At 40.7% G+C, this 60,948-nt stretch overlaps 4 protein-coding genes across 8 annotated transcripts in view; 1 reads left to right on the top strand and 3 right to left on the bottom strand.

The window, feature by feature from the left end:
* Nucleotides 1–4,328: 4,328 nt before the first annotated feature.
* Nucleotides 4,329–23,704, bottom strand: ap1g1 (adaptor related protein complex 1 subunit gamma 1). Its single transcript, XM_068311891.1, has 23 exons — nucleotides 23,604–23,704; nucleotides 15,319–15,522; nucleotides 15,110–15,234; nucleotides 14,748–14,889; nucleotides 14,508–14,604; nucleotides 11,904–11,980; nucleotides 10,021–10,116; nucleotides 9,774–9,854; nucleotides 9,589–9,687; nucleotides 9,456–9,511; nucleotides 9,245–9,358; nucleotides 9,016–9,156; nucleotides 8,548–8,602; nucleotides 8,344–8,466; nucleotides 8,116–8,205; nucleotides 7,877–8,001; nucleotides 7,635–7,739; nucleotides 7,354–7,495; nucleotides 7,054–7,180; nucleotides 6,826–6,927; nucleotides 6,480–6,640; nucleotides 6,118–6,216; nucleotides 4,329–6,002 (listed from the first exon to the last, which is right to left on the bottom strand). The coding sequence occupies exons 2-23, from the start codon at nucleotides 15,517–15,519 to the stop codon at nucleotides 5,901–5,903; spliced, it is 2,460 nt and encodes an 819-aa protein (XP_068167992.1). The 5' UTR covers nucleotides 15,520–15,522; nucleotides 23,604–23,704; the 3' UTR covers nucleotides 4,329–5,900.
* A 53-nt stretch (nucleotides 23,705–23,757) lies between these two features.
* znf821 (zinc finger protein 821) lies at nucleotides 23,758–42,254 on the top strand. Of its 4 annotated transcripts, none has more exons than XM_068320601.1 (6): nucleotides 23,758–23,895; nucleotides 33,397–33,528; nucleotides 33,653–33,771; nucleotides 35,588–35,686; nucleotides 36,537–36,703; nucleotides 38,381–42,251. In XM_068320601.1, exons 1-6 carry the CDS (start codon nucleotides 23,892–23,894, stop codon nucleotides 39,315–39,317), a joined length of 1,458 nt encoding a protein of 485 aa, XP_068176702.1. In that variant the 5' UTR covers nucleotides 23,758–23,891; the 3' UTR covers nucleotides 39,318–42,251. The 4 variants fall into 4 exon arrangements, with proteins under 4 accessions (XP_068176702.1, XP_068176695.1, XP_068176685.1 ...); XM_068320594.1 differs by lacking the exon at nucleotides 23,758–23,895 and adding an exon at nucleotides 26,242–26,457 and having other exon boundaries at nucleotides 33,656–33,771; nucleotides 38,381–42,254; XM_068320584.1 differs by lacking the exon at nucleotides 23,758–23,895 and adding an exon at nucleotides 26,244–26,457 and having other exon boundaries at nucleotides 38,381–42,253.
* Nucleotides 42,255–46,975: 4,721 nt separating this feature from the next.
* On the bottom strand, nucleotides 46,976–56,690 carry atxn1l (ataxin 1-like). The gene is made up of 3 exons (XM_068319553.1): nucleotides 56,608–56,690; nucleotides 49,492–50,673; nucleotides 46,976–48,741 (listed from the first exon to the last, which is right to left on the bottom strand). Exons 2-3 carry the CDS (start codon nucleotides 50,551–50,553, stop codon nucleotides 47,296–47,298), a joined length of 2,508 nt encoding a protein of 835 aa, XP_068175654.1. The 5' UTR covers nucleotides 50,554–50,673; nucleotides 56,608–56,690; the 3' UTR covers nucleotides 46,976–47,295.
* Nucleotides 56,691–57,782: 1,092 nt separating this feature from the next.
* The window catches only part of mtmr10 (myotubularin related protein 10), a 14,448-nt gene continuing 11,282 nt past the window's right edge, over nucleotides 57,783–60,948 (bottom strand). The window contains exon 16 of one of the 2 annotated variants that reach the window (XM_068319955.1): nucleotides 57,783–60,768. In XM_068319955.1, the coding sequence (XP_068176056.1) occupies nucleotides 60,157–60,768 (612 nt within the window). In that variant the 3' untranslated portion in view covers nucleotides 57,783–60,156. The remainder of the gene's footprint in view (nucleotides 60,769–60,948) is intronic. The other variant, XM_068319964.1, reaches the window with a different exon arrangement.

Below are 60,948 nucleotides of genomic sequence, written 5' to 3'. Positions count from 1 at the left end.
ATAGAAAATAAAGCACATAAAGCAGTAAAATACACAATAAACAGAAATGTACAATATAAACACGTATGTGCAATGAGGTAATAAATATATATTTTTTAAAAACTTTAAAATGGTAAAACTATAAAAATATGAGGATATTTGTCAGAAGCGCTTCATAAATTGTTAGCATTATGTGTGTTGTAATGAACTGTGTAAACAGTGTAAACGTAAAAATGTAAACATAAACAGTGTAAACATCAACTGAAGAGAGATTCAGCAGGAGTTTAGGGGGTTGACAGCTTTGACAGCAAGTTGACAACAAGTTCGTATTAGTTGTTGCTCATGGCTTGACAAACAATCGTTCAGATTCCGTTTATGTTCGTTAAAAGTGCAGATTTAAAAAATGTGCAAGCACGAAGAGGGAAAGACGCGCCATTGAAACCAGGAATTCCACTGTCCACTGCCGCTCATTCTGGTTGCGCCTCTATTTCCGTTGTTATGGTACCGGAACCTGTTGCACCTCTATTTTTGTTGTTATGGTACCGGAACCTGGAGGGGCCAAAAAGGATAGAGGCGCAGCAAATTGCGATTATCAGCGTCACTATTGGCATATTTTGCGTACTATTTTCTGATACGTCATTATAATTTGCATATTTTAATATACTGTACTCCCAATTATCATTGCCCATTCACTTTGAATATGAAGTTATATGTTCATGATGACCTTGTATCTAAAATTCAGTTATGACTAGTTATGAAAGGATTTTTGAACTGAATATTCCCAGGTTAATATTGAATTTCAGGTACAGTGTCTAGAAAAACTGTTCTAGAAGATAGATTTTTACTTCAAACACTGGAAAACCCACAGACTCAAAGCAGGTACACATAAAGCTATCCTTTAATAATTTACGCTGATGCTTTTCTCACTTGCATCAACATATCTTAACTGAAATTTAACATTTTAGAAGCTTCATTAAACCTCATGTACCCACTCACCTGTAAACATCGAGTTTAGATTCCCATACAAAAAGTTTACACACAAGAACTTACTGTTGTCACATAATGTTAACTAATTCATTTTACATGTGTTCGTTCAGTCCTGATATGCTATTAAGTCAAATGTAAACAAAATTTTACTTTTCATTTTATCTAATTACATGTAGTATTAAAATGTATTTACTTCGATATAAATTATTAGATTATTTGGTTTCAAATAGGTAGTACATATAACTTTATGCAGCAATATCTATATAGACTATATTGTGCTGCAATATAAAATCAATTGAACAATTTAACAAATTGCACACCTACAATATAATAAGGGCATTAAACCCATTGAGACAGACCTATTATGGTTACATGCACTCCACATGCTTTTCATACAAGTTACACCAAAACCCCAAACCAAGGAAAAAATTACCAATGTTCAACTAGATTCTTATTTCATGTTTTATTCGCTTGATCATTTTCTCAAACCCAAAGACAAGAATACACAGCATAAATTGAAAATATCCCATTTAATAGTTTACAACTTCACATCTGTAATCATCTTTTCATACTTTCAGTCTGACATTCACACTCACCTTGAAGCCATGGAACTGGTATTCAGTTTAACATGTCAAAGGTGACAGGAAAAAGTGAATCTCACGTCTCCCCCCTCCCCCATTAAATCAGTTCTCATACTGTTTTATAGTCAGGCCATACTTGGGGGGGTTGGGGCTGTTTTGTTTTGGGAATACAATGAATGTACTGTTTTGATTCATCTGGGAAAGAACAAAGTGGCAATCAGATGCTTTTCAAAGCCCTTTACACATTGAATTCACCCATTTAAAAAAAAAAATCAATAATCCAATTTATTCAAATGACAGATGTGCATTTTCATCACCCCCTTAAAACAATGTTGTGAGCACTGTATGAACAACTCTTCCTCTTCTACACGTTAGTACAGACCTATGGTGGTGTGATAGATTTTATTATTTGAACATTTGATGCATTTCAAAGAGTCTCAAGTCAAGAGTAGAAATGCTATTATTTACACTGGTTTTCACATGCAGCTCAGAAGCTGAAAAATGAAAATGAAGCCCAAAAAAAAGAAAATGATGTCCCATCTAGATGACAGACACGTCTCTCTCTCTCTCACACACACACACACACACACACACACACACACACACACACACACACACACACACACACACACACACACACAATTACTCTCTCTCAAGCATGATTATCGCCAACAGATTTGCTCTCTCACACACACTCACATCACTTCATATGCTAATCACACGGTTGATAGTTATTTGTTTCCTTTTCTTCCTTTAGGTTATAGTGTCCAAAGCACTTTTGTTGGGGTCAATTTTCTATTTTTTTCACATTTAAAACTGCACAAATTACGGGATCAGTGACAGAACTGATCAGACGTAATTTACAAGGATACACACCAGTTGAATAAGACAAAGACAAATAAGAAAAATAAAAACATTCAGTAGATGAATGAACCTTTCCTATCTTATGACCTTTCCATGCTGCACAGTCCCCCCCACCACCACCACCATTGCTCTTAGCTTTTAGCATACGCTTTTCCAGGTTATAATCAAGGCTGATATGGTAGCATTTCAGAAACAAAATATTTTAGGGTCCTACCACAGGAAAATAAGCCATCCAATTCTTTCTTGAAATCTGGCCTTGTAACATTGAATTTAACATCACGAGTTACAGTCCCACTCACCATCATCATAATCAACATGAGAGTGCAGGAGGAGGGACAAATGATCAGTCACTAAAGATAAAAGTGAAGAAATTAAGCCAAACACACATCCTCTCATCAGACAAAGGGAGGGACATTGCTGCTCCAGCATACATATCTGACACTACTAAAACTTTTCAAAAGCTCATGTTCACACAAATAATATATTTTACATTTACTGGCCACAATAGGAGAAAAATGGGTCTTGCTTGACTAAGATATGATGCTTTTAGAATGATGCATTATAGCAAAAGAAAAAGAAAAAAAGGTGATCAATGCATCCTTGAGAACAAATCCATCAAAGTCAGGGGGAATATTTTGCAATCGCCTCAAGAGTTTAATCAACACAAATTGTCGAGAGTGCAGAACACTCAGCCACACCAGGTCAGAGGGAAGACGTCCTCTCCGGAGGAGGTTGTGGTTACATGAGAATTTTTAAGGGACAGGAAGCTGATGAAGCAAGGTGCCACTACTGCTGCTGGGCAGCACTGTGCTTGGGTTTCTCAACTGTAAAGATCATTCAAATATCTATTCAGAGGATCAAATATCCACAGGAACTCAACAAGTGGCCTCCCCAACTACAGACCGACCGAGCAACTGTCCTCGCAAATGCAGTCAAGATGACACATCCGATCATAAAGTACGAAGAACAACTGATGCAGATCATTTGCATCCTTTTAAGACTTTTTTTTGTACATACTGTATATGCAAACAGTCATACTTCGTAGCTAATCTTTTAAGTCTTTGTCAGGGTTTTAATTAATTTGATGAGCTATTGTTTGTTTTACAAGTATATACAATGTACAGGCAGCAGATCATATATCTTTTACAATGAATGAGCGAGGGTAAGTCTTTGCAAACTGATGTCGACTAGATCTATTTAGACAATATACATATGTGAATAACTGCAATTTTTAGAAAATGGTATCTAAAAAAAGGATGAAAGATAGTACAAGTGACAAAATAGTAAAAGCCCTCAATATGTACACAAAAAAGACAATAAAGCATTTGTCAACAACAGAAAAAAAGTTGAACTGTAATAATTTTCTCCATATACACATACCATAGCTCAAAAATATTTTCCAAAGCTAATCAATTCTCTGATTTGGTCACAGAAGTTGGAAGATAGTGAAGCATAGTGAAAGTACACTGCCTGATTGAACACCTGATGATTTCAACTTAGCGTCGCTCAGCCTTCTTGATATACAAACGATCATCACTTTCATTCATGCAGATGCTTCTCTTGATTGACAATCATGACTACAAAACTGTAAATGTACTGCAACTATGCGCTAACCAGGAGAATATCGTGAGGTATTAAGGTTACTGTCCCTGACAGCATGGTTGGAATTCTGATTTGGAGAAACAAGAGCCAAGAAACACTAACAAACAGCACAAAACAACCAGTCCCAGCACCTCACGAGGCAATCCGATACACACACTTTTGTTTACTGATTTGGGGATATTTAAATTTCATTTTGTGAATTGGGGATATCTACTAGCTGCCATAATATTTGCTTTTGTTTTGAAGACTTATAATTAAAAACCCACAGGCACCTTTAATGTATAATCTAGTCATAAAAGATCAAAACAATCAGGATCATTTTGCTGTTATTTATGATTTGTAAGACATATAGACAACAGTGTGGACATCCAAATAGGTCATATTCATGGATGACTGATTATTAACTCATTATGACACACAAAAGAGAACAAGTAAAACTTAATTAAATGAAGTGATATACCAATTTATATCTAACTGGCCAGTTCCCCCCACCCCCCAAGACTGAAAACATAGTTCACAAGTAGGCTTATAAACGAAGCTCATACAGAACTCAATAGGTTCAGGGGCTTTTCCTAGCCAGTCAGAAAGGCACAATACTTCGATATCAGGCATAAATAATCGATCAAATCACCGCAGTAAAAAACATACTTTCACAAAAATAGTGCCAATTAGATGAGGATCCTCATCAAATTAGACAGCCAAGAAAAAGAAGAATTTAAGGGGGGAAAAAAGCATTCAGTGCATGTAACTACATTCATTACAAGCTTCATTTACATGTACAGTATGTGCATGGTGACGAAGATCAACCAGGTTAAACATATCTGACACACATCTAAAATTGCAAGCTAGACTGTGAGAACACAGATGCAGGAAATGTTCAAATGCAGATCTTCGACACAAATGCAATAATCTTAACATCAGATGAATTTCAGTCCTGGATTATTTCCTTCTCTATGAATGAATCTCCTCAAGACTACGCAAAAGCAATTAACCATTTAATTTATTATACAAATACAAAACTAGAACTCCATGTGATGATTCCAGAAGAGTTGTGAGGAAAAGTCTGAGCACATTCTCTGAAAATAGCCACACATGATAGAACTGGGCACCTTGGATTTGTGTCTGCCTTTAAAACCGTATCTTCCCACTGACACGTGGGATAAGGAGGCCCTACCACCACAAAATTCCCCTCTGGGTGCTCGTGAAGATGTGATTGTGATCCCAGCTATGGCCAAACATGCTCTGTGCAAATTAATGTAATTTAAAATAAGTAGAAGTCTTTGCCAAGAAAAATCATTCATGGTATGGAGGGCCAAAAAAAAAAAAAAGAGGATGTCCAAGATGTTTAATGAGCTTCACAGACTTGTCAGAGCTTTTCTTTCTGCCATCATAAGACTCACCATTTATGGAAAAAAATATGAATGATAAGTCAATCATAAATATTAATGGAGGAACAGTGTAAATATAATTTAAAATAAAACTATGGTTACCGCAATGTTCATGATGGACGTTTTCTCTACATTAACTTGAAAGATGGAGTACCACAGGAAGTGATGTGCATATGTGCTTTCATGGGTGGTAAGTGCTGGGTAGAGGGTGCATTTAGAAAAAACTAGTACGCAAAGAGATCATGAAAACCAATTTAGAAAGAAAGGAGAAAGCTTGTTTGATTGATATGTTTTCCATCATTTTTGTGAAGTCAATTGCCGTTAAGATCTTCGGAACGTTGTAGATGCTCTGCTGCTTCCCATGCAACTCGAGGACAGCGTACTGCAGTGACGTCACAGAGGGGGGGGGGGTCCGTTTGAAGAGAGGAGGGAGGTGAAAGGAAAATTGTTTTCATAGTTCCCTTGGTGGTTGGCTTTTAAGAGCAACGGTAGCAGCTCATCACTGCCAGGATTGAGGGGGAAAGTTATTAACCTCATGCAGGTCTTGAACAGGAGAGCCTTTTAGGGTGTATGTCAGCTTGATCCTCATTCGCAGCTGTTGCTGAAATTTGACGAGGATAAGCATGTTCATACAAGAGGAAACAAGTGAATCGCTGCATAGGTCTCAAAATTGTGACAAAAAGGAACTGTCAAGCAACCTATGAAGACAGACGTACCTTCTGTGGGTTGAGGACTCTGATGACCTGCGTGACAGTTCCCTGGTTGAGTGCTGGAACGACATTACTGCTAGGGGAAAGTAGCTGCAGCTGGAATGTCTGACAAAAAGAGAGGGGACAAAAATGTAATGACGCCCAAAAGAAAACATGGATTGTTACAGTACTAGAAAAACAGGTATGTTTACAGCGAAATGGTGCTCATTCAAACTGATGCATCCAAGTTTAAATGAATTTAAAACAACTAAAATGAGTCCCATAATATACGTGAATAACACATTTCTCAAACTGAGTTTTTGTTGACTACTGTTTTTATGATATTTTGCTTTCAGCAAATTGCCTAGCGTCAGTCTGTACATGCTTACCTTTGGTACTGCAGCCTGAAAAACAAAGTCTGTCATATCTGCCTCCATCGAGTTGGAAGCATGGATGGTGATGACTGCGACGTTTGGATTGGGGTTAGCTCTCTCGAATGTGAAGTCTATTTTTAGGCCATTCTTGTTGTATGCCGTCATTGGAGGAATAGCTAGAGGGATTCAAGACCATTGAAGAAGTCAGAGATATATCAACATTTAAAATTGTATTAAAAAATGCAATGACAATGCCAACAGAAATAAAATAAAATGACCAAATAGTTTAAAACAACAGCACAAAGCCAGAGACTACAGTACATTTGGAAGCAGAAGTAACAAAGAAGCAATGAAGTCTCACCTGCAGTTGCAATGTCATTAAATAACGGTGGTGAGGAAAGACCATCCAGGAGGAAAGACGGTTGTGACGTGGGGACAGACGGAACTGAAGCAGGGACTGGGCCTGTGGGAAATAATAGTCAAAGTACATGACTGCTAAGCTGAGAAATCGATGAACGGACATATCAAATTCAACTTGGTCAAAACAACACGACTCTGGGTCCCTGTTGCAAAAAAACCCACATCTTACCAGTTAGTGAGAGATCACCCAGCAGATCCAGTAACTCTCCTCCAGCTGAGGCAGGCTTGGTGGGCAACGTGGTCTGGATTACCGGAACCACATCATTACCACCTAGCAGGTCTAATAAATCATTAGCCTGGGGAACAAGGACAACACACACACATGAACAAAATATGTGCAGTACACATGTACACCATATTAAATAAAACTGATTAAAATTTACTTCAATTCAGTTATTCAACAAAAATATTACATTTTATGGTGTAAAAAAGTTTTGAAGCACAATCCACTAAATCAAACTGGCCTCACCTGGTTGGGAGGCTGTGTGATGGGAGGTGGATGTTTTGCTTCAACAGCAGAGGGCTCTGTTTCCCCGTTTGTCTGTACAATCTCTGTAGGGCCATTCGTGGCACTTTTCTCCATAATGGGCATTCGCTCAAGGAGAGCTGGCCTATCGTCAGGATGCAAACAGACAATGCAGAAGTAGACAAAACATCAATCCAACTCACCCACTAGAGGTTCTTCCTTATAACCTAACCAGTACTATGTGATGTCAGTTTGATTTCAGGTAGAATGTAATGCAGTTTCACCTCATGTGGTCATATTTCTTGAAAAGCGCATTATACTCCACAGCTCTCTGCTGAAGCTCCACATCGATGCTACTGCCATATATTGAAACCACCTTCTTGATGCGGCTAAAATAAGTTCAAACGCGAAAGGTTAGCAAACTGGAAAAGTAACAACAATTACACTAAAACGTTTTCAATGTGGCACCAATATGTATGCAAAGCTTCAAAGTGCTGTGTTTGAGATGGAAACGTTCATTACGCACTTAACGCTGCTGAAACGAGTGGACAGCTTCATGATGGCAGTGAGGGAATAACCCCGAGTTACAGGTGTGGAGAGATTGGACACGAGTAGGCCCTCCAGCACATCCAAGACTTCATCCTCAGTCACCTAAATACAGAAAAAACAGTTTCCCTCAGACTTAAGGTTTGTATAGGGCAGTCATCATTTGTGTGTATGTATGTGTATGTATACAAAGACTGACTGGAATTCTTCAAGGTGTACCTGAATGGGTTCCTCCTCCTCACACTGTCCAGACAGCAGCAGGTCCCCATACTCTCCAATGCACCAGGACGCTACCTGAACCAGAGGTTGCTATAGAACACAAAGAAGTCACTTTAGGCCCATTTGAAATCTAGAATGTAATGATTTCATAATTAAAGTTATGGATGTAAGCTTCAAGGATTCGATGTGTCCCCCATTAATCTTGACCCCCATCAGCGCTGCTCTAACCTGTGAGATGTCATCCAGCAGTGCCTTGTAAAGTCTTTGTACTGTGTAGGCATGCATCTCCACACTGTTGGTGATGAGCTGAATGAGGTTGGGAACAGAATCATCCCGCACATAGCTTCCTGCCTGTAAGAGCAGAAAAAATAATGAGTAAAGCAAATGTGAGATTTGAGCAGAAGCACTGAAGTGTTCTTGTAATATACGTACTGTTGTCAGGACTCTCATAATGGTGTCTATGTGCCATCTTTTTGAAGGGGCATACCTGTTATATAAAGAACACCCTGATTACTTGCGGAAAAGACTGGTGAATGCTACAGAAATTCTATCCAGCCAGGAGATAAATGCTGTCAGATAATATATGGCCTCAGCACTGGGCTTCAGACGATGGATCACTCATTTTATCATCACACAGCATTTCATCTCCTGTCCACTCTGGTAACAAATATGAACACAAAAGGAAGAATTAAATCCTTTTCACAGGTTGCTGCAAGTCCATCTGAAAATGTATCTACTTCAAGCAGATACAGTCAGTTGTAACTGGTTTCATCAAACTACGTCTCTTTTCCATAAGTCCTTCATAAAGGAAAATGAAGAATTGAAAATCTTTGTCACATCTGAGGTCAAAAAAGTCATAGAACACATGTGTAAAATATCATTCAAATGTGACTGACATACTTTTCTGCAGCTAAAAAGACTCCAGATGCACAGTCTGCTTTGAATTCTGGGTCGCACGAATCCAAGAAGTACAACAGCTCTTTCATCATTCCTCTGATGTTGTTGCCATTCACCAGAGCAAAGCTCAGTTCCATTGCACGTCTATAAGCCAGTGAGAAGTAGACATGAGTCAGAAACTGAAAAGCTTAACTTTCCAAGTTGTAAAAATTAATGTCTGAATGTAATTCACCTCTTGATTGACACATCCAGGTCCTTTAAACAATCCACAATGGTGCTCCGATGCCTTTGCACTGCATTGTGGTCTGTCTGTACCGTCTTTAGTAGAGATGTCAAAGCCACATATCTGAAAAAGATTTTTTTTTGCCCCGAAAGTTGTCATTCAGATGAACAATTTTGAACTGAATGCATGCATGGTGGAGTGATATAAAACATTAAATTACCGTATATTCTTGTCATTGTTAAGAAGGAAGCGACCTAATATGTTGATGGCCAAAACCTGTCAAACATCAGACATTTAGGCAAAGATATTTTCAAAGTTTACGCAATGCTTTCCTTCATGTTAAATTAACTCACCCTCAGTCCGCTTTCAGACTTGATGTCCATTATTGTCAGGACAGTCTCATACAGAATTGCATTGCCTACATTTTTACTTGTTTCTGTGTTCGTTGCAACCTGTAAATTCAAATACCAAGCATGTATCAACCTGGCGTTCTCAGAGACATTTTTGGCCAAAAGCAATGATGACTTTCAATTCTAACCTGTGCAAGAATGTCATTCATTGCTTCACTGGAGTCGTCATCACTCTTGCCTAAAATTCGCAGTAGTCTCAATATCCGCACCTAAGGAAAGAAAAGGGCAACTCCTATCAGAGCTAAAATCTCCTTCTTCAGTTCCACTCCCTGCTTGCCTTTCACTTCCTGCACGCTTGAGCCTACTAAAACAAGATGTGACTGGGAAATTCATAGCACCTTTAAGGAAACAACAGAATTAAATATTGATGTTTACCTGGAGGAAAGGGTCACTTATGCCTGATACATCATGCTCAGGAGAGTATCCAGACATGATTAAGTTCTTCAGGATTCTCACCAACTGTGGAACAAGCTATGAAAAAACAGAATAGAAAAGGAGAAGTGTCACAGCATTTTGTATGGAACTTTTTTCTGATATATTTCCTCTTTAACTTTGAAAGAAAATAATTCAGTGGCAGTCAGCCAAACTTATAACAAGATCAAAGAAGTTGGGACTTTTGTTAGTGTGGTGAGGATTATTTTTGATAATTATGAGACTGGGGTCAGATTGTTGAGGTAATATAATCAAAATCTTGATCATACAAAAATATTAGGTTAGAGCCTTTGCTTTTAAGAGGGGAAAAAAACTTTGTACAGATTTTGTGATCATGGCTAAAAAAGAGCGTGTTTATTTACTGCCCAGGTTTACTTCAATTACAACCTCTATTCAAAATAAAGTCCTTTCTAATCTACACCGTTTCCTTTTTTTTTTATCTGAATTTTTTTTTTAAAATGTCAACATAAGGAACACTGAAACACTTTGGGAAAGTGCTGTTTTGTCCAACACTGAAGTTTTAATCTAAGTGTATCCAGTACAGAAGGCATAGTTAGCCTGAAAACTGGGAGAAGGGTAACTATTAGCACAATTTCTATTATGCTAGCAGAGGTGCTACATTATTCAACTTATGAATAATTTCAGCCACATTCCAAGTAAGAATGTCAAACATTTGTTATTTACAACTTAATAAATGTCAAGATTTTTATAAAAATCTACAATGGTAAATGAAGAGACTTTAGATTTCCAACAGATGCCTGTACAAAGGAACCAACTTGACGATGGTATGATGAGATTTAGAAAACTGTGACAAGAATTTGTTAAAATATTGAAAGATTTTTTGTAGAAATAATATGAAAGGCATGCAACTCAAAATTGTAAGTGTGGAAAAAATAATACACATATTTGGGGGGTAAAAAAAACAGTCCTACATCTTTACATGAACTCTTGGTAATACAATTCCAAACTCTAGCTCAATACAAGAAAAGAAAAACACCTCTCCATACTTAAATAGGCATAAAAAATTACTACATAAAAAAATAAGCTCCTCTCCAACAGTGATACAGATACAGTGGAAACCATATTTTCCTAGTGACAACACCACTGACCATCATGTGAAACCACACCCACCCAACTGTAAATCGACAGAGATCGACTAAGTTGTATATTTTGCAATTAATGACAAAAAATAGTGAAAAAAGTATTTGACTAATGGACCAAAAACTACTTTAGGAAATATTCAAAACATTGACATTTCAATGATCACCTCACAAGTTAAAGAAATTAAAATTATAATTAAAGCACAACATGACATTACTCAAAACAAATTGGGTTACATCTGGGGTGACTGTGAGAAATGATTACTATTTACTGCATGCACCAGCTATGAAATCAGAATGCACTCTTACCTTCTCATTCTAACACAATGCAGGAATTGTAACAGACAAATGACAGAAAAAATATGAGGTAGATGTTAGGGAGGGGAAACCATCGACTTTCAGAGAGCTTAAAATAATGTTTAGATCATGAGCATGATGAGTGGCGATTCTGGCACAGTTTTTTTTTTTACACCTAGAGGAAAGGTACAGCAGCACATGAAATACAAAGGAAAAGACAGCGGCAGGAGATCGAGGACTGAAACATTCTCTGTATGTAGAATTAAACCTGTAGTGTAATCCAAGCTTCAAATGTAGTTTTTTACTTGCCTAAAACAAAATGCTTAAAGAGAAAGGTATGCACAAACACGAGAATGAAAAATGGCATCTGTTAAAGACGAATGCTGAAAGAGATTTCCAGGTCATTTGTGTAAGGGAATCCTTCTTTACCTTTCTGAAGTGAGCCAGCATGTCAGGGCTTCTTTCACACATCTCAGTGAGTAGAACAACTGATGTATGGAGAACACCTGAGGAATACACAGAATAATGCTCATTCATTCATTCATTCATTGTCATTAGCCCCGTTGTCGGCTGCCACGGGTTGCAGGAAGATTTGTTTTGTATTAACGTGAGCTTGAATACATTTGATTTGTTATTGCAATATGCTCCTATATGATGTCGTGTAATTTAAAAAATGTCTTGCCAGCAGACCCTTGGGAGAGTTTATATATGAAAACTTTTATCACGGGCAGCACCTTGGTGCAGTGGGTAGTGCTGTTGCCTCATAGCAAAAAGGTTCAGGGTTTGATTCCTTTATGTATGAAGTTTTGCATGTTCTCCCTGTGTTTGCGTGGGTTCTCTCCAGGTTCTTCAGCTTCCTCCAACCTCCATAAACATGCAGCTAAGTGAACTGGTCACAACAAATTGCTTATCAGTGAGAGTGTGAGTTGTTTACTTGATTTTCATGTAGCCCTGCAATAAGCTGTTCACAAGACGTTTGCAATCACCTTGTCTCGAAGAAAATGGATGGACATATGGATGGCTTTATCACATTATGGACAGAAGTTATAGTATAATAGAGTGTGTACACTACACTACTGGTAAAAAGATTAACAACTTGATTTTTCTAGTTTTGTATTGAAATTCAAGCATTTCAAGTCCAGTGAACAGCTTGAAATGGTGCAAAGGTAAGTGGTGAAAGGTCAAACAACAAACTGCACTTCAGTTTTATACAAAAAGGCTAACAAGAAATGGGTCAACAACTTAAAGCAGTTCTGCAGCAATGGAGGTTGATCAAGCCTCAAAGGTGGTGGTACCAAGTCCGACAGGCGTCCCAACGTTTCTTAATTACTTAAAGTCTGTCTGCATAAAGGTAGTTTTGGTAAACACTTTGGGATCATAGCATTGTGACCATTATTTGAACATTATTATACTGCAAAAAGTAGTGTGTTATTATAAAAATGGCGAGGAAAAGGAAATTAACAAAAGAGAGAGAGACCATCATTACACTTGAAAAAGTAGTTCTTTTCTATACAGAGAACTTGCCAAGAAAGTCAAGGTGTCAGTAAGTACAGCGCCCTTCACCATCAAAAGGCACTCAGAAATTGGGGTAGTTTCTGAGTGTCAACAGCTCCCTGTGATAGGCGACTCAAAGGACAACAACTTCAGGCACAGCTCAATAGTGGTCACAATAAGCTAGTCTCAATTTCAACTGTAGAGACTTTGAGTTGCAGGTTTGATGGATTGAGTCGCTGCAAGACAGTCAATGCTGAGACTTCAGAATAAAAAAAAAGAGGCTTGCCTGGGCCCTGAAACATCGCCAGTGGACTACTGACAACTGGAAGAAGGTATTACGGACTGATGAATCAAAATTTGAAATCTCATGTTCATCCCGCAGGATTTATGTACGCCGTCGACTGGGTGAAAGGATGGTTCCTCAGTGTGTGACATCAATTGTCAAACATGGATGGAGAAAGTCCTGTCCTGAAAGGCTGTTCTGCTGGATACAGGTTTGGTAACTTGTACAAAGTGAAAGAAACCCTGAACCAAAATAGCGCCAGAATGCTGTGGTGGCCAGGGTTCATCCTACAGCAAGATAATGATCCAAAACACAAGTCAAGGTTATGTCACAACTATCTTAAGAAGAACAAGATGGTACGCTTGAAAACATTGAGTGGCCAGCAGAGTCTCCAGACTGAAACCCCATCAAGCTGGTTTGGATTGAACTGGACAAAAGAGTGAACGCAAAGCAACCTACAAGTGCTACACATTTACGGGTTTGAAAAGGCCAATGTCACACAAAGGACCAGAACTTTGCTGTTTAAAACAGCTCCATGACCAAGTTGCTTTACCATGAGAGACTAGTTTGTAGTCTCATTTGATGTAGTATAAAACAGACACACACAGACACAGACACACACAGACACACACACACACCTTTACACCTATGGTAAAGCTTTCAGGCAGCAGTGTAATTTTGTGCGAACACTTTGCTGCTGAACAATTTGTCCTAACAAACAAACTCAGCTCTCGACCAGTAATTTCTTAAATTTGTGTGTTAGTTAAAGCTGAAGCACAATTGGACCACGCAGCAACACAATCATTCCAAGTATAGGAGTAAGTTCCCCACAAAAAAATGGCAAAACTAACTACAACTTTCAGGAGTGGAAAATGTTTTTTACACAATGACGTTTTACGTATTAGTTGACTTTATGGCTTCATTAAATGACTGAAAACTTGTAATGCATATTTACTCAGGCCTCCTTTGTGTTATGGTAAATTCAGTTTGAAGATTCAACACACTTTTGTAGGAAACACACACAAAAACGGAAAAATGTAGGACCTGAACTTTAAATAAGTTATCTAAGCATCTTTACAAAAATATGTTGACACATCCCATCCAAGAGTTTTTGACACGCTCATAATTCCAATCCCCTTTCCAAAGAAAGGATATTGGCTGCCGAGCAAAGCACTGAGTGTTAAGGCAAATAGGACAAATTCTGCATAATTCCCCTCAAGTCATCAACAGCATCCTGACAAACTGTTTACACTTACCATGGTTCTTCTCGCTCAGCAGGTTTTTTGTGGCTGGAAGGAACATTTCCATAAGCTCTGGAACCTTCCTAATGACATGAACTGCACACAACGCTGCCTGCCAACACAAAAGACACTCACTGTAAAAATAGTCTAACGTTGACTACACGTGTTCAGAAGACATGCCTATATTTTCATCACTGAATCATGAAGTTTTGATCCCTTGAGCATTCAAACAAATATGAAAACAATGATGCTTACTTTTTTCCTCAAGTAAGAATTTGATGTTTTCAGCAGCTTCTCTACCTCCCCAGCCAGGTCACGACACATTTCTGAAGAACCCATGCAGCCCAAAGTGCACAAGGCCAGGCCCTGGACATACTGTGTGCTGTGATTCAAGTCACTGGGATGGGAGAAGAAAGATGAATACGTCACAGAAGCATTAAATTATAATATACCAATAAGATCTCAGGAGACACTTCCAGTAGCAGAAGGAGTGAATTTGAGTATTACAAACATGTAAAACGAATCATGAAATTCATCTCTGATCAAGAACAGATCACAGAACCAGTTCTTAGCAAAAATTAAAACAAAATGTGAGACAAATTCACTGAGGCACTTACTTTTTAATACAATTTGTCATTAGTAGGTGGACATCCTGCCTCTCATCCAACAGCAGCATCGCTCCCAAATAACCTATTCTTTTGTCAGTGAACTTCTGGGAAGCAATCAACTTCAGGCACTCAAGCTGAAAAACAAGGCATTACTTGACAAAACTACAGTGGTTTAATCTTCAAAAAGAAAAAAAAAAATCCCAGCTCAAAACACATACCTGACCAAAGTGTGCCGGGTAACCCAACATGTGCATATAAAGTAGCTTTGCCACATTTCTGCAACGGTATGTATTGTCTTCTTCTCTAAAGGAAGAGCGAATAGCAGCACACTCTTTCTGGATCATCTCTCGCTCCTCTGCCTGGGTCCGTGCTGTCCGGATAGTCCGGATCAGCTCCCGCAGTCTGATCGGAGCTGGCATTCTCTGGAAAACATGGGAAAATGAAAAGGTTGGGTCCCACTACCTTAGGGTTTTAACCAGACAAAAAACCCAGAAATGTTGACCTAATGAAGATTAGATGAAATAACTTCACTGCGCACCTCGCTTCAGTTACAGAGCTAGAATGTGTCAGACTTTACGAATATGTTTGTGAGAAAGTTAATTCTGATTGTTTACCAGCTGTACTCATCTGTAAGTAGTAGTTAGACAGCCAATGCAGTGCGTGTTAATTTTATTTTGCTTTGTTTTTAGACAATACATAATGGGAAGTTATAATTATTTTTGGCTTATGAAGGCACATGGAAGACAGTTTTACCTGCAGCTTAATTTCTAAATAGCATTATAAGGTATGGACACAGAAATGTTTCAGTAGATTAAGATTTGGCAATAATGTTTTCTCTTGTATTTCCATACAGCATTGTTTCTTTCTTGATTGTAAAACCTGGTTAATGTTCCTTAAGTCAAAGTACGTAAGAAGAAAAACAGGTGGCTGTCCTAAGAATTTTGAGAATGTTAACAGCTTTCATTGTGACTGTCACTTAGATACTTTCAGATCATTTCTTTAAGTTAGAAGCCATCGTATGCAGTGAAAACAATTGGACTGTTGCTTATGTAGAAACTTTGAACCAAGGGGCCTCTTCTTCCCTTGACAAATTAAAAATGCAAGAAGTCCAATCTATTTTATCAATTTGAATGAGTAATATCTCATCTTTTTTCATTATATCATCACATTTACCTTAGTTTTTGGACTACTCTCATTCAACACAGAATTTTATTAAATTAACCCATATCTAACACAACCTTGTTGCAAAGTTGTTTCTGGAGATCAAAAGATTAAGCAACTTTGGTAGTACACTCATGCAAACTTCTCATGGTCCTCAGATATCTGCTGTATGCTAAAAAAAAACTTTCTCACAACATTTACAATTAGTCCTGCACTGCAAATTGTTTTGTGCAATTCTCTTTAGTGCTTTTAATAAACAAGAGTAGAAAAGTAATTATGCTCCATATGAGCATTTAATCTATCAAATGAACATTTTAAAAAGAGCAAGGATATGCTATATGTATGAAACAGTGAGACAGAAGTATATGAATGTTGTTTATGAACTGTAAACCTAAATAGTTTCAATGGATAGATGAAAATCCAAATTCAAAGACTCTGGGTTTATCTCTGTAACACAATACTATTTCTTGTTTTTCTTACCATTACACCTTAATTTAAGGGATTTATTATATAGGTGCTGTTATATGCTAGAACAAATGTCTCATTTATTTTCAGTCACTGGCATTGTTTTTTTTCTTATGAAACAGAAATATTCCATTAAGTGAAATGCTGTTTTAGTGATAAATAATCATGACTCTCGGCAATTCATTTTTAAGATAATGGAATGTGTGTTTACTTTGTTCTGCATGATAAACTGTTATAAAATTGTGATCTCGAATCACACATACAGGCATTTCAATTTCTAAATAACGATTTATCAGCACTTAATTTCTTGACTTTCATCATAAATAAACACCAAAATCCAAATGGTCACCAATGAAGAACTGATGTTGCTTTCAGGTCCTACCTATGACAACATGGATTTGCACAGTGTGATACTTTGCTTTCTACCTCAAACAAAAAACACACCATTATTTTTTTACAGAATCATGCAGTTCTAATTTCCAAAACCTCTACCCTCTGGTAAGACAGCTGCCATACAACATCCCATTCACCTACACACAAAACAAAAAATTTATTGCGGTCCATAATCAATACTCCTTTTTGAGGATATAACTTTCTTGGGAGATGACAATTATCTTTTAGAAAAACAAAACTTTAATGAGTGATTGCATGTCAGCGAGTGATCACCAGAACTGAAGCCAATTTGATGACATATCATGGTACGGAATTCAATCATACAATTAAATATTTGTTAATTAAGTAATCATTCGAGAATCACACCAAAAGTGTGTTGGTTGCACATTGTGCATGCCTTATTCCTAATCACAAAAGTAAAATGTCCAATTTACTAATGACTGTTCCTGAAAATAAAAAGATCCAGTAATCTAATCATCAGTTGAGAGAGGAGGATTTGTGAAGATGCACTGTGTGGATTAATCTTTTTTGTACCACATGAAAAAATTTGACTATATTTACCACAGTCTGCAAACACAGAAGGCTGGAAATATGCTTTTTTCCAAAGCAAAAGATGATTCTTGAGGATATCTACTGCAAAACCTTGCAAAGCTTAAACATTGATTCACTAGCATGCTATAGCCTGTATTGTATGTTTACTGACAGACAAGTTACTTCTAACCTTTTCCTCTGCTAAACTCACATTCTTGATCACTTTTTTCCACACTTTTTTTCACTCCGCCTCACTGCTCTCAGTATCTATTGGTATGCAGCTCTTGACAAATGTTAACATCTATCTTATCTTACGGCTTCTTCTCAGTCACGTTTACCTTTCGTTAACTTGTTTCCAGCTGTATTACTAGCTGTATTACATGGACTCTGAGGTTTTGAACAATAGCCAGAGATTAGAGGTTGGTAATTTTTACTCACAACCTCCTTGTAAATCATGTTTCCAGTTTGTACAGAACATAGTCAACTGTTGGGTAGCAAAAAATGTTCACTATTCAGGTTAACAAGACTCAACCATGCAACAAAGAAACAGGGAACTGGTCCATCATGTCGACAAAATACAGATTAAGGTGGTGATCACACAGAGAAGTTACTACAGGCCAGCACAACTAGATTGTTGAGCAAAAGGGCTCAGTGAGCAAAAGGGCTCAGTGAGCTAATGTGTGTGTGTGTGTGTGTGTGTGTGTGTGTGTGTGTGTGTGTGTGTGTGTGTGTGTGTGTGTGTGTGTGTGTGTGTGTGTGTGTGTCACAAGAGGAAAGCTCCTCACAGGTATGCACCATGACAAAAGACCAGTTTCATTTTTAAACAAGGCATCTCAAGGCTCATTACCATCACCAAAAGGAAGATTTTTTCCCAACCCATTAAAAATATTACCAACACTACAGGTAAATTATTCAGATTGTTCATTATGAAGACATCTTTCTTATGTGGGTGTGCTTTGCATGTACTTTGAAATGTTCATAACAAGCTTTTCCTCTCAGGAGATTTGGACAGCCAGCCTAGATTAGCTTTCAGAGCCTGACAAACAGCAACAAGCAAAACACACACACACACACACACACACACACACACACACACACACACACACACACACACACACACACACACACACACACACACCTCTCAACATCAGAGAACAATCACTTTGTCAAGTCAATGACATTATTCTGGACACATTAACAGATATAATGCAGTAAATTATGTTATTGATGAGACTACAATGAGTGTTTAAATGAATGGATGCAATTTTTTCTTTCTTGATAAAATAATGACGATAAGACAGCATAATTATTGTTGTCATTATTTAAGATTGTGTTAAACTTAAATTATTAATAAAATATTTTCATTGTGCTTTCACATATAAATATGGCATTCATGTCCATGGCATGTTTCACTCCTGCTAATAGCTACATGGCCACTAACAAAATAAAATCTGCTATCTTCTTTTTGTGTTTATCCATTTTCCTTAAGTCTCCATGTATCTACTGGACACAAATCCTTGGCCAAATGGCATGTGATGGAACTGGTGATCAGAAAGCTTAAAAGATATGGTGACATGCTGTATGGTGTTAAAGTTTTAGGTGTCTGTTAAAGATGGACAATTCAGATCGCAAAGGTTTTGTTGGCCTACTTGCATTTATCATGTCTGGGCTTGCGCTAGTCATTCGCCACTTCGCCATAGGCGAAGTAAATTTCACATGGCTACAAGGTTTTCAGCTTGTGTAGCCACAGTAGCGTTCTTATTTTTAGGAAAAAAAGTCTAAAACTTACAACTTTTTTGGAAAATCCCCGAGTGATAACATGTGTATTCACCTCGCTTGCTTTTTTTCATGCCTTTTTAAAATGAAATGAAAAATCATTTTATCAAAAAAAAACCTAAACTATGGCATACATATGGTGTTGTCTAAGTCAAAGTTAAAATGTATTCTAGTCCAAGTAAAACTTACAAGTAAACATTGAGTAATATTTTGTATGACTGTATCTTCACATAGTGAGTGCAAGTTTTCAATTGTTGAATCTCACATTAATACCTGCATAAAGTAGGATAGAAATAAAGATAGTTAAGCTTGAACTGTTGACTTTAGTGTATTTTTGTAGGTAAAATGAACAAAAAGATTTTGCCCTGAGAATGCATCAGAATGCAGGAAAACAACCCCAGGGAACCCCTGGACTCCCCCCTGTGGGGGGGTATCTCCCCACATCCCCCTACGACAAGTGTGGTTTTACACCCCCAACAATTGAAAACTTGCATTCACTATGTGAAGATACAGTCATTCAAAATATTACTCAATGTAGTCCAAGTTTTACTTGGACTACAAGACATTTTAACTTTGACTAAGACACTTTGATTTTAATAAATTTGATTCTTAGTATTATTCAATGTTTGTAAGTTTTACTTGCTATAATAGCAAGCCGCTGTTTTGGACACAGAATGTGGCTTTTTGTGGCTTACTCAATTATTTTACACTGAGCCACAGTGGCTTCGTCATACTAGCTCCTAGTGCAAGCCCAGCATGCACTGTGGTTTGGGTTAGGGTTAGGGGTTAGGGTTTGCTTTGCACCACAGACATAGCTCTTAGGAACTCTGCATTAGTTTCATACAAACAATTTAATAAATCTTAATATTTATTCATACTGCTTTCCGAAAAAAATCTGTAATGTTGAATAAAGGTGGTGGAAAAAAGCAAGGTTCCTATTTCTAATAAATAAATTATGTGACACTAGATCTGTGCCTACACTGTGTCCTCACCGGTAAAAATTCTAGCATTTTGAGCAGCATCGGAGGCATTTCCAAAATGACTATTAAAATCAGAACAACTTTTCCGGAAAGAAATTGTGGAGCTGAATTTGACAAAAAAAACCATTACACTGCTACAAGATGAAGAATCTGCAGAGACATTACTGGGGAAAAAATTAACCCTACCTAATTTTTCAGGGTGTTGAATCCTTTGTCTTCATTTTCTTGTGCTTAGGTTTTATAAATGAAATATTAAATCCAAATCACGACATTTTTTCAGGGATGATCAACTTGAAATAAACAGTTTTGCAAAGCAATAAATGATTGATAGCTGTTCATTAAGTACACAACAAAGAAGCACAAACTTGCAACCAAATAAATGCATGCTTTACAAATCTACAGTACACACACACACACACACACACACACACACACACACACACACAACGTAGATGAACAACCGCGTGCCGCCATATCGGACCACTGTAGTCTCCCTTTCTGCTGCAACCCTAGCTGACAGGCAACACTCATCTCCCCCAGTTAATTACTGTACTGTACTTGTCTTTGTGAGCGTCTCAGCGCATCAAGCATCATATCTCCTTGGATATTCGACTGTTTAGTATAGCAAATAAAGTTAAGGCTAGTGCTATTGGTATTGATAATACGCACAAGGCAAGAGGTGATTGTGGTTACTGGCCAAGATCTCTCCGAAGACAACTCTGCCTCTCACTGACAATAACTCCTCCCTTCTCCTCTTGCTGCACTCTGCAGGTAAGTTACATTATGGTAATACAGTATTTTATTTCTATTATGTTATTGTTTTATGTCCTGTAATTGTTTCTGTTAAGTCTTAGGAAATAACGATTTTCTTATTTAGATGGCATTTAAATGACCTGGTATTGCAACTATGGATTCATCCCTCTATTTTCTCCCACTTTTTGCGGCTGACATGGGTTGCTGGAGCCACAGTGACCTACAGGTGAAAGGCTGGGGGACATTACAGGTGTGTTGCCAGTACACAGCTGAGCCACACGAAAGACATACAACCATTTACGCAAACACTCACACCTACAGGAAATTCTGACATAACCAATTCAACTAAATTGCATGTTTCCGGAGGTGGAAGAAAGCCAAAGAACCCGGAATGACAGCATTAAGCGTTGCACCACTGTGCCGCCCGCAATTATAGATTGAAATTTAACAAATAACGACTTACAAACAATTAAGCTAACGATCAGTGTTTCAGGCCCAAGTGTGTTGGTAGGTTGAGGACTACTCATACACACGCACACTCTTTTTGTTAGTTAATCCAGACATAGTTGGTCTGTAATCTGTGATAAAACATCTATGTGGTGCACAAAATGACTGAGCAAAAACTCTGCTAGCCTTTACACTGAAGAGCAAACATTAGTTTAGGAGAACAACGCCACTTCCAGCTACCCCACCTTCCTCCTACCTCATATAAATTCTCAATCTGAAATGATTTTGACATATGTGAAGTCTAATGGTTAGAAGAGACAATAATGACCGACTGCTAAATTCAACTACAGCACATGGCAATCATATGCATTAACGGGTCAGTGTAACACCTCTGGTGTTTATTAAAAGATCTCAAAACAACAACAAAGATGCAATTAAACTTTTATGATCTTCTTCATCCTTTCTGTACTCCAAAGAATTAGATGTTGCTTCCAAGATCCTGGTTTTGATCACCCATTCAAATAGCTATTCATTTGGCAGTGTTAGGCCAAAAAGTACCCAAAACTTCCACAATAAACATTGATAATGAACATTTTTTTAATGTCTCCTTCAGACTGTATGGGGCAGTTATTTCAGTGAAAGGTAAACTGTCAATAAAAGAAGAAAGCTGCTTGACAACCAATAATAGCAGCTAAATAAAGCTCTCTTCTTCAGACACCAAATCAGGTTTTTGTACCATTAGTCACCACCAGCAAAGCTAATGTTGACGTTTGATTTTAGGCCATTATTGTTTCAAATATATATATATTCACAATTACTTTACAATGGTTACGATTTTGTTGAATGCTGACGATCCATTCGCCATAAATAATGTAAAAGGTTTTGGTCGTCTGTACTGTATTCCGTGAAACAGTAGCTATGTACAGGGATTATTAATTTCCCCACTTCCTACTTACGATAAAGTTGACTTCCTTGAGGTTAATCCAACATTTTTTTTAAAATCGGCTCTTCTTTGAACAAGCTAAAATGAAAATTATCTTTAACTTGACCCGTGTTCTTAGTCAAGTTGTGAAACACCACGTTATTAACTTTAAAGAAACGAAGACAATGTCTTAACATTTATGCTAGCTGTAGCTTCCTTGAGATCCAAATATTGCCATATTGCTAAAATGTTTACAATTAGTGACAGGCTAACAACATCTGATATCATTAATATGCCAGAATCCGCATATTCAGTCCTGAAAGTCTCAAAACCAGCGCAAATTACGCACTACAAAAGTAAGCCAACAACAAGCTAATACTTTCGATGCACGAATAGATTCAGTGAAATTGCAAGATGCACCTGTAATGTTGACACTATAGCAGTGGCCTCACCTTGACTGACATTTCGTTCGCTAAATCGAGTCTTACGCCAACAATATAAACTAAAAGACAACAACGTTAACATAAAGCAGAGGCCACTGCGAGGCTTGGCATGACACCCGAATGTGGTCGCCGATTGATCAGGATATGATGCAGTTTAGGCCTCCTTGAAGCGTTTGGATTATCATGCTAGCGAGACCTATGTGCCGTTAGCTAGCTTGGATGGCTACTTGGCCAGTTGTTAGTTTCTTGTAACGTTACCTACACTCAAATGTCTTCTTCTGAACTCAAGGGACAAAGTGAATTCTTTTAGGTGGGTATAGGACGTATATTTGGCAAGACGTGTTGTCACGGTCATTATGAGTTAATTGACTCTCAAGCAACATACATAGCTATTGAGCTTCACATCCCTAGCCCAGCAGGTAGTTCGATGGGATACAACTATAAGGCTAAGCTAACTGTGTAGCTAAGTTAGCAGCTGACAGGCACAACCCCGGTGCACTGAGGGCTGCGACTTCCTATGCAGTGCCACTGTGAGAGTTGACAATGTCGATACAAACAAACCGCTGATTACTACTCATAAGTAAAGTCACTGGGTTTTATTGCCGCCAAAAATATTATTGGAATATACTTACTAGCCGTAATGATACCAGAAAATGATTGGAATCGTCTCTATTAGCAATGGAGGGAGGAACACACTAGACATGCAAAATGGTGGCTACTCCAGCCTCAGCACATCTACCGCAGGCGGAAGGTTACACTGACATCTCTGAAAGGTTTGTGAACGACGCGGATGCGGACGGGATAGATCCCTGTTCTACAGAGCTGAAGTTTATCTTCAACACGTACCAACGTTACCTTGTTCTACAGGACTGCTTTAGTCTGTTGAGACTCGCCTGATATGCTAGTGTTCACTGGACACAATGGGTAATAATAGATTTATGTATTTTACGATCATATGACTTATATAGCTAGGAGACTTTTACTCCAAGATTTTAATTTGTTGGACGATGTCTAGCTAGCAAGCTTATTCTATTTTCGTTCTCGCTTTTAACATTTGGTTCGTCTTTCTCTAGCCAGCCAGCTAACGATAATAGTATCAATTATTTTAATTGACTGGATTACAGAAAATAATTGGGAGTAACTTGGTTATCAACAGTAATGCATGATATATTTCACTTGCATTAATGTCTTCGTAGATATTATAACATGAACGCATGATTTGATTGAAATATGGTACGCTTTCTTGTAGCTCTGCGGAAGAATACATATTTTCGCTGTCAATGTCGTGCTGTGGTCGGTTTACTCGTGGCATTCTGTGATTACGACAACATGTGATGTTATGACATTAGCACTTTAGTAGTTTTGAGCGCCCCCTAGTGTCTACTGCGATGTCCAATGAGTTATTTGAATGATAGGAATGACCTCATCAGTGTGAGCAGGTATCGTTATAACATACTGTATTACATTAGTTATGGTAATACTTGAACATAGTTATAAGGTTGAAATATGGTAAAGTTAGAATAGTTAAGAATAGAATAGTTACTGATTAATTGTCATTGATCATAATAATGGGGCGGCGGTAATCAGTATTTGGCTTGGGGATAGGAGGGTGACTGGTTCAAGTCCAGCGTAGCACAAAGTATGAACTGTGAACTGATTGCTGGCAAGATGTCAGTTCACCTTCTGAGCACTGCTGAGTTGCACTTGAGCAAGGCACTGAACCTCAAAAACTGTTTCCAGGGCACTGCATGTAGCTGCCCTTCAATCCACCATGTGTATATGCATGTATAATATGCACGTGTGATACAGTATATGAAGCGTAAAAATAATTTCTGGGAATTTATAAAGTGCCTCAAATCAGAAGGAAATGACACACCAGGTAGTCGCAGTCAGAGAACAATCACTGGATAATAAGGATGATGGTATCATGTAAAATTGATCCACAGATTAAATAATGTAATTTGTTGAACAGCAGGATTAAATTCAATTATGTAATTGATATCATAACAAAATAATCTTTTGGATGGGTAATTCAAGTTGGAAATTATGTTATTACATACTTCCAGTTGTTTTCTGCCTTAGAATTGCTGAAATGATCATTAATTATTGAGCTGACACTATAATAATCAAGGGGTTTTATAGAGTGTTGAATGCTGACGATCCATTTGCCATATTTGATCTGCCTACTTTCTTTGACTTTAGTTTTTAGGAAAATGTTATGACAATTGTGTTTTGGACTTTTGTTGTCCAATTTATTGCATTAAGTAAAACACAAGGATTGCAAGTGAGATCCATTTCTCTTAACCTTATACATGCTCAACGGGAGCACACTTCACTACCTATCAAGTCACTTTTTTGTGGTGTTGACCTGCAAGCTCCTAGCATTGACTTCCAGATGTACAACAAACTGTACAGTTAACTTTGCTGTGAAACTCCTCGAAATATGGAATATAATATGAATAAGTGTCACTTTACTCAAAATACAAATTATATTACAGTATTTCCGTTGTACCAGTTGATGTTTTTAGTTAAATATGACTAGATTTCAAGAATTCGGTTTTTGAAAAAATATTTTCAAAAGCAATGTGACTCTAGAAATGATATCATGGATAGTATTGCAGGATATGTGCAGCTGTCATGGGATCTAATCACATGTTGTGAAGTGACTCTTACAATGAGTCTTATACATAATGTGAGACACATGTGAATCAAAATATTCATGCTTTCATCAGTTGGTGCTGTTTCCTAACACATATTCTATTTATATCTGTGCCTGTAAAGAATTCCAAGTTTGTAGTCATTTATACATATACTGTATAATCATAACACTACTATATAGTACTGTGTACAAAACCACCAATATAATGACAATAATAATAATATATAGTATACTATATAGAGTATTCCCCTAAAAAACATGGTGCGTTTTCTCATAGCCCCTCTTATACACTCATATTTTATCCTCTTGGGAATATTTTGACTACAAGTAAATTTGAAAATCTCCCACAGGACTTGAACGCAACCGTGTACCCACAGCCCATGTACGTCCTTTCGTTTCCCATAATCCTGTTCGTGGCTTCGACGCTTTCACGTTGGATCTGCTGAGCGCGTGCGTCCTGCAGTGTGGGTGCGCGGGTTCCGGCAGCTCGACATCGTAGCAGCTCGGGGCTGCTCGGAGTCTCCGCTCGGGCTTGGACATCATTTTAAACCTCCTGATCGACTGGCACCGGGAAGGTGTTTTGTTTTTATTTTATTTTCTTTTTTTTTAACCGAAGGAATCATTTTTATGCATCCGTTTGTAAAACGGTCCCAACTACGGTTATCGAGTTGGCTGTTTGATGTCTCCTATTATTTTTATTTCGCTCATCACCAGTCCCCTCATTGCGGAATACTCTTGGAGTGGGTTAGGCGGAGGTTCCAGTTTTTTGCCGGGAGTGGACCGTAATATGTCCAGGCGAAAACAGACCAACCCCTTCAAAGTTAACTGTAGGTATCCGGTATTTTTTTTTACATTATTTTGTGCATTCAGGCCGCGTCTCGTTTTGTTGTGTGTTATTGTTTAGCGGGATGGTGTTTAACAGTGTTTCCATCGTCTCCGTTGACGCGCTGCATCGTCTAATAGACCAACAGACGCGTTACAGCAGAGAGGAATCCTCATGACATCCCATCATCACACGTTCAGTGTTCCACATTCACAGCATAAACACCCAACAGCTGACAATTAAACATCGAGCATTTATTTTGGCTTGCACAATTTTAATTTTATAATACGATGGATGTCTTCACCTTCATTATAATTTGGACTTTGTGTCAAAGATAATATCTGTCCATTTCTTTGCCTCTTTTTTTAATATTCTGCTTTAGTTACATTTAATTGTGCACGATTAAAAGAGGAACAAATCATTTAAGTGGACAGCTTATTTAGATGACAAATGTAAATATTGAGCTGAGTATGCAAATGAGCAGATCTCTAGTAATTATCCAGTATTTGTTTGGTGGCTGTTTATATTGTTGAAGATTTGCATATAGTTTTATGACATTTGCCACTTTAACCTAATGGTAAACAGCATTTGCCTTGCACCATAGTAGTGTACATTTTTTATGTTGATAATGTGTGCAAAAACCATCATTATCATTCTGGGAGAGGTATTTTTACATCTATCCAACTACATTCAGCAGAGTCCTTATTGTAGGACGTGTGGCTAACCATTTTGTTGAGAAGTAATTTCTATGGATGTTAATGAGCAGAAACGCGTGAAGACGAAACAGGATGAGAGTTTCTTGTTCAACTATCATCGGAAGGGTCAAGCTTTTCCACTTTGGTTCAGATGGTGTCGGTGCAGCTGGCTCTGACATCTCAGACTCAGTGTATGACAGCAGGAAAGTAGTCGAAAAAACTCAAATATGTAGCCTTTTAAACGACTGATGGATCTGTATGAAAGAGAAAATCTTTTTTTTTTTAAAAGTTAAACACTAAGATTCCAGCTTTTCATACGAATAAATCGGGTTAATTTCTGGAGCAGATATGATGTGACACCTGAGTTGGTTTCTGTGAAGTTAAGTGTTTATGGGAAGAAACTGTTTGTATTGTCAGTAATGGGGTGCCATGGTGGATAGTGCTGTTGCCTCACAAAAAGACGGTTCTGGGTCCTTTCTGTGTGGAGTTTGTAAGTTCTCCCCATGTCTATGGGGGTTCTATCTTGTTTTACCGCCTTTGTCCCACTCCCAAAAACACACTCTGTTGTGTTCAAGCCAACAGAGTGTTCAGGTTAAAGTCTTAGAAGTTCAAGACATGCGTATTTACCTTTGACTTTAGGTTGACAGTGGATGAAGCCATTGTTTCTCATATATCACCTTTTAAACCAGGACATGGTTTTAGATATTTTCTTCTACAACCGACCTCTGCCTGCTCTCTTCCTCCGTGTGGTCTGAGTGTCCACATCCCCACTTAAAGCGTCCTTGTCATCAACCAGTGGTTCCTCATACAAAGCATCTCAATTTCAATCGAAAGTGAAAACTGTCAGATAAAACTCAAAGTTTCTTGAGGAATAGTGAGGAAACCCCTGCTGTGAATTAATAACTGGTGTCTTTCCCTTTGCTTTTGACATTCTGACCTCTTTACGCCCTTTTTGGTGGACAGACGGCTGACCGAGCGATCACCCGGCGTCGCCTGCTGGAGTTATGAACACAGCACTCCTCCTTTCTAAACATAGTTTGTTAAAACTGCTGCTGATATATATCTTGCACTTGCGACATGCAGAAATCTCCGAGCGCTAAAGAGATCGTTTGCCCCTCTGTGATGATTCTACGAGAGCCCAGAGTGGAAGCTAAAAACCCTCAGGAGGGTTTATTTCAGTGTGGTCTCGGCTGCGGCTCACTTGGTGCACTTCATGTGAGAAATCCAAAAGATTTTTTTACACTGACGAGCCTTTGCCCTTGCCGTGTCACAGGAGTGTGATCTCAGACTCTGTTTTGCACATCGACTTCCTCCGTGCTTTTCCTTGATTGCTTTACCCGTCTTTTCTCGTGAGGTATGGATTGCATTCACAGACGAGAGGGTCAGACCGGATTGACAGACTGACGGACCAGACAGGCGGGGAGTCTGAGAGACAGGCAGACTGACAAGAACGCACACACACACACACATTCACACACACGGGGGATTCCAGACAATAATACAATAATGCTGTCTGTGTAGGTTTTTGTAATTGATGCACAACAGCATCGAGACACATGGCAATATCCAAAAGTTAATTTTAGGGGTAGAGGTGATACGTATCTTCTGGAGAAAATGGACACCAGCTGATAAACATCTAGCTAGGTATTAGAGTTCATGTGTGGTGACAGAGGTTAAATCATCTTTTTTTTTTGGAGGAGGGGGGACATGATGTTCAAACAATACAACAGAAACACGTTTTCTTTTGGTTCTGTTTTGCTTTTACAAATTTTCATTGAACTTTTTCTCTCAAATTTGTCTTTCACTTGGTCTTCTGTGATTTTGTGTCCTTTCCTGGTGGCAGTGTCGTTATTTGACTGGATCAAAAGCCATAAAATAAGATTATTCCTTTCTCTGCTGGTATCATGAAAAATATTTTGGGTTCATTTCAGACTATAAATAATCTAGAGAAAAAAGAAAATGGTTCATCACCTGAGCTGTCTTTGCAATAGTACAGTATTTTCCGCACTATAAGGCGCACTGGACTATAAGGCGCACCTTCAACAAATGGCCTATTTTAAACCTTTTTCATATACAGGTATAAGATGCACTGGATTTTAAGGTGCATCTGATTTTAAGGTGCACCTTCAACGAACAGCCTATTTTGAAACGTTTTTGTTTTTTTCAAATTTAAAGCGTACTGAATTATAAAACACACTGGATTATGTGGCGCACTGTCGGCTTTTCAGAAAATGAAAGGCTTTTAGGTGCGCCTTATAGTGCAGAAAATACTGTATTTCATTTCTTAGAGTGTGGGTGGGTGGGTGTGTGTGTGAGAGGGAGAGAAAGGAACCCCAGTGCTTCCTGCAGATTCATTGCTGTAGTGTGTGTTTTGGAAGGGACGGCGGGTCAATGGGAGGAGGAGGAGGAGGCCACTTTGAATCCAACAGGACCCCCCATTGCTCCGTGTCGGAGTAGAGTTTTGGCATTCTGTCTTTTGTCTGTTTTGTTTTGAGCGCTACCCCTCCAGCCCCCCATTGCCTCTCCTCCTCCCTTCCTCCCTCTTTCTGTGTGTCTGTTGGCTGATGAGTTTGTCTCTTTGTCTGGATTCAGTCAGACACTGCGTCACCTCCTGCCTACAGACACACAGACGCAGAGATAACATCACAGTGGCAGGACCGAGGGGGGAGGAGAGACAGATGTACAGACAGAACCTTAGCGGCGGGGGGATGGGTATCAGTCACACATCAATCATTGGCGGTGTGTGTGGTGTCGCCAGTTTGTTGTAGTAGTTCATAGTTCAATATCCTGACCCTCTCCATCACTAATGGATGGTTTTGGTTTCCATGGGAAAAGTACCCAGCCTCTATCTACACACCCTGGAATAATAGTGCAGCACGCTGACTGAGAAACAGCCCAGGTTTGTGACGATGGCTGTAAATGACACCTGTCAGTCTCAGGTAACTGCAGTCAGGATCTCCTGCCCGTCACGTGTCTCCGATCTTACCGGGGGGGGGGGGGGGGGGCACTAGTGGATTGAAGAGATCGTTTTGTGTAGCTCTCTGATGTGGGATGTTGAGTGGCGTGACAACAAAACTGTCTCCAATCAAACAGTTTTTGGCAAGTTTGCCTGGTCAAGTGTGATAATGAGAAAAGAGAATCCTGCACCCCCGCTGGGCTACCATCAAACATACAAAAGTAAAAAAAAAAAAAACATCACAAAGAGTTAATTGAGGCACATATGGGCTGCCATGATACGAAGCTTTATCCACCCCCTCATGAGCCTCATGATGGTATAGATGTAGAAGTTACATACAAGCAGGGAGGACAGAGGGTGAGCCAGGCTGTTAGTGTGTGGGTGGTACTGAGAGAGAGAGAGAGAAAAAACACACTGAGTTGCAAGGTAGTTAGCCGGAAGAAAAGAGTGCACGCTCGCCTCCCCCCGTGGGACTGCAGCACGACCGTCGAGCAGAGCTAGCATGTATCTGAGCGTATGCGTGTGTGAAAAAGTGGGGGTTGTGATGCAAATGAAGTTAATGTATGTCAGTGGCTTCGCCTCGGCGTTCATTATTTCATTTCAGAGGCGGAGAGCTGGAATGGAAGCCACCGACGTTCTGGGAGTCCCCGTGTCTGAACACACTGCTCAGACGGATCACCAGTTTATTTAACTGGGGAATAAGTAGTTGTGGTGTTTTGAAATGTTAGGTCAAAATTAGGACTGTCACTTTAACGCGTTAATTAGATTAATTAATTACGCTGCAAATTAATGCGCTATAAAAATTAACGCAATTAATCGCGAGTGGCAGATTTGGCCCATTGAGGGACCCGTAGGCTGCAGTGACGTCACTTCCTACCTGCGCCACTAGTCAAAAGCAGAGTGACTGACAACAGAGATGGACGTGACACAGGAGAGCGAGGTAAGACCACTCGGACCTTTGGGCGGAAAGTTTCTTTATAAAAAGAGCAAAGAATGAACTATCAACAAAAACGCAGTGATTCTGCGCTGTAGACGCCTCCGTCAGTCTGCCCCAGGGCAGCTGTGGCTAAACACGTAGCTTACCATCAACAAGTATGAATGAGGAGTGAATGAATAATGGATCTGATGTAAAGCATCTTTGAGTGTCCAGAAAAGCGCTATATAAATCTAATCCATTATTATTATTATTGGTACCTTTTGTAAAAGAGAATCTTCATATCACTGAAGCAGCTCCAGCCTAACGTATCATTCATTCATTCATTTTCCAACCCGCTTAATCCGCTAATGCAGGTCGCAGGGTAGCCAGTGCCTATCCTGGCAGTCTCAGGGTGTGAGGCGGGGGACACTCCGGGCACGATGCCAGTGTACCGCGGAGCCACACAGAAACAAACAATCATTCACACACACTCACTCCTTTTGGTCGACTGCGGTTGTGGTAAAGTGCTCAACAAATAAAGTTTGGATTGGATTGGATGGACAATTTGGGACCGGCCAATCAACCTGAAGCATGCTTTTGGAGGTGGGAGGAAGCCGGAGAACCCGGAGAGAGCCCACGCAGACACGGGGAGAGCATGCGAACTCCGCACAGAGCGGGACTCGAACCCGGGTCCGCCGTGTTGTGAGGCAGCAGCGCTAACCACTGCGCCACCGTGCCGCCCCCTAATGTATCATTTAAATGCAAAACATGTAAAGGACACAGAGTTGTCTGTTGTCAGTTCCTGTAACGTTAGCTTAGGAAAAGCCTGTTGGCATCTTGATATTTAGTGGCCTTATTTAGAGGCATGTTATACTATTCATTTTGAATTGCTGTATTGAGTCAGCTTTAGTATTCATTTTGATTGAGTCTGCTTGTATGCCTATTTGAGACTCAGCCTTATTTTATTTCTGAATTGTATTTATTTTAATTAACTGTATTCGTATTGCGTTTTTGAGAAATGCACCTGGTGTAATTGGTTTGCTGATTTGCTTGGCCTTTTTTCTTTGAATTTCATTTATAAAGCACACTTAACCTATAAAAATATGGATTTCTAATCTTCTCTTCTTGGTGTATTCTATTGATTAGTCATGCACTACAATTTTGTAATGTCCTAGAATTCAAATTCTTTATTTGGGGGCCTTTAGCAGGTATGAGATTAAAATGTGATTAATTAGATTAATTACAAATCCTGTAATTAGATTTTATTTTTTTTAATCGCCTGACAGCACTAGTCAAAATATTACTGGGATAGTTTAATAAATGAAAGATCCGTTTGGCCAGCTGGATAGTCTGTGTGATCGAGTTTGACATCCCTGCATGAGAGGGTCGCAAAAGTTGATAGAGGTGTATAAAAAAAACAAAAAACACCCTTAGGTCATGCCTCTCGATCACTGTAATTATATCAGTTTGTGCTCAGTCTGACGGGAAACCGTTCTGATCTCATTCTGGACAGATGTTGTGTGTCTGACTGTGAATGAACAGGAACCTCCAGCTTGTGTACAGGTGAATGAAAAATTCATACCTTCCTGTGGTGTGCTGTGGCAGTAGATGCTGTCACTGTGGGCAAAAGAAGGCATGTGGTGGATAAAATAAAGAGACTTCTGTATCGCATTAGACTCAGTTTATCTTTATGTTGGGCTGTACTTGTAATATTCTACACACACCAGAGATTAAGCTACGTCGTTCCTCAAAAGCCGTCTTCTGGAACCTTGAATCCTGACGGGCGTCTTGTGGCCCATATTTTTTTTCCGACAGCCCGTCACACAGGCTTTATTTACAAACCCGACAAGAATTTTTACCTTTCATTCATTGTCATATCAAAGACTTACAGTATTTTCATCACTATAAAGCGCACTGGATTATAAGGCGCACCTTCAATGATTGGCCTATTTAATGAAAAAATGTATACATAAAGTACACTGGATTATAAAACACATCTGAGAACTCATCTTCAATGAATGGTCTATTTTAAAACTTTTTTCACATATAAGGCACATTGGATTATAAAAAATTGAGAAAATTAAAGGTTTTTTGGTATGCCTTATAGTGCGGAAAATACTGTACTTTTCATGCTCTTCATCCAACGTGGTGTAAAGGTGTTGGACCATCCAACTTGACTATGTTTCCATCAGATGAGTTGGAGATAGTGTTGATCAAGCGTGCCATAAAGAAATGGAAAATCAAATCTTAACAATCATCATTAAATTATAAAAAAATCACTTTTTTTCTTTTCTTTTTTTTTTTGCAAATCCAGTAAAGTTAGTTTGTTATCCCCAGTTGAAATGTTACTGACCGCTTTCATCTTAATGTCTCCAGGGCCATTTCACACTTCAGGCATCCCAGGACTTCAACACACTATTAACATGGACGGAAGAGACGAATTCACAGAGGACATCGAGTGCTGCAGCAACAACTCCCAGGAAATCCAAGAGCAGGATAGCATCACAGGTACAGGCTGGAGGGATGGGCAGAGGAGCTGGAGGGACTCTGCTGGGGGGCTGTTAGTGAGAGTAAGCCCTGCTCTGTGTTCTGTTGTCTGTCTGTATTGATAGGGATGTGTTTGCCTCCATAGAAGACAGTGACAGCGACCCTGACAACCACGGTGAAGACTCGTCCTCTAACACCTCCGCCGACGACCATATGACCGCCAAAAGATCTCAGTGCCGCCTACTAGGAGCGGGAGTCAAAGAGGTGAGGGGGGGGCTGGTGACTGTCATGGTTGGGATTCTGGCCAAATTTGGTTCTAGTGGTCTTATTTATGCCTCATCTTAAAGAAGTTTGAGTTCTACATGCAGCGGAATTATTCAATTCCCAGTGTGTATTGAATAATACACACTGGGATGTGTATTGAATAATACACACTGGGTAATACACACTGGGTAGAGCGGACGTCTGGGGACCACACATAGCCCAGCCATCGGCGGTTCAACTCCCGCTCCCGCCAGACATCTTTGGAGTGTGAGCAGACAGTGGGAGGTGTCAGCTCACCTCCCAGCCACTGCCGAGGCGCCCTTGAGCAAGGCGCCGTCCCCCCCACAAGCTGCTTATTGGGGCGCACCCAGAAGTCGTGACCCATCCCTCCACCTCTCCTGTATGAATTGCTATTAATTGCATGCCTACAGGCCCCTAGTGTGTGTTGTGTTTGTTCAGGGGCCTGTATACGATGTTTGTGTGTGCTTTAACAACTCTTCTTCTTCTCCTTTCAGCTTTTCCCTGCAGGGGTCGCCACAGCGAATCAGTTGCCTCCATCTAACCCTGTCTTCTGCATCCTCTTCTCTCACACCAACTACCTTCATGTCCTCTTTCACTACATCCATAAACCTCCTCTTTGGTCTTCCTCTAGGCCTCCTGCCTGGCAGTTCATAACTCAGCATCCTTCTACCAATATATTCACTATCTCTCCTCTGGACATGTCCAAACCATCTCAGTCTGGCCTCTCTGACTTTATCTCCAAAACCTCTAACATGTGCTGTCCCTCTGATGTATTTTGACTAACACACACACACACACATATACATATATATAATGTACAAAAACTGGAGTGGAAAAGATAATTTCCCCATTTGTGTGGACGAATAAAGTGGATTTAATCTTTAATATGTTAATAATACTGATTTTATATTTGTGGGGATGTATGATCGACGTTATCGATCAGGTACAGTAATCCCTTGCTTATTCGCGTTTCGGGATGCACGGCTTCACTACATCATGGATTTTTATAAGGCAGTCACGTGATACCGTACACGCCTGCTATTGGCTGACAGCACCCCTGTGTGTGCTCACGGTTCCTCTTGCGATTTTTCTTTAATACAGAAATGCTTTAAACAGTCTATAAGAGCGTAGGAAAAAAGTAATGCATATAGAAGGTGGTTTAAAATCAGTATGGGGAGGGTTCATAAACGTCTAAATTACCGTAAATAATAAAATAAATCTTCGCAATATCGGGGAATTTCGTTTTTTGTGGCGGTTAGTGGAACGCATTAACCACTAGTATCAAGGGATTACTGTACGGGTAAATAGTGAAAATGAGTAACAACTTTTTAAACGACAATCTTTTGTGAATTAGGAATATTCAATTATCCGTCTTTGCTCGCCCCCCTCAGGCCTGTTGTAACTGACCGTTGTAGATGTATTTATATCCATTGGACTGGTGCGGATCACTCCTGGTAGCAGCAAATATGTTTTTTTGACCGGACCATCTGAAAATGTTCTGTATATCAGCTTGTGTGTGTGACTCATGTGCAACAGCACACAGCATCATGTCGCCCGTGACTCACCGGGGTTTCAGGGAATTTCAGCCGTTTGCGCACACACTTATCTATCACATGCTAGAAATGCTCCAACCTGCAAGAAAAAAAGCTGTGCATTAAACTCAGAGTTCAGATTGTGAATAATCTCCAAATAAAGACAAATAGATTGCAACTGCAAATCAAAATGGTGGTACCTGCACATTTGTTACTTGCCGTTTTCCTGACATCTGTGTGTGACAATGCTTTATTTTCCTCAGGAGTGTGAGGAAGGCTCGGACCTCAGCAACAACTTTGTGTGTCCTCTTTGCACTCTGGATTTCAGCAGCCCTGAGAAGCTCATCTCCCATGTCTACCAGGTGAGAACCTCCGTCTTCATCAAGTGCACAATAATGGAAACAAAGCAGCTCCAGATCTTTTATTGCTTCCTGTGAGGTCATCACCTTTAAAGCCAATAAGAAGCTTTGAGCATCAGCGCTCCAGTGAAATGCAGGTGGGGGTCGTTGACCTGATCCCGTGCTCGGTGTGATCAGGTAGAGGCAGGAGTCTAAAAACTAAAGCAGGACAACACTGGGAAAGGAGGTCGACCAGAACTCAAATATTCTGTGTCCTCTTTTTGAAGAAGATTATACATCAGCAGTAAATTATTACCAGAGCTCTCTTAAAGTGCTGCTTTTACAGTTTCGCCTCCTCCTCAGGTTAATTATCCTTCATTTTACGGTAATTCACACCTTCAGCTCTTTTTATGTCTCCAACAATCATCTCATCTGTTTGGTAGCAGGACTACACAAAACCAATGGATAGATTTGTATTAAAGTTTCTCCCGAGTATACTAAAGGTGACTTTTTTTTGTGACAATCCAGATCAGGGCGTAGATGTTGGTGATTTCAAAGGATTACATTGTGAGATATATCAGTTTCCATCTTTTTGGATTAACTTTAGAGCTATGCAAAGCGTATGGATGTCAACCATTAGGTTCTTCTTTTCTTGACCTTTATTTGTCCCTGTCGTGAATTTTGACAATCAAATACCACAAAGCAGAAAGTCACCATCTTCATCTTTTCTTGTCAGTGGTCGACTTCAAACATGTTTTGTCCTTCTCTTCCTTTCCTTTCCTTTCCTTTCCTTTCCTTTCCTTTCCTTTCCTTTCCTTTCCTTTCCTTTCCTTTCCTTTCCTTTCCTTTCCTTTCCTTTCTCCTTTTTCACCAGCACACAACGATGATGAGCAACACCAAGAGCTTCGTGTGCCCAGTATGTGGGCGAGCCCTGAGTTCGCCGGGCTCGCTTGGACGGCATCTTCTCATCCACTCCGAGGACCGCCTCTCCAACTGCGCTGTCTGTGGCGCTCGCTTCACAGACACCAACAACTTCAACAGGTGGGGTTTGACTCTACCGTATGTCTGGTCTTCTTTCTTTGAAAGGATGTCGAACAAGTGATTTTAAAGATATAAATGTACTTTTATGGCCCCAGAGGTTTTTCTAGATTTTTTTTTTTCTCTTAAAATCACAGATCTGTCATGAAGCAGGTAATTTGTATTAAAACATTTAAATACATTACTCCCACTAGTTTTGGATCCAAAAAAATCATAATATGTAGTAAATAAGTATAAAATGTAGCGTGTGCTTGCATCATTCTCTTTGCAATAAATAATACTCCTGCTGTTGTATTCGTTTTTACACATTTCATACAAGAAGTAAGGTCGGCTACAAACATGTCTTTATCCAACAAAGACAGCAGAAATCTCTGATTCAGCTGCAGATGCTGCTTTAAAACCGCAGTTTAATTCATGAGACTGTATTTTGGCATGAGTGCAGTGAAAACACACCCCAAAAAAAAAAAAAAAAAAGATGAGTCATTAATGTGAGGTCCTTTAAAAACAACTATTTAGGTACTTACATATCCTACTTCGTCCCAGGATATGATCAAATCCATCCAAAGGAGAGCTGGCTGAAAACACATCATTAGTACTGCTTAGTGGAACATGAGGGGTGAATAAAATTAGCGCCGAGATGACAGGTTTAATGGAAATAAACTGAGGTTGCTTAGCAACTAGCAGTACCTTGAAATTTAAGCAGCACTACCAATGTCAAGATCTGTTGTAGGAGAAACAAGGAAGGAAGCCGCGATGAATGTTTGAGTGAAGAGAAAAAACAAACAAACCAAAAAAAGTCATTAGCCGTCATAGATGATGGAATCATCGTCAATAGAGGATGTATGAAATTAGTCTTATCAGTTTTACAGCATCTGAAACAGATACTTTGTCTGTAAGCAAGTCACCTGAAAAAAAAAAGAAGCTCCCTCCCCCCCAAAAAAGCCCAAACTCCTATATAAGTTTCGTAAACAATGATAAAGTCCGTTGATGCACTGGCGACCTGTCTGGAGTGTTCCCTGCCTCTCGTATGTAGAAACTCAGTCATGCGTACACATGAGCTACATCTTTACTCTGCGGACAACACGTGGGAGAGAACGATATACGGTCTCAGTTGATGTTCGTCTTCAACTAGCGGTGGTGTCCCAAAACACGGCTCGTGACTCGATTTTCCACTCGTGTCTCGAACAAAAATATAGACAAAGCGATGGCTTGTATGTCAAAAAAACTCGTGTATGTGAAGGTACTACTGTAACAAGGCGACGTGTTTCCTCTGTTATGCAGGGGAATGATATTTCACTTCCACCAAGCCAGGATGTACAGTATTTTTCGCACTATAATGAGGATGTGCAGTATTTTTCGCACTATAAGACGCAACTTCAACGAATGGCTTATTTAAAAAATGTATTTCATACATAAGGAGCACTGGATCATAAAGCTCACTGGATTATAAAACACATCTGAGAACTCATACTTTTTTCATATATAAGGCGCATTGGATTAAAAGAAATTGAGGAAATGAAAGGCTTTTGGGTGCGCCTTATAGTGGGGAAAATACTGTAATTTAAAACCCAGTAGGATTATGCCTCACCAGTGAAGAAAAACAAACATCGAAATGACACGAGTATATCTGGAAATCAGTTTCAAGAAAGGAACAAATGTTCTCCGTGTGTGTTTTTTCAGGGCGAAGCTTAAAGACGTCCTTGACACGACCAGGATGGACGCCGCCAGCGGAAGGGACACCTGTTCCCTGTCCAGCAGCCCTATGACCAGCCCCTCCCACGGCTCCTGCCATGGACCGGGCCCCAGCTCCAGCCCCGGTTCCTGCCAGGGCCCCCATCCCTGTGAAGCGCCCGACCTCGACCCCAACCTATGTGAAGCCCATCGTCCCTGCCAGGGACTGGGCCACATTTCGAGCCAGTGTCACGGCCCCGGCCCCGGACAGTGTTCAGCGTCCGAACAAGGAGCCTCCTTCCCCTCCCTGCCCGACAGTCTCCTCAGCGAAGGGCCGTCACTCGCGTCCATCCCCGACTCTCTTCACTCCTCTTCCTCCAGCCTTCCTCCTATCCCTGACATCCTGAGCCCGATGCCCGTGTACCCCGCCGGGGTGCTGCTGGTGTGCAACAGCTGCGTAGCCTACCAGCAGCTGGTGGAGGCCCAGTCGCCGACGCGAAAATGGGCTCTGCGTCGGAAGAACGAACCGTTGGAAGCCCGTATGCAGCGTCTGGAGCGAGAGCGCACGGCGAAGAAGAACAAGCGTGCGTGCGAGACGGACGACGAAAGGGAACTGCGGAGGCTGCGGGACCGCGAGGCCAAACGCATGCAGAGGATGCAGGAGTCGGAAGAGCAGCGGGCACGCCGGCTGCAGAGAGACAGGGAGGCCATGCGTTTGAAGAGGGCCAACGAGACGCCGGAGAAGAGGCAGGCCAGGCTGATCCGCGAGAGAGAGGCCAAGAGGATCAAGCGACGGCTGGAGAAGATTGACCCGGCTCTGAGGACGCAGATCGAGCACGATCCGGCTGCGATGGCCGCCCTCACGGCAGACATGAGTCTGTTCCAGTTCCCCTGCCCGATGCCAGTCCCTTCCATCGATAACGGTCTGTTCATGAAGCTGCCCTAAATGGAACGCGCCTTGACAGTGAACCATTCCAAGCTCTTCTGTGTTGAACATCTTCACACGCAAACTTCTTTATTGAACACAGACCAAACTTGACTTTCTAATTTATTACCGTCTAGAAGACCTTGGGAACAGGGTTGAGAATGTCTCACATTGTACGGATGATGACAAAACCGCATGTTGTAAAGAGATTTATCCGTGCGTCAGTGGGCCAGCAGATCCAACACACTTCATTCTAGGAAGAGTTCCTCTTCCTCTTGATGGGAAAAAGTCTTTTTTTTGCACATGGACCTCCAGTGGTGGGAGTGGGGACTCTGTAGCCGCAGCCTCCTCCTTTCCGGTCCGCTCCACGAGCCCGGTGGCTTGTTAGCTACACCTCCGTCTTCAAGCTGCTGTCACGGGGCGCTGGGAAGTTCATATTCAGTCAAACTACTACCTCAGCTGGCGCCATGTTTGTGCCCTCTGTCTTGTGGCTTACAGCATTCCAACTCCAGGCTTCCAAAGCTCTACACAGACCCTAACTACAGAGGATGCGGGTTGTTTCCCCCCCCCACAGTTCATTTTTATCACTCAGGCACTTTAATAGGACACAAACATTCTCATAAATATACTCCCCCCAGGTTCGATTCAGTGTAACTCTGAATGTTTTGTCCTATTTAACATGCCCAGTGTTGCTCAACACACACACGTTCTCCGGTGATATTTTTTTTTCTCTGCATCACTACACACTCCCAGTATTTTCCCTTTTTTTTTCTCAACGTTAGTGTGTTTCTTTGACTTTAAAAAAAAAAAAATCAGTCTGTGCTGCTGTCATTGTACTGTACATTAGTTACCTCTTAAATATTTTATGCTCATTGTACTTGTCAACCACAGAATTTGTAACATTACTTGAATTCTGCCCATCAGATGCAGGCTTCATTTTTAAGGATCACAGTTAAATCTATGTAACAGTGACGTGGGTGGTGAAGCTGCCGTACCTTCGATAAATCTGCACCGCTTAAAATGGGGATAATTTCCAAATACCCTCTGCTGGCAGAATAGAGTTATTCATTCAAATGTCAGAGGAACGTATTTTAAAAATGTTTAAACCTGTGTTTTGTTCTTTCTTTTTTTATCTCCATCTATCTCAGAGCACTGGGGCTACGTTCACACTCAGCCCACACTGGAAAACAAAATCATATTCCTTAACCTCATTCTGGCACATATTTATGCAATATAATGAGAATATGATTTTCATGTGGGAAATGCTGGTAACAAAATAAGCCCAAAAGTCCTCCGAGTAATGAGAGGCCGTCGCTGGATGACCCTCATAAGGTCACCTCCAGTTCTTTGTTGCTTTCTATTTATTTTTGTCACTCCTCCGAATTCAAATGGTTACAGTGTCAAATGAGCAGTTTCTGCAATATTCTTCCGAGGATACCAGACTGAAAGACGAGTACTAGTTCTGTTTGAGTCACTCCTAGATCACCTACCTATTACAGCACATGTAATAAAGGTTAAAAAAAAAAGTGCTATTGAAAGTTTCATGAATACTTTTATATTTTTATCTACAAACTTACACGTTCTGAATAGTTTACGCTTTCCAAAAAAGCTGATTATGACGGAACTGCAAACCAGTCGGAACACTAAATACTATAAATACAACATACACTTTCAGAACTGCTGAAAGAGAATTAAAAATGTCAAATTAAAAACCTTACCGGCTCATAAACTGGCATATTTCATTTCCAACATACGGGGATTCTGTGAAGCGTCCTCTTGTGGGGGGGGAGTTTACAAAGTACACTACAAAAGCATGATATTTAATTACCCCTTACACTACAATAGCTTGATATTTAATTACCCCGTATACAACGTTAGCTTTTTTTTTTTTTGTTTCTCAAAGCTGCTGTACGTTAACCATGTATAAGGGAAAGCGTTCACAAAACATGAACAAGGTCAACCAAGGACAGAATCCCCCCCCCCCTCCCAAAAAAAGTTTAGTTTTGGGCTTTTCTAGGAGTGCATCAAACCTCTATGCAACAGATGTTTTATTTACTCCCAAGGGTAATGAATTCACGATCACCGAAACTATGCAGAATTCAACTTTTAATTTTAACTGACTTCATTCTAAAGCTTCTCAGGCAATCTCACTCTGGGCTTGGCGCCTGCGGTACCCTCTACATCCTGGTTCGTAAGAATCACGTGCAGGTCCTGCCTCTTGACTTTTTAGAGCCACTTTGTTCCCAGATAGGTTTTGTCGTCTCAGTTCAGCACATCGAAAGCAACAGGGTTCCACTGCCATCCTTTTCATGACACACAAATATGAAGGGCAGGTCGAAGTTCTCAACAGTCTTCAGGTGTCTTTTATTTATCTCTTCTCTCAGATTATGAATACTGGGTATTCTCAGAGGTTGCTAATGAAATGCCCTTTTATCCAACATCACATTAACGCGTCACACGGCCCGACACACTTCTGCCAGGGCGCAGTGGGGTCTATACGTGCAGTACTTTCAGTATAGATGAGGTAGGAGCTGCATGCCATGAAAATGCACTTGAGAATGGTTCAGTATGAGTTTATGTTCTTTTGTTACTTTATGCCTGCCTGATTTGTAAAAGTCTAAGCAAAAGGAGAAATGTTTGAAACGTTGGCCTTTCTATACACAATCAGGATTTTCTCTCAATGTCCATGTTTACAATACAAACCTCTCTGAACAAGGCCAAAATGAATGAACTTTAAACCACTCATGAGAATATTCATGCTTGCTGTGATATCAGTGAATTGACATGTTTGGGATGCCATCCTGTTTCTGGATTAACAGATGTACAAACCATGATGAAACCTGGTCAAGAAAATGTGGAATAAACAGTGACATTATTATAATAGTTGTGTCCAGCGTCACTTCGTCTCCATTTGCTGGAGTTAGCACATATTGTTGAGTTGAAAACCTAAAGCTCTGATGGCATCTGTTCTTTAACTGCTTTTAATGTTCTGGTTAAAAGATATACTTTATTTACCCCAAACTGGGAAATTTATACTTTTGAAAATATACTTAACTTTTAATCTTAGTTCTCAAAACTAGTTCACCACAAACTTCCACTCACGATTAAAAAAACCCTAAAATACATACCATGACTAACTAAAGAACCACAGCACACAAGTTGAATAATAGTTTATATTTGTATAGATATATATGTATATATTATATTGTGTTTACTTAACAAACATGATAAATGCAATGTCTCCAAGTTGGCTGTAACAATAAAAATACAATATCTTTGTGTCCTTAAAGTACATAGAATTAAAACAGCAAAACAAAAAAACAAAAACCGCCCTAAATAGTTCACAGAGGTACAAATATACAGTACAAATCTATTCATTCAAAACTGGTACAAATAAAAATGCAACAAAATAGATATTAATGCTTTGTTAAAGTCAGGTAGGTGTAGGGTATTCTAAGGGAGCACTTTCGGTCAACAACTAAGGCTTCGGATAAAGATCAATACATATTGGTACGGCCGTACTATATTAAAACTCACTCTACAAAGTTCATACAACCTGGATTATACTCAAGAAATTGTTATATTTACATCATTGCATATATTTTGCAGATTTAGGCATTTAAAAAAAGACGCTGTTTTTTTCTTTTCAGTTACATGTCACATAAAAGCATTGTCACCTTTGTGCCAAAAAAAAAGTACAATGTCAAATCTTAAAATAGACTTCTTTAAAACTTTTAACCATTTTCCTGATTTAATTCCACACCAGAAAAACGTCCTAAATTCACCTTTGCAGTTCGATAATGGATCAAACAGGAAGTAGTTCACACTGGAAGTAAAAAAAAATCATTTTAAAAATCCCCACTAGCAACATCACAAAAAACTATTACATTACCGTCAAAAGGAAAGCCATCTGATTTACGCAGCATGTCCATCTTCTTTTAGTCTAACTCACTTAATGTTGTCCAGAAATGGGATACAGCACAAGACGCCAAACACAATCCATTAATTTAAGGGATTTTTAAAAAAAAAAAAGTTAATCTTGTGCAACAATAAAAAAGGATAAGTGCGTTAGGAATCATTGGACAGCCCTCCGTTGCTGACACTCTTGGCATCGTCTCGTGAAAAGTGTAGGTGAGAGCTTCCATTTACTTCACTTCCACACGTCAAAAAACAAAATATACAGATGAGCATTAAAAGCATTGAAAAAGAAAGAGTTGATCATTTTATGCAGGGGTGGGGGTGGGGGGTGGGATTCATCATCACCTTTTGTAAAATGATTTGAGAACTCTCCAACTTCTGCTCATCAGAACGGTAAGAGTGTCAAGGATTGTTATTTACGATTAGCTCTTGCACAACCTGAAATGACATCACGTCCACCGACACGTCGTTCCATTATTTCATTTTCACAAACGGCACGAAGCAGAATTTAAGGCATTAGCAACAAGCATCAAAGCTATCTACACGTCTATATCTACAGAAACACACAAACTTGATTTCTCCACGATTTTGTGTGCTTTACATTTGAGACTCTTCAATTTACCAAGTTTTTTATTTCACACAACACTGTAAAGGAGGGCATTTAGTGCAATTACTTACAGCAACAGACCACCACCAAAATGAAAGGATTCAAAAGGACATCTTGGTTGTATCACACACACACACACACACACACACACACACACACACACACCGCTCAGAGCAGAACAAAACCTCACAACAGCACTGGACAGTCTGGCTGTGAGAATCAACAGGCGGTAAAGCTCTACCACTTCACCCCCCGTCACACACATTTCCACCTAAAATCACAAGCGGTCCGGCAATCGTGCCAAAATTACAAAAACACAAGTTGAACGCTTTGAGGGCCACATGAATGATTTGACTCCAAATGTTTATCTGACTCAGTTGTAGAAAGATCGATACCACTAAGGAAAAAAAGTGGTAAAGCAAAATACTGGTTTGTACGACAATTGAAAAACAAAAGACATCAGCGACCCTGCCCGACTGCTCCAGAAAGCCATACTTAAGACAACGAACGGTACAATACTGAGTTTACTGCATTGAAAATGCCAAGATTACATGAAAACATTTCAGGATTTTTTATATATTGCTAAGAAGAAGAAGAAGAAAAAAAAAAAAACAACCTGTGACGAGCTTAAAAATTTTGAAATGTAATAATTTTATTTCCAAAATCTATTGCGAAGCAATTTTTAAAAAAGGATGAACTCACGTTTGTTTGTTTTTTATCTATCATAACCTGCAGTGCCCGATCTCCGTTACATTCAAACCCGAAGCCGATCACTTTTCTCACTTCCAGATTAATCATTCAAAGTCTACCAGGAGTGGGGTCTGTGACATTCCCACGCTGGTATATCAGCAGAGATTGGTTGACCAGACCTGGAGGAGCCACCAGAGCAAACAAGAACACAGCGAAGACTATGGCATCATCTGCATATCAAGTACTTGTAAAACTGATCTCACTTCCAGCAGCAGGAGACAAAAGTTCTGCTTTGAGAGTTCAATACAAAGCTATTTCGTCCAGGCGTGTGTCAAGCGATGTTAGATACGGAGTCTTTGTGGCGTCAGTAAGGACAGGAGGAATAACAACAACAACTGTTTATGACTATTAATGGACAACTGAGAACTGTTTTCAGGTCGGCTTGCAAATGCTGGACAATCACTGCCTGATACTGTATGGGCCTTTCACCTGCTGACAGAGGATCAGGCTTTAAGGGCTGTATTCAAGATAAGAGTTGAAAACGACTGACACTTTGACACACACACACACACACGCACACACACACCTGAGCTACAGCACCGACATCTTAGTTAGACACAACCACGTCAGGATCCTCCTGTCCGTGCACATCCAGTGAAAGGAAATGTAACAGGGTACGCAGGAAACTTTTTTTTTTTTTTTTTTTTAAAAGGGATTCTTTGTATTTTCCAAAGTGCTGTGAACGGTAAGAATGCCTGATTTCCACTTTCTGATGGGAATGTCTGTGTGAGGAATAAATCCGATTATGAACCTTCTGGATTTGCATGTCGTCTAATTGCACTTATTCAAAATCTCACCCTTTTGATTTTTTTTTTTTGGATTTCACAAAGAAGTTTAAAAAAAAATCTGTCAGATGTAGGAAAACTGCAGCATTTATGTTGGCTACTTTGTAAACAGAGTTAAAAAAAAAAAAAAAAGCAAGTCAGTTGTTTTTTTTTTTCTCTCCAACTATAAAACAACATTTCAAACATATTCCCTTCGTTAAAAAAAAAAAAACACTTACTGTACTGTGATTCCTATGAACAAGGTCAGTGTGAAGTTAATGACTAACAATTCTATGTGCAACACAAAACAATCACTGGATAAAGTTTAATCTAGTACAAAAGCAAGGTATATGTTTGAACTAAAGACAGAACACAACTTAATAATGATCACAAACTTGATTAGAGTCAAGCCTTTTCTTGGAGATGCATTTGATCCATAAGAGAGAAAATATCACCAGCGAGAAAAATAACCCAAGAGAAGATGTTTCAACCTTACTGACTTCTAGAAAAATTTGTCAAAGGCATTCTTTGCTTGTGTAGAAATACTTAGACGTCGACAAAAAAAAAGAAAAAAGAAAAAATAGAATAGCAAAATAGTGCATCACTTTGAATTGTCAAGGGTAAAAGAAGGTCACACCTCACGTATAAAGGTAGAAAACAACCCACCACCAGAGGTTTTTAGCCGTGTGCTGTGAAAAAACAACTATTGCTTTAATTTGGTAACTGAGCAAAGAATAACTTAAAGTGAAGACAAAGAGCATTTTGTCAATGACTCGCTCACACGTAGGGTTGCTTTTGCTCTAAGTAAAACTACAAGGCCTCTCCAGCCTTCCAGAGGTCTTTGGGTTGAAGGGCTCCTGCAGCCAAAGTGACCATCTCATGTTCTCTCCGCTTCATTCCTCCACAGGTGGCTTTGGTGTTGACCAGACAGGGACTCCTCCAAAAAATTGCACGCTTGAAAAATTCCATTTGAAGTCACCAGTCTTGTCGAGGAAAAAAAAAAAAAAAGCAAACTTTTGAGGTATAGTGAACAGGATGGGGTGGGTTATCATGATTCTCTAGAAAGTGAGGAAAAAACACGACGATAAAAGATTCTCACTGATGCTAATGGAATGTGTCTATCTGTCCAGGATATTCCAATACGCAACATGAATACCAACAGAAAGGTCCCTCTCCTTCATGGTGGTGTTCAAAAAAAAAAAAAAAAAAGCACAACTTTTGGGGAATGGAACCTGATTGCTGAACAGTCTGATTGACTTCTCACTATTTTGATTGTAAGAAAGGTAGAACAAGCATTCTTTGCAGAATGAGAGCAGCTCTTCTCACGGAGGTTTAAAACTCTTGCCAAAAAAAAAAAAAAAAAAAAGCAGGCCGCAACATACACCCGACAGCGCCAACATCGCTTTTTTTTGGGCAAGCGCTTTTCAAGGAAACGTGATCCGATGAATGGAGGAGTTAAAAGATCACTGGGTTATGATCGTTTAAAGACGTAGTAGCTTCGCCGTGCTACGAAACACATTCTTCATTGTTCGTGCCTTCCAAAGTTCGGTCACAAAGGAAGCAAAGAATGTTCCGAATGTGATGGAAACAACAAAGCGTGGCGATGAAGGAAGTGCTGACATAGGAGGGGGAGGGGGGGGGGGGGGAATGCAGAGTGTAAGGACTTATGGGGGCATTGCATCGGCTACATATGTTCTACTCAGCTCCATCACGTCTCTTTTTCGGACCTCTGCTGGCTCCTCCTATCCTTCGCCTGAGTGACAACCATGATCAAACGAGACCCTTCCCAAAAAAAGATAGACAAAGATCTACTTTTGTATATTGTTAGTGTGCAAAATCTCAAACATTCTGAGGCTACATTCGCACTCTTTTTCCCTCTTGCGTTCCTCGTCAGACTTCATTCGTGGCAGTCTCCGCAAAAAAAAAAAGAAAAAAAAAAAAGGTGCTACCAGATGTGATGCTACTTCCCTGCATTAGAGCGCCCCTCGATGGACAGCTTGACCTCATGGGGGATGAAAGAGGGCCTGGTGTGGCTGGAGGTGCTTATTTGGGGGCGCGGCCCTTCATCTCCCTTCATATTATATCTTTGGACACCAGATGAAGACCAGCGCCTTTGAGAACCGCCTTGCGCGGCCGACACCGCTCCCATCCCCGCCCCTGCAAATCCAGAACCCTGCGTGTGCAAGTGAAAGCTGCTTTGGCTCCTTGGATGTTCCGCTGAGGTCCTGCTCGGTCTGAGGGGCGACTCGGTGTGACCGACGACCCTGAAATGTGCGGCGGCGTCCTCCTTATCGGCGAAATCTTTTTCTCCATCCCTTTGTCTTTCTCTGTGGACGCGGTCAAGCCGGAGATTCGGCGGAGGTCGTGATTGCTGAGGAGCAGGAGGCCCCATCACCTGCTGACCCGGTCCCGAAGAGGCGCTGCTTTTGCTAAAAGTTCTGGACACGTTCTGTTGTTGCTGCTGTTGTGAATGATGGTGCTCTGATTGTTTCTGCTGTTGCTGCTGAAGCTGCTGCAGAGTGATGGACACACACACATCTCCTACTTGCAGGTGATGACAGGCCAAGCCGTACAGCTGGGCGGTGCGTTCGGGGCTGCAGGATGACCAGCCTTGGCCGAAAACAAAGAAGGGGTGCTCCGGGGGCACGTCGATGGCCACTTTGCTCTGTTGCTCCCCGACAGTGAAGTGAAGCGTTACCAGACCCGGTCTCTGCTGGCTGGCGCGGATGTCCACCACCATACTGGAGTCGATCTTCAGCCCACCGCTCACCTCAGCGCTTCGCACGAAGTCTTGAGTCTGCAGGTCCTCCACGCGTTTCAGTTCCCCCGTTGCCAGCTGGATGATCGCCCCCTTCATGAAGTGGGACGGGTTGCGTGGAGCCGAGGCGGGCGGGAGGCTTGAAGGTAAGGCCTGAGTCGCGTCTCCTGAGCACAAACCAGGAGGCTGCTGGGGGAGCTGCTGCTGAGCGGGGCGCAGCTCCGTCCTTTCAGGGAGGCACAATCTGGCTGAGGAATCAGAGGCTTTAACGCTCGGGGGGTTGGGGGAGGCCATGGTGGTGGAGGCGTGGCTGGCGAATGCGTCGTTAGTCTGTCCCGGGTAGTGCGGCTGCGCTGGTTGGAGCTGATGCTGTAGGGGATACTCCAGAGGGATAAGAACCGGCTGCCCGTTGGCGAGGACGACAGCGTGACCCGGTTGTCCCGTTTGCTGCTGAAGACCGGCCCCCCTGGGGTCGCTGTAACTCACTGACTGAGGCGTGTAAGCAGTCGGGCCAGAAATGACGCTGGCGCTCTCTCCGTCTCTGACCCTCTGGGCGACTTGAGAGAGGTTCAAAGGAGCAAACGACACTTCTTTATAGAGTCCACCTCCAGCTTGGTTGGATGTCAAACGTCCAACCACCTGTTGTACCTGGAAGTTAAAGGAATGAGGTGTTATTCAAAGCAACTTTTTGATTTGTAAAATTTGCAAAAACAGCTTAAGAATGGTTTCTGCTATCTCAAGGTAATATAAATAGAAGGTGGGTTAATATCAGTATGGGGAGGGTTCATAAATGTTTAAATTACCGTAAATAATAAAAGTCTGTTGCTATATTGCGGAATTTCATTTTTTCGCAGATGGTCCTGGAACGCATTAACCGTGAGTAACGAGGCATCACTGTACACAATTTAAAGCTTTCGCCATCAGGAAAGCAAGACAATGTAGAATACAGTATTTTCTGGATTATAAGGCGCACCTTCAATGTTTGGCCGATTTTGAAACATTTTCCATATATAAGGCACACTGGATTATAAGGTGCATTGTTGGTTTTTGAGAAAATTAAAAGCTTTTAGGTACGCCTAATGGTGCGGAAAATACTTTAAAACCGCCAAAAAGAACTTCAGAAGTGGCAAAAATCGTAAAAACGTCCTCACAGACCGAGACATCTTGAATATTATACATATTTTGATTGAACTATTTTTACACGAGTTTTTACCATTAACACTTCGCTCCACTGCCATTTATGAAATCAGTGTTTCACACCATACTGTATATGTGTCTAATGTTAATATGTGTCTGTGAAAAAGTTGTAATTTTTCATGGATGCTTTCATGACCGATTTCCTGCTTCAACTTTTACAAACTCAGATTATTACCGGTCACAGAACTCGCTGTATCTCACCTCCAGGTCGCTGTCCGGAGTGCTCGGCTGACCGGGCGAGCTCCTGTCTTCCAGCCTTCGGTTCTGCAGGCCTCTGTCTTGGCTGTGCTCCTGTACTGTAGAGCTGGATGGTACTTGCATCAGATGTGCATTTTTAATGTAGGCTGAGTCAAACACGACCTCCCTGGCTCCCTGCTCCTTATTGCCTCCATTCATCTCCGGTTCGCTCTCCGGCTGGGCATTGTGGGAGTCTCTGCTGGCAGCGGCGTCTCTGGCGCTCTGAGTATGATAGAAGACTGGCATCCCCCGAGAGCTGACATCTGTTGCAGGCAGAACCCCCATAGTACCGAGGTGCTGCTGGGCAGCTTGCTCTGAAGGAAGCATTAGCGGGGCACCACTGGATGCTGCAACTTTGGCAAAGGTATGAGCTGCCACCTGTGCTTGTGGAGGCGGGGAGACGACGCTTTCTTGTATGACAGGGGGATAGGGAACAAGGTGGGACACAGCGTGAGGCTGAGGAATGGTGCTGGAGGGAGAAATTAATGATCCTGGCACAAAGCCGGGGGGTAGAGCGTAAGGTACCGCTGCATAGGGCGAACTAACAAACTGGAGAGAGGAATGAGGGATCTGAGCGTAGCTGAGAGGAGGATAGGGAAGGCCCGGGTGCTGCAAAAGAGGCGAGTGTACAGTGTAGGCAGGAGAAATGTGGCTCAACACCGGGTGAAGACTCGTGGGCGAATAGGTAACAGATGGAAGAGCCACTTTGTAAAGCATACTGTACTGGTCGACTGGCACCGCCGACAGGCTTTCGGAGTTATCCACTCCATAATGAAGGCCCGGCTGAGCTCGAAGCCATTCTCCAGATGGGGCCCCTCCCTGAGTGTCGCTGTTAGCTGCAGCATTCTGGATGGAAACCCCTTCATCCTCTCCAACGCAGGCGCTCACGCTTCCGCCGCCGACGCCTCCTCCTCCTCCTCCTCCTCCAACTCCAACAGCCCCTGAAGCGATGTTGTTATTACCGACCACCAGGTCCCTCTTCTTGGGAGGCAGGCACTCCTGGTTCCGCTCCTGAGTTGGCTTCATCGCAATCCTTTGATTAACTGGAGAGTCTTATTCTAATGCACAGGAAGGAAAACTTACAAGCCAGTCCGTCCAATGGAAGCAGTTCTAGAATCACCTGGCTGACCACGTCTGCCAGTTCACCTGGAAATGAAAGAAAACCCCAACAGGGAAACGGACACATCAATAAGCATGATTAGCACACGTTTTTTTTCAATGACGCAACCTCACAACAACAGCACCAAAACGGCATACAGAAAATGTTAGATTTGATGAAAAAATGTGTTTTTTTTCTGACTGATTTCAGATAGTCATCTGCTAAAGACCAAATAAACATGGCCACACCTACCCTGTAGGAAGACGCCTCGCTGCCAGATTTTGTCTTAATGCAGTCAAGATGGTCACTTCATCCTACCTTCTGTTTGCTTCTTGGCTGTTAGTGTGTGTGTGCGTGTGTGTGTGTGTGAGTGTGAGTGTGAGTCAAAATCAAATACGCACCTCTTTATAAATCCACCACAGACACAGAAAAGAGGGCAGAGATGGAGACAGGAATGTAACCTAGTCATTGTGTGTTTGGATTCCAAATCTCTCACACTCTGCGTGATATTGTTGGTTGTTGGACTCAAGCCGCAGCCCAAATGTTGATGCCAAGAAGCATACCAAAGGAATCAGAGAGTAAAAACACTATATGGACAAGTGTAATTCACATATTGGTTGCAGCCGCTCTGACAGATTCCACCAATCTGGGAATTTTTTCATAAATTCTTTTTAGAATGTTTTCATGGGAATTTATAACTAAACTTCTACAGAAGTATTTATGAGGCCAGGCACCGACATTAAGAAACAAGTACTTTCAAAAACCTCTCCTCCAGTTTATCTCAAAGATGGATCTTGATTTATGTACAGGGGGCACAATCATGCTGGAACAGAAAAGGCCCTTATCTAAATTAGTCCTGCAAATTTAGGAGCATTGAATTTAGGAGCATTGAATTTTCCAAATTGCCTTTAGTTTCCGATTTAGGCTTCATGCTACCCTTCAGAAACAACCCCATATCATTATCCCTTCTACACCTAACTTTGTATTTGACACAATGTGTTCAGGCAAGTAACATGTACAGTATCACCAATTATTAAAAATTCAGTTGCCTTGACCCCGGAAAACCTGCTGGTAATATTCACACTCATATTTATCTTAAATAGTTCAAGCTGAGGAGATGTCAAGAAATATTTGAGTTTCCACAACGGCACATTAAAATCTATTTTTGTCTTAATGTTACCTCTTATCTTTCACACACGACATTCATTTGAATGACTGAATAAGCATTATTGGCATCAGTGACATGTTTATATGCCTCCCAGTTATATATCCAATTTCTGATTATGATCTAGATCAGACATGGGCCAACTACTTCCAGTGGGCCATCTGTGGTCTGTCAGGCTTTGTAATCCGACCCGCAAACTTGTTTAAACTACTGTATATACAGTACTCTAATTAATTTTCTGACATAAATCTATTGTAAAATAAATTTTACAAAAATCTTTGCATGTGAATGCATTGCTTCCTGTTTAAGGCCAAAGCCTTTTCCAATAAAAGAGGTTTTGGCCTTTAACAAAACAAAGTTATTATATAAAAACCTTGTTAACATAAATGTTTTAACATGTCATTTGCATTAGTACAAATAATTACTCCATCTGTCTGCTCCTCAGCTGGCCCGCCTGTCAATGTTTTGAAGTCTCTGTGGCCCAACAGTCAAAAAGTTTGCCCACCCCTAATCTAGATGGTCCAAATGTACATAATGAGGGTACATTAGGAGTAATCCATGCTGCATATTTTTATTTCAATGAGCTTACTATAGTTCAGTATTACAGTTACGGGTCGAGAGCCCAATGATCAGGACCCTGCATAAACACCGATCTAGCTTCACAGAGGTCCCTCTTAGCCAATGGGATGCCAGGAAGATACTAGGTAACAGCCAATGGCAGAGCAATGTAGCCACAAGAGGACACAAGCCCGAGTGTCAGTCCCAAGCCCGGATAAATACAGAGGGTTGCGTCAGGAAGGGCATCCGGCGTAAAACTTTTGCCAAATCCAACATGCAAATCAAACCTATGACTTCCATACCGGTTCGGTCAAGGCCCGGGTTAACAACGACCACCATCGGTGCTGTTGACCTACAGGGCGCCGGTGGAAATTGGACTACTGTTGGTCGAAGAAGGAGAGGAGGAAAGTGTGTTCGCACGAAGAAGAGAAGAGGAACGCCAAGAGTATAGGACTGAGAGTAGGGACGTTGAATGTTGGAACTATGACAGGAAAAGGTAGAGAGTTGGTTGACATGATGCAGAGGAGGAAGGTAGACATACTGTGTGTCCAGGAGACCAGGTGGAAAGGTAGCAAGGCTAGAAGTTTAGGAGCAGGGTTCAAGTTGTTCTCTCATGGTGTAGATAGGAAGAGAAATGGAGTAGGAGTTATCTTGAAGGAGGAGTTTGTTAGGAATGTTCTGGAGGTAAAAAGAGTGTCGGATAGAGTGATGAGTCTGAAGCTAGAAATAGAAGGTGTGATGTTCAATGTTGTTAGCGGGTATGCTCCACAGGTAGGACGTGAGCTGGAAGAGAACGAGAAATTCTGGGTGGACTTTGATGAAGTGATGCAGAGCATACGAGAAGTGAGAGAGTTGTCATTGGTGCAGACTTCATTGGACATGCAGGAAACAGAGGTGATGAGGATGTGATTGGCAGGTTTGGTATCCAGGAGAGGAATGCAGAAGGACAGATGGTAGTTGACTTTGCAAAAAGGATGGAAATGGCTGTAGTGAATACTTTCTTCCAGAAGAGGCGGGAACATAGGGTGACCTATAAGAGTGGTGGTAGGAGCACACAGGTAGACTACATCTTGTGTAGACGGTGTAACCTGAAAGAGATCAGTGACTGCAAAGTAGTGGTGAGAGTGTAGCCAAACAGCATAGGATGGTGGTGTGGAGGCTGACTCTGGTGGTGAGGAAGATGAAGAGAGCAAAGGCAGAGTAGAAAATGAAATGGTAGAAGCTAAAAAAGGAAGAGTGTTGCATGACTTTTAGGAAGGAGATAGGACAGGCTCTGGGCGGTCAGGAGGTGCTTCCAGATGACTGGACAACTACAGCTAATGTGATCAGGGAGACAGGTAGGAGAGTACTTGGTGTGTCATCTGGAAGGAAAGTAGATAAGGAGACTTGGTGGTGGAATGAGGAGGTACAGGAGTGTATACAGAGAAAGAGGTTAGCTAAGAAGAAGTGGGACACTGAGAGGACTGAGGAGAGTAGACAGGAGTACAGGGAGATGCAGCGTAAGGTGAAGGTAGAGGTAGCAAAGGCCAAACAAGAAGCTTATGATTACTTGTATGCTAGGTTGGACAGTAAGGAGGGAGGGAGAGACTGATCTATACCGGTTGGCAAGACAGAGAGAGATAGGAAGGACGTGCAGCAGGTTAGGGTGATTAAGGATAGGGATGGAAGTCTATTGACAGGTGCCAGTAGTGTGATGGGAAGATGGAAAGAGTATTTTGAAGAGTTGATGAACGTGGAAAATGAGAGAGAACAAAGACTAGAAGAGGTGACTGTTGCGGACAAGGAAGTAGTAAAGATTAGTCAGGATGAAGTGAGGAGGGCACTGAAGAGGATGAAGAGTGGAAAGGCAGTCGGTCCTGATGATATACCTGTAGAGGTTTGGAAGTGTCTAGGAGAGGTGGCAGTAGAGTTCCTGACTGGGTTGTTCACAGGATCTCAGATAGTGAGAAGATGCCTGAGGAATGGAGGAGAAGTGTGCTGGTGCCCATTTTTAATAACAAGGGAGATGTGCAGAGTTGTGGCAACTACAGAGGAATAAAGCTGATGAGCCATACAATGAAGTTATGGGAAAGAGTAGTGGAAGCTAGACTAAGGGCAGAAGTGAACATTTGTGAGCAGCAGTATGGTTTCATGCCAAAAAGAGTACTACAGATGCAGTATTTGTTTTGAGGATGTTGATAGAGAAGTACAGAGAAGGCCAGATGGAGCTGCATTGTGTTTATGTAGATCTGGAGAAAGTTTATGACAGGGTGCCCAGAGAGGAACTGTGGTATTGTATGAGGAAGTCTGGAGTGGCAGAGAAGTATGTTAGAGCAGTGCAGGACATGTATGAGGACTGTAAGACAGTGGTGAGGTGTGCTGTAGGTGTGACAGAGGAGTTCAAGGTGGAGGTGGGACTGCATCAGGGATCAGCTCTGAGCCCCTTCTTGTTCGCTATGGTGATGGACAGGCTGACAGACGAGGTTAGACAGGAATTTCCATGGACTATGATGTTTGCAGATGACATTGTGATCTGCAGTGAGAGCAGGGAACAGGTGGAGGAGAAGCTAGAGAGGTGGAGGTTTGTCCTGGAAAGGAGAGGAATGAAGGTTAGCCGCAGTAAGACAGAGTACATGTGTGTGAATGAGAGGGACCCAAGTGGAAGAGTGAGGTTACAGGGAGAAGAGATCAAGAAGGTGGAGGATTTTAAGTACCCGGTCAACAGTCCAGAGCAATGGAGAGTGTGGAAAAGAGGTGAAGAAGTGTGTACAGGCAAGATGGAACGGGTGGAGGAAAGTGTCAGGTGTGATGTGTGATAGAAGAGTTTCAGCTAAAATGAAAGGAAAGGTGTACAAAACTGTGGTGAGACCAGCGATGTTGTTTGGTCTAGAGACAGTGTCACTGAGGAAAAGACAGGAGACAGAGCTGGAGGTAGCAGAGATGAAGATGCTGAGGTTCTCTCTGGGAGTGACCAGGATAGATAGGATCAGGAATGAGTACATCAGAGGGACAGCACATGTTAGAGGTTTTGGAGATAAAGTCAGAGAGGCCAGACTGAGATGGTTTGGACATGTCCAGAGGAGAGATAGTGAATATATTGGTAGAAGGATGCTGAGTTTTGAACTGCCAGGCAGGAGGCCTAGAGGAAGACCAAAGAGGAGGTTTATGGATGTAGTTAAAGAGGACATGAAGGTACTTGGTGTGAGAAAAGAGGATGAAGAAGACAGGGTTAGATGGAGGCAACTGATTCGCTGTGGCGACCCCTGAAGGGAAAAGTCGAAAGGAAAAGAAGACGAAACCAATGCTATGAGAATGTTGCGTTCGGGAACCTGTGGGAACTGCCAGTATCAGCCGATACTGTATTTTTACCTTATGTAAGTCGAAATTTCTTTCATAACTAGAGGTAATATTTTCCTGCTGAGAAATTTCGTCAGTAGAAAATTTCGTAAGTAGAGACATTCGTAAGTAGAGGTACCACTGTAGTTTGAAAGGTCGTGGGGAGGCTGGAGCCTTGAGCTAAAGGAAGAGTAAACACGAGGCAGGTCACCAGTTCATCACAAGGCCGAGTCACAGAAAGACAAACCCTTCACCATCACAGCCACCCCTGCTGCATGTTGACTCGAAGCACTGGGAGGGAACCGGGCAGGACATGATCATGTGACGTCCACCTTTTTTTTTCTTTTTACTGAATCAGCGTAATGAAATACTAGAGTTCATTATGAAGTTATTGAATGTGTTTCATAATCCATGTTCACTTGTTTATAGCACAACAGACCTTTTTCAGTCAGATCAATGATCAATCAATAGAAACTGCTGGTTTCTTACAGTCAGTAAACCTGCTTCCGGGAACAATCATCCAAACAGCACTACACATGTAATCACTACTTCGTATATTTATTCACAAGACCGAGTTTTATCCCAGTCGCCGCTGCACTTCACTTGTCTTCACCGTTAGCTCGTTGCTGACTTAGCTAAAGTTAGCTCGGAACTTGGAATAATTATTTTCCCGCAGTCACAGTAAAGTGACAGCATGACACGTCATGCACTATCATTAAAGTTGACATTAGATTGAAAGTGCTGCCTAATAAGTTGATTTAGTTATCACAGTAATTGTCACCGGGCACCAATCCAAAGCGGCTAGTTAGCTAACTGTGGCTAAAACAGCTAGCTGCATGGACTGACTAGTCCTGCTCGACTTGTATCTGCTTCACAACTAGTATGACAATGCACAGAATTCCCATCAAAGATGTCTCTGTCGTGTGATGTTGTGTAAACCTACCTCCAAATGTCATCGCGAACAGGCTTTTCTTTATTTAAAAAGTTGATATGCAGAGGAACAATTGAAGAAACCAAAGCTAAGGAGTCGAGCCCATTTCGAAGGCCAGCAGAGGCGCTTACCAATGACGTCACTACTATTCAATTTCCTGTTTTTTTGCGTCCTCAAAGTAGCAAAACTACTAATCACAATTTTAATCCGTAGTTTCATCTCACATACAACTAGCTACTATGAAAATATAAAGTCTTCAGATAAATTCACAGCTTATGATATTTTTTGCTTAAAAACAGTGAAAGATAAATCGAGGAATTTATTCGAGGAAATTATTCAATTTATTTCCAATTTACACTGAAAGCAACAGCACTAGAGATGAACCAGAGCTATGTGAACGGCAGTTCTAACTTTGAACAGCAGGGGGAGCTGCAGTTACGTGCTTTAGTGAAGGTCTACACTGCATTTATTCTCAAGACAAAGCAAAGCACGTCGCACAACCCTTCCAGCTGTTATCTCTGCAGTAATGCTCATTTAAATAAGTGAATATTTAATCTCACATATGATTAAAGGGCTTTGTTTAAAAAAAAAAGCATATATCTAGATAAAAATATCATACCACCATACATTCTAGTATGAATTTGATACTTCGCTGATCTCATACTTTCATGTCGTGCAGTCGGTTTTCTCAACTCTCAATTTTTTTAAATGAAAAATTGATTTGCATAAACTGGTATCACCACAAACGTGTCATATAATGTTGCCTACATGCAGGGCTGATAGAGATCAGTGACGAGGTAGTGGACCTACCATTTTATACCAATTACCAAATAAAGATGTGTTTACAGATAATTGCACTCTAAAAAACCAACTGATATTTGTCTGAGCTCTCAAAAAGTGTTTGGAGTTAATCTGTCATTCCAATTCAACATGCCAAACTAACCTCACTCCTCTGCATGTTAATAATAAAGCAAACAAGATGCATCACTTTTGGGCAAAGTTACAACACAGTAGTCAGCAGGCTTCCTTAGGTCAATGAGCACAACTCCAGTATGCGGTTCACATCATTTGGGATACATAGAATGTTGGTTAAGCTGTTTGAGGTTGAAAGCCACTATTGTCAGAGGATGGTCCTGTTTTAAAAAAATGAAACCGTGTGTAAATAAAAGACAGACGCCAAGTTTGTTTAGAGAACAATGTAATGATTGGTTAGTTAGGTACAATCTTATTTCTGTTAGGAGGAAAAACAGCTTCATTGCAGTACCTCTGAATTTAATTCAATTTACAAGATTGATATATCAAAACTTTGAGATCCAAGTCAAAAAATTTAGAATATAGTTACAAAATGTTAATTCTTCCCAAAAGGCACAGGTGAAGTACAGTAGCAGGTGCATCCCACATAGAAAACATTTGTATAACTGAATAAATACTTCTGCTGTTAATCATTATCAAACTGTGACACAATGGAAATCAAATTGTGACACAATCATCATGCAAGATTTTAGCAGAATACAACATTGTGAATTAGTGGAAAAACACAGCATATAAATAGCTCCCCCGAAAATATAAAGACTAGATCAAGAATGAAAGTTTTTTAGTACCGTTATTAAACAAGATTTCAAGCATATACAATAATTATAATATATGCTAAAATTATATTCAACCATCTTAAAACAAACTATCCTATAAATTGAGTAAAATGTGCAATTAATAGCATTTTAAAAAGCAGATACTGCACTTACACCTACTGTATAAGAAAACAAACAAACACCTGAATTAGTTATTGCCATGGAATCACCAGCCTATTTGTTGAAAATGGTCAATCGAGCATCTATCAATGTGTCTTTACAAGACAGGTGTTTGAGTACGTCCAGTAGTCTGAGATCTCAAAGGATAATTATAATAATTGCTCCACTCTTACCACTCTCCACACGTCACAGTACTACTGCGCTAGTTTCTGATCTGTTTGTAGGACTTTCATTTCCCATGTCTCAAACCAGTTCCTAATTCTCTTCCTCAGAAGACCATGTGTAAATGGTCCAAATTTTAAAAATCTGTGCAATGCACGGTACAAAGGCTCACTTTAAAGTTCTGATTGCATCATAAGAATTTTTATACTCTAACATCACTACTATTCTTGACAGGAAGCACTGTCTTGTTTCCTACTGTTTCAATCCTCGACGGAGTGGAATTATCTGTATAAGTGTTTGTTCAAATGTAAGTATTATAGCTTCACACTGGAGGTTATAGTCACTTTATTTTGAAACTTTAATTTACAAACGATGTAATTACAATGGATCCTATATAGCTGTTGTTTTTGTGTGTGCAGTGAAACCTAATCTCTCATTACTGAACCATCTGTTGGATCCCTTGGATCGTTAACGTCAGTGCCTGCAACTTGATTCACTCAACTAGAGATCAGTTCGAGTCCTAGGCCTTGTTTGTCCCTTTGCTTTCAAATATTCATCTACTCGGATGCTGCTGATCTGAACGGATTCTCCTCAATGCCTTACCAGAAGGCCTCTAAAAATTGGATAAAACCTCCTTCAAAAAAAAGAGCAATTACCTACCACAGATTTAAGTCCTCACAGCTCTGCTTCCCCCACCAAGTATCACCTGGTTTATGATACCAAAAATACAGTTTTCTCTGATTCAAAAATATAGCAAATCTATAAACACCCTGAAATCACACAATTTGCTACTTACAGTGAAACCCCAGGACAACCATTAAAATATGGACACTTGGAGCAAATAGCATTAAGTTTGTGCAAAGAAAGGAAGAAACCCTACACCATATAACCCCGTTACATTCAACCAGGCCACATCCCCTTTGTTTTTACCACATAGTAAAATAACTGTTAGCTTTATACTCCTTCCAGAATAAAACTAGGTAAAACGTAAGATCTTTGATTACATTTCCTAAAAGGTAAAAACAAGCCAAGTACTTAAAAAGATCAGTGTTCAATGAAATGCATCAATGCTGCTGCTGTAAAAAACAGGGGCAATTTCTTTTCTGAATTAAAGTTTTTGATCCAGTTACAGTAAAATGGTCTCACTAAGTGCTTAGCTTTCAAAGAAAACCAAATGGATGGTGTTGCTAGGTGAATACTTGGATTATTCCTTAAAAGTAGGCAGTGAATCACATGATTCTTGGGAGAGATGCTCCCAGCCTTATCTGCACAAAAAGATAAAGCTTGACATAAGTTGGATCAAAACATAAGAAACGTCATCCGTCGTTATGCGTAATGCTCCTTTATGTCAGAAGCGCTCTCACCGTAACAGCTCCACTGGCCAATAAGAAGGGATGTGTTCTTGCTAATCTAAATTTTTCTAGATGGAAAGAAATGATCCAGGTCTTTCAGAAACGCAATTCAGAAATTACCTCATATTTCAACACAGCAACAATGGTGCAAAGTTTAGCTTATAAATAATTAGAAATCAGAAGTCAAAAGTTACATTTTTGTATTTCTCATTTTCCTTGTTTTTTTTTTTAAAGAAAGAGGTAAAAGAAAATAAGATGATGGTGTGTTACAAGAGTACTGAAAAGTGAGCCCCACAACCTCAGACAGTGTCATTAGCGAGAGTCTCTGTAGAGAGCCAGGTCTTTGCCCCGTTCAGAAATTTGCTGATGGGAGTCCCGTAGATACTGCGGCGACACAGGTTTCCTGCTGTGGTGTAAGGAAAGGAGGAGGTCAGGAAGTCTGGAAGTGTTGGAGGGTCATTTGGGGAGCTGGTTGAAAAATACATCCTCCTCTGGTCTGTAGGGGGACGACTTGGGCGGGCTGGTGTAATTTTGCCTGGACTGGGTCCCTTATATTGCCTGAGCTGGTTCTGGAGTATCTCAATCTCATCGACCAGTTGCGAGATGGCGTGGTAGGCTGTGATGGGGCCTCCTTTCACAATGCAGGCTTCCGGAACCCAGCGCAGAAAGAAAAGCTTCCAGAGAGCCAAATGTGACGGCATGAGCAGCGGAATCAGAGAGCCTTTCTGGTCAGCAGGTCGTGAGAACCAGTCCCTGAAGAAGCGCTCTGATGGGCTTTCGTCTTTCAGTGGTGAAAAATCTGGTCTGAGCGGCGATACCAGAGACCCCTGGCGAGTCAACTCATCTTCTCCACCGTTCAGTCCGTTACGCAGTGTAGACGTTCCTTTCAAAGTAAAACTGAAGGATTTCTGCTGCGGGAGGGAAAAGTTAGAATATTTAATTGTCAGTTTACGATCTGTGACACGATGCTGCAGCAGGCAGAGCCACCAAACACCAATATCAGTATGGAGAGGGTTCAGAAACATTTAAATTACAGTATTTTCTGCACTATAAGGCAGAAAATACTATCCTGTTAATCCAAGCTGCTGACA

This window comes from Antennarius striatus, chromosome 1, assembly GCF_040054535.1.
Source record: "Antennarius striatus isolate MH-2024 chromosome 1, ASM4005453v1, whole genome shotgun sequence".
Classification (NCBI taxonomy): Eukaryota; Metazoa; Chordata; class Actinopteri; order Lophiiformes; family Antennariidae; genus Antennarius; species Antennarius striatus.
This window is presented reverse-complemented; position numbering and strand designations above follow the sequence as displayed.

Coding starts and splice junctions, on each gene's coding strand:
- ap1g1 (XM_068311891.1), bottom strand. CDS start 15,519: ATGCCAGCTCCGATCAGACTGCGGGAGCTGATCCGGACTATCCGGACA. Junction 9,512..9,588: donor AGTCTGAAAGCGGACTGAGG/GTGAGTTAATTT, acceptor GATGTTTGACAG/GTTTTGGCCATCAACATATT. Junction 8,467..8,547: donor TTATGAGAGTCCTGACAACA/GTACGTATATTA, acceptor CTGCTCTTACAG/GCAGGAAGCTATGTGCGGGA.
- atxn1l (XM_068319553.1), bottom strand. CDS start 50,553: ATGAAGCCAACTCAGGAGCGGAACCAGGAGTGCCTGCCTCCCAAGAAG. Junction 48,742..49,491: donor CTCCGGACAGCGACCTGGAG/GTGAGATACAGC, acceptor TTTAACTTCCAG/GTACAACAGGTGGTTGGACG.
- znf821 (XM_068320584.1), top strand. CDS start 26,310: ATGTCTCCTATTATTTTTATTTCGCTCATCACCAGTCCCCTCATTGCG. Junction 33,529..33,652: donor AGAGCAGGATAGCATCACAG/GTACAGGCTGGA, acceptor TTGCCTCCATAG/AAGACAGTGACAGCGACCCT. Junction 35,687..36,536: donor TCATCTCCCATGTCTACCAG/GTGAGAACCTCC, acceptor CTTTTTCACCAG/CACACAACGATGATGAGCAA.